The following is a 72,089-nucleotide window of genomic DNA, read 5'->3' as shown; positions in this document are numbered from 1 at the left end:
GATTTTGTTGAATATATTTTCTGTGCATTTGAGTTGGTATTCTTCTCCTTTTTCTATCCCTATTATTCTTAGGTTTGGCCTTTTCATGGTGTCCCAGATTTTGTGTTATGGCTTTTTTGGCTTTAGTGTTTTTCTTGACTGACAAATCTATTTCCTCTGTTGTATTCTCCATGCCAAAGATTCTCTCTTCCATCTCTTGTATTCTGTTGGATATGCTTGCATTTGTAGTTTCTGTTCATTTACTCATATTTTCTATTTCCTGTATTCCCTCAGTTTGTGTTTTCTTCATTACTTCTGTTTCAGTTTTCAAGTTTTGAACTGTTTCCTTCATCTGTTTAATTGTTTTTCTTGGCTTTCTTTAAGAGATTTATTGATTTCTTCCAATTTTTTGCTTGTCTTTTCCTCAATTTCTTTAAGGAAAATTTTCATTTCTCTTTAAAGGCCTCTATCATCTTTATAAAGTTATTTTTAAGGTAGGTTTCTTCTGCTTCTTCTATGTTGTGATGTTCAGGTCTTGCTGTTGTAGAACTGCTAGGTTCTGGTGGTGCCATATTGGTTTTTATGCTGTTGTATGTATTTTTTACACTGGCATCTACCCATCTCTTCCTCTAGTAGGTGCAAGAGGTGTCTGTGTCTGAGGGAGCTGCTCTTGGTCCAATCTGTGCTTACTGTGTTTGTGTGTCAGGGGGTCATTCTTGGTCCAATCAGAGCTCTTGGTCCAATCAGAGCTGATGGATTCTGTGTTTCAGGGAGCCAAGGAGGTCTCAGGGGGATGAGTAGGTTTGAGGGAGGGAGTGGGTCTTGTAGATTGCAGGGTCCTATTGGGAGGTGTTTGTGGGGAGGCCTGCCCACAGGAGTCTTCCCTGCTGGCCTGCAACTGAGGCAATGATGGGAGGGCACAGGGTGTGCCTCAGGGCCTAGGTCCTAGAGGCAGGACTCTCTGGGTGGGAGAAGAGTCACTCACCTCTTGGTCCATTTTTTATATTTTTAATATAAAAATGTTAATGCTGAGGTTTTTAAATTGAGGCTGTAATACATCTAAAATGATGTTTTTCAAGTATCTCAGTTAAATTTCCTTTGTATGGTAGGGATTACAGGAGATATGATACTGATAAAAATTTATGTAAGCTTCTTCTGTATATAATAGAGATGGCTGTGCTATTAAGTTAAGATAGTCACTAGTCTCTTACATTGCTAACACTGCCTTAGTTTGGGTTTCTATTGCTGTGCTCAAACACCATGATCAAAATCAACCTGGGAAGGAAAGCGTTTATTTCATTTTACAGCTATCATTGAGGGAAGTCAGGGCAGGAACTCCAGTCAGGAACCTGGAGGCAAAAGTTGATGCAGAGGTCATGGAGGAGTGCTAATTACTGGCTTGCTCTCCATGACTTGCTCAGCCTGCTTTATCACTCAAAACTACCACCGGCCCAAGAGGGGGCCATCCACAGTAAGATGGGCCCTCCCATATCAATCATCAGTCAAGAAAGTGGACCACAAGCTTGCCCCCAGGCCAATCTGGTGGGGACATTTTCTGAGTTGAGGTTCCCTCTTCTCAAATGACTCTAGCTTGTTTCAAACTGACATAAACTAGCAGCACAACCAGCATGGTGGTGCACATTTTTAATCCCAGCACTCGGGAGGCAGAGGCAGGTGGATTTCTGTGAGTTCGAGGCCAGCCTGGTCTACAGAGAGAGATCTAGGACAACCAGGGCTACACAGAGAAATGCTGCCTCTAAACCAAATAAAATAAAGCTAGCAGCACAGATGATTTAAATTTAGACATAACATTAAGTGATAAGAAACATTTCCTGTCTGCTTTAAGCTCCTTTAAAAAACAAGGTTTTCACCGGGCGGTGGTGGCGCACGCCTTTAATCCCAGCACTCGGGAGGCAGAGCCAGGCGGATCTCTGTGAGTTCGAGGCCAGCCTGGGCTACCAAGTGAGTTCCAGGAAAAGGCGCAAAGCTACACAGAGAAACCCTGTCTCGAAAAACCAAAAATAAATAAATAAATAAATAAATAAATAAATAAATAAATAAATAAAAATAAAAAAATAAAAAAAATAAAAAAAATAAAAAACAAGGTTTTCAAGGTTATTTTAATTTAAAGAAAAAAATTTATGTACATGACTATGTGTACACACATTATTTGCATATGCTTATATTTTATATTGTTTACATGATATCAAGTTAGCTTAAGTAAATTGTATAAACTGATGACATGACTGCTCCATGGTATGGTTAAGGGAAGGTTTTTATTGTAGATATGGGAGAGAGAACAGCCAGAGGCATCTGCAAGAGTCTGGAGCAGAGAGAGAAAGAAGTAGACAGAACGTGGCCAGGGCTGTCTCTAAGAGAGGGGAGAATAGTAGAGGATAGAGAATACAGAAAACAGTGAGGGAAGCAGGAGAGGAGTAGAGAGAGGGAGAGAGTGCAAAAACACGGAGAACAGCAGGGTTATAAGAAGAGTGAGTATCTAGGGGGAGGGAAGTCTGTGAGATAGAGTTTAGGGTGGAGAGCAGGTGAGAAGGGCAGGATGGTCATGGACTTTAATGTGTAACAGGTTCTTGTGATACTGAGGGGGCCTGGAGGCCAGCATGGGCTTGATGTCACAAGTAGCCATATGTCCCTTCGAACAGTTTTTTTTTTGGTAGATGGGAACCGGTTTCACAAGTTCCTGAGGAATGCTGGCTTTTATCTAACCACCAGAAACTCTCCTATAGTCCAGGTTGAGCTCATTTTTGGCTATTTGGACAGCCTTTTTGGGTTTGGGTAACTGGGGTTTCCTTTGTACCTGATATCAAGGATCATCTTAACTGAAAGTACAAAGTTAGTCCAAAGCCCTTTTAACTCACAGTGTAAGGAGAGTTTTGAAAAACATCAGGCAGCATCTTACCCAGATGCTCTTTAGTTAATCATTGTCTCAGCTCTGATTCCACAAGTAATCTAAAACTGTTCCCATTGCTTGGGAAAATAGACTGGTTTCCAGGACACAGTGGCTTCTGTTTCAGGTACAACTTCATCCTCAGAGACAATTGTCCTCGCTTCAGAGGTGAAATTACTTTATTTCAAAATAATTGTTTATAGTTTCTACAAGGTGTATGAGGTGTCTAATTAAAATTAAAAGATTCTTTGGGGTGGGGGCGGAGGGCGTGGGCCAAGACAGGGTTTCTCTGTGTAGCCCTGGCTGTCCTGAAACTCACTCTGTAGACTAAGCTGGCCTTGAACTCACAGAGATCTTCTTGCCTCTGCCTCCCGAGTGCTGGGATTAAAGGCGTGTGCCACCACTGCCCAGCAAATCAGTTAAATTTTAAAGCATGAATTGTTCTTCAAGACTGCTGTCAGTGGCCTTCCAGGTGTTCACTAACATACTTGGAGGACTAGATCACTGTGCTCAGAGGGCCTGCAATGGACACTAGTTTGACCCTTGCCCTCTGTGGAGGTTCAGAGGAGAAATGTCCCCAAGCTCATGTGTTGGAACAGCAATGAGGTATTTTTTGATTTTTTTTTTTTTTTTTTTTTGGTTTTTTGAGACAGGGTTTCTCTGTGTAGCTTTGTGCCTTTCCTGGGACTCACTTGGTAGCCCAGGCTGGCCTTGAACTCACAGAGATCCGCCTGGCTCTGCCTCCCGAGTGCTGGGATTAAAGGCGTGCGCCACCACCGCCCGGCGAATTTTTTTTTTTTAAATTTGTTTTTAATTGGAGTTACTAACAGGAGTCTGAGGGGTGAGGGGTTACTCACAAGGAGGAAGAATAACCCCGAAGAGCTGCCGCACCAGAAACTCCCCGCCCCAACATGGATGACTCTCCCAAACCTACTACCCCGGCACTCACTGTACAGCTTGCTGGGAGCTTGGTGGTCCAAACACCTCTTTCCTTTTCGGTTTGGTAGCACATGTTTACTGCTTTTTATAGTGCTGGATAGGGAATCTTGCAAGTTTTCCGTTCTTCTGACATGCAGCTCTCTGTGATCTTCTGTCTCCCCGCTGACTCTGTGATCCTTCCCTTCCTTCCATCCTGGAATTTCTTCCAGGAAATTTGGTTCAGTTTAGACGAAAAACCGACAGCAAATCCTTACTTCTGGGATCAGCACCACCCACTCAGGGGACTGTTCAAAGTCTGTTTTTAAATTATGTTTTTTAATTAGCTTATAAAGTAGTGGGTTTTCACGTAGGTTTTTCATATAGCTTTAATTTTGGTTAGCCCTATCCCCACAGCCCATATTCTTCCCCACAACACACCCATACCCATGCTTAAACCTTGTCATGCCTAGTACTCCCTCCATTTTTATACACGTGTGTTCTACCATCTAAATCCAACTTAGGGCCTCTGATCCCACCCACCCCCACCCCCAGGTTTTATGCGGTGCTTTTACCCTTTGAGGAAAAGTCACCAGGCACAATAAAACCCACTATGAGAGTTTTATTAGGAGGAGGGAGGGAGAGGACAGAGTGTGGTCAGGCCTGCTGTGCAGAGGGGGGAGGGTATGGGACCCACCTTTTATGGACTACCACCGTATATGTGCATATGGGCCCACGTGGCTAACGCATGCATATAGATTACGTGACCACGCAGTGCACGGATCATGTAGGACGTATGGCCCAGAAATGACTAGGGAGAAATGACTAAGTGTCTCTCACCAGGGCATGTGAGATCATGGGGGCGTGGCTAGAATTCCTATCAATGGCCCCTTTCTTGCTTCCAAGTCTCTATAGATATTTGAATCTAGAAATAAGCAGATGAACAAATCTCTAAAAATTCAGAGCTAGATCTGTGAGAGAGAACATACTGAGTTTGATGTTCTGGGCCCAGGTTACTTCTCTCAAAGACTTTCCCCCAGATCCATTCATTTTACTAAGTTTAATAATTTCATTTTTATTTATGGCTGAATAAAATTCTGTTGTATATATGTGTCACATTTTCGAAATCCATTTATCTGTTGATTCTATTTCCTGGCTATTGTGAATGGGGCAGCAATGAACATGGGTGTGTAAGTATCCCTGTAGTTACTACAGTGTAATAGGATGGAGAGTCCTTTGGGAATAAGCCCAGGAATGGTATGCCTGGCACATCTGTTAGATCTACTTCTAGTTTTTGTTTGTTTGGTTTTAGAGTCCTCTATATTGATTTCCAAAGTGACTATACCAATTTAAGTTCTCACTACCCGTGTAGAAGGATCCCCTTCCCCACATCTACACCAGCACTTAATGTCATTTGTATTCCTGATGATGGACCGGATGAAGTTGTTGAGGTGTTGAATCCACTGGGAAAGACTGAAGACTTAGACTCAATTCAAATTTAGATTAAATGAATTTATTCTTACTGCTAGCAGAAGGACGGTAGCCTTAGAGCCGAACAGCATGCTGTGCCGAAGGGTTTGCTAAAGGGAGGGTTTGTAAAGATGAATGTCAAAGGTGTATATTACAGTTATCTATGGAATCCGCAGCTGGGCAAGAAAATTGTTTCACTCCCCTCAGCTGTTTCTCTATTCCGTTGTATAGTAATAAAAAGACCACTTCATCCCAGTCCCACTGCTATATGGAAAGCTCACACAAGCAGAAACCAGCTGTTAAAACCTCACAGCAGGAGCACCATTATCCTGTTCTTATCTCACCTGCAGGCCACTAGGATCTCACAGGCATTCCTCAGCAAAGGTCAACAGCCCTTAAGGGATGCCTGGTGTTATTAAGTTCCTTTACGGCACAGGGGAATTATGTGTAAATTATTATGGGGTCTGAGCACTCTGGGGGAAGTGTCACTAACTGACTAGGATAGAGCAGGCAGTGACCCAGTGCCCTCAGGTTAGGGCTGGCTGTCACATCCCCAAGAGTAAGAATCTTAAAGGATTTTTATTCTGCATTTCCCTGATGGGTAAGGACGTTGAACACATTTTAAGTGTTTAATAACCATTTTCATTTCTTCTTTTTAAATTCTGTGGAGCCCCCTTTCCAGCCCCCTTCCTTATTTTAAGAACATGTAAGTTACGTTGTATTTGTTTTGTGTGTGTCTATAGGTCCATATGTTACAGCACTGTGTGAAGGTCGGAGGATAACTTGTGGCTTCTTCCCTTCCTGAAGCTTGAACTGGGTTATCAGGCTTGGTGACAAACACCCTTACCAGCTCTGCTGGGTAGTTGTTTGTCAATGTGACACAAACTAGAGTTACGTGAGAGGAGGGGAACTCATTTAGGAATGGCCACATGTCTGTGGAGGGGGCATTTTCTTGATTGCTAGTGGATATTGGAGGGCCCAGACCAATGTAAGTGACATCATGCCTAGGCAGGTGGGCCTGGGCTGTATTAAGCAAAAGTAGCCGGGCAAGCCAAAGAGGGAAAACTGGTAAGACACAGTCCTCTATGGATTGTGCTTCAGTTCCTGCCTCTCGGTTCCTGCTTGTATTCCTGCCTTGTTTCCCTGGGAGATGGACTGTAACCTATAAGCCATTTTGTTTCCTCCCCAAGTTGCTTTTGTTAATTTTTCTTTTCTTTTTTTTTTTTTTTTTTTTTTTTGTTTTTTGAGACAGGGTTTCTCTGTGAAGCTGTCCTGAATCTCGTTCTGTAGACCAGGCTGGCCTCTAACTCACAGAGATCCGCCTCCCTCTGCCTCCCAAGTGCTGGGACTAAAGGCGTGCGCCACCACCGCCCAGCTTGTTAGTGTTTTATCACTGCAACAGAAAAGCAAACACCAGCTGAGCACCTCTCTGGCCTCTAGCTCTCTTTTTGAGAACTCTCTATTCAGTTCTATGCTCATTTTTAATTGGTTAGTTTGGCTTCTTGATGTTTATTTCTTTAGTTCTTTGTTCATTTTAGAAACTGCTTCTCTGTCATTTATATAGCTGGCAAAGATTGTCTCCCATTTTGTGGGCTTCCTCTTCACTCAACTGACCGTTCCCTATGTTGTATAGTTGCTTCTGGTTTCCTGATATCCCATGTGTCAATTGCTGGCTTTTATTTCAGCATTTGTGAAGTCCTACTCAGAAAGTTCATACCTGTGCTTTGTGCCAAAGGATGCTCTTAAATTTTCCTCTAGCAAGGCTGGGCCATGGTGGCATACCCTTTAATCCCAGCACTCAGGAGGCAGAGGCTGGCGGATCTCTATGAGTTCGAGGCCAGCCTGGGCTACAGAGCGAGTTCCAGGCAAAGCTACACAGAGAAACTCTGTCTTGGAAAAAAAAATAAATTTTCTCTAGCAGTTTCAAAGTTTCAGGTTTTTAAAAATTTATTGTTATTATCATTTTGTTTGTGTGTTTCGTGTGTTGGGTGTTTTGCCTGCATGTGTGTCTGTGCACCACGTGGTGCCTGCGGCCTGTGGAACCTGGAAGACAGCATCAGGATCCCCAGAACTGGAGTTTACAGAAGGTTGTAGACTGCCATGTGGGTGCTGGGAACTGAACCTGCATTCTTTGTAAGAGCAACCAGTGGTTTTTCGGTTGTTTTTTTTTTTTTTTTTTTTTTTTTTGAGATAGGGTTTCTCTGTGTAGCTTTGCGCCTTTCCTGGAACTCGCTCTGTAGACCAGGCTGGCCTCGAACTCACAAAGATCCACCTGCCTCTGCCTCCCGAGTGCTGGGATTAAAGGCATGCGCCACCACTGGCCAGCCGCAACCAGTGGTCTTAACTGCTGAGCCATCTCTCTAGCCTTTATTATTATAATTTTCGTGTGTGTGTGTGTGTGTGTGTGTGTTGTGTGACTGTCATAGGTGTGTGGGTGCCACAGAGGCCAGAGAGGGCATCAGATTCCTTGGAGTAGTAATTACAGGCGGTTGTAAACTGCCTGACATGGGTGCTAAGATCCCTTTGGAACAGTCGTTCTCAACCTGTGGGTCTGGACCCCTTGGGGGTCGCATATCAGGTATCTTATGATACATAACAGCAAAATTACAGTTATGAAATAGCGACTAAGTAATTAATGGTTTGGGGTCACCACAACATGAGGAACTGAATTAAGGAGTCACAGCATTAGGAAGGTTGAGAACCTCTGTTCTGAATGAGCAGCAATTGCTCTAAACTGCTCATCTGTGTCTCCAGGCCCTTGAAGTACCAGATCTCATGAACACATCTTTTTTTTTTTTTATTTGTGTTTTTATTTTGCAATACAATTCAGTTCTACATATCAGCCACAGATTCCCTTGTTCTCCCCCCTATGGCCTCCCTCACCTTCCCCCCAGCCCACCCCCCATTCCCACTTCCTCCAGGGCAAAGCCTCCCCCGTGGACTGAGATCAACCTGGTAGACTCAGTCCAGGTAGGTCCAGTCCCCTCCTCCCAGGCGGAGCCAAGCGATCCTGCATAGGCCCCAGGTTCCAAACAGCCAACTCATGCAATGAGCCCAGCCCTCTGAGTTACTGACTTCACCTGTCCATGGCTGTCCACTAGCACCCCTTCCTGTTTTACTCTGAGATGAGTCCAGCATGGAACAGTCCTCCTTTGGCTGTGTCATGCCCGGGCCTAAAGCTTTTCAGGCTGTGTGCTCAGCCGGTTTTTTGGTGGCCCACTTTGACAGCCTCTGCTTTAACACTTTTAAAAAGGAGTGCCAGCAAGGCACTCTCCCCTGTGGAGACAAATCTGGTGTAAGGGAGGAGGAAATCTGGGGACAGCTAGTTCTTTGTTTTTAGTTGAGGCCTTATTCTCCCTCTCCCTCTCTCCCTCTCCCTCTCTCCCTCTCCCTCTCCCTCTCCCTCTCCCCCTCTCCCTCTCCCTCTCCCTCTCCCTCTCCCTCTCCCTCTCCCTCTCCTCCCTCTCCCTCTCCCTCTCTCCCCTCCCCCTCCCCCTCCCCCTCTCCCTCTCCCTCTTCTAGAAGTTGCTGTTTTCTCCTGACTGTAGGAGTGTGGAAAGCCAGGTAGATTTCTAGTGGTGCTTGACACCCTTCTTTATAACCTGTTCTCTGCTTCCTTCCTTTGCGGAGAGAACCACCATGGAATGTCCTTGCTTTTAATGACTTGACTGTGCAATGATCTGCTGCTTTTGATAATTCATGGAAGTCTGCCCATGTCTTTACTTTGTTAACATGCTCACACTAGTTTATAGGAGTGTTCACATTTGTTAGCATGCTCACACTAGTTTATAGGAGTGTTCACATTTGTTAGCATGCTCACACTAGTTTATAGGAGCGTTCACTATGCTTAGATCTCCTTGGTGCAGATGAGGATCTGAAACTCAGTTGGATTTGGGACTTCCTCGATTGGGGTGGCTTACTGTTCCAGGCTGGTACAGCATTGAAGCTCAGCTGTGGAAGACCCAGGTGTGCTGACCCAGATGGACAAGAACGGCACCATCCTCAGAATGTTTGCCGTTCCCATTGTCCTGTCATTTTATTTCAACCTGGATTAACACCATAAACTCCTGCTTCCCTCTCTCCCTCTCTCCCTCCCTCCCTCCCCCATCTGTCTGTCTGTCTGCCTGTCTTTCCTCCTCTGTTTGGACTTGCACACTTTTCTTTAGAACACCAGCTCTGTAAAAGAGCATTTGGAAACAAAATATCAGCAACACACTTTTAGGACAAATAAAACTAGTTTAATTGAGAGTGAACTCTAGAGGTGCTGCCCAGAGGCATCTAGTGTGCTGGATGGTAAATAGATTGCAAGTTGGAGTGAAGGATTACCCACAGACATCCTTTCACTTAAGGAGATTTTGTTTTTTACTTTATATCTTAATTGCAACTTTTGTTTTTACTAATACAAAGAAATAAAATTGTACATGCTAATGTAGTAACATGGTGTATCGACACGTTTACATTGTAGGATATTAAAATTAATAGCATTTGAGCCTCTGCTGTCATGTTTCTGTTTGGGTTGATCCTATATTTACCTTCAGAAAACAACTGTAAGGAATACAGCCACTGAATGTGAGACCAGACTAATTACTCTGTCCCCCACTGACGTGCTGCCATTTTAATCATCAGTTTACCTTCATGGTGACAGGGTTTCTTATGTGGTAGTAGTGGTGTCAACAGATACAAGCCATATCCATGCTGCTGACAGCACCACACGCTCCAAGCTGTGGCTGCTGACTGGCGCCTTTAATTGATGCGACATCGCTTCCCATGAGCTGCCCCGTTTCTTTCTTCTTCACCTTTAGTCTATATTTATTTTAGATCCTTTTGCTTTGGTCTCTGCTGTACTAGAAATCTCTAGTAACATAGGGTAGCTTATGTTGTTATTAAATGATTGCATAGAATGCTTTTTTTGAGAAACTCCAGGATTAATAATCTGTTGTTTTAACCACTTAAAATTGGAAGTTTCCTGAGCTAGTCAGGACTTGGGATGGTCAGATTTTTAACTAATTTTTCATTTTTGCTTGTTCGCCAGATGCAAAAGCAGCAATGAGCTGGACCTGGAGAAGTGAAGACACTTACAAGTGCCTTGAAACAGTATCTGAGGAGAGCTGCTGTCACAGACCGGGTATTCGCTCCGCAGAAATGGCAGTAGTTGTGTTGACACTCACTGACAAGGGGAAAGTCTGTGAGGTGCCGGATAATGTTGTGGAAATAAAGCCAGTCGTGATGAGCACTGTCTTAGTTCCTGTTCTGTTGCTGTGCAGTCACCATGGCCACTGAAAAGTCACACATCTCAGGGTTGGAAATTTGAATAAAATGGCTCAAAGTCCTTATGATTCTGTTCAAAAATCAGAATTATATGCTATTCTCAAGATATTATAAGATTTTTCAGAACCTCTTAATATAGTTACTGACTCTCCATATGCAGAAAGAGTTGTTTTACATATGGAAACTTCTGAATTTAGTCTAGATGATTTAACTTTGTTATTTATTCAGTTACAAGAAATAATCAGAAATCATCCTGTATATATAACACATATTAGATGCCATACAGATCTACCAGGCTCTCTAGCACAAGGCAATGATGACATTGACCAACTATAGGTAGGAAATGTGCTAGAAGCCTCAGAACTTCATAAAAAACCCCAAACACCATGTCAATAACAAGGATTTGAAAAAAAAGATTTTTCCATCACTTGGCAACAAGCCAAGGAAAGTATAAGAAAATCTCCTACTTGTTCCTTGTATAGTCAAACTCCACTACCTGCAGGAAGTAACACAAAGGGTACTCAGAGGAATGAAATTTGGCAAATGGACGTGTTTCATTTTCTGAGTTTGGAAAATTAAACTATTTACACCACACCATAGATACATATTCAGGACTTTAATGTGTAACTGTTTGAGTTCTGCTGATTCTGTAATCACACATTTGTTAGAAGTTATGGCCATCATGGGGATGCAATACAAATTGAGACTGACAATGCTCCATCATATGTCTCTAATAAAATGAAACAGTTTTTTTGCATATTACAACATAAAGCATATTACAGGTGTATTACACAATGCTACAAGGCAAGCAGTTATAGAAAGATCTAATTGAACTCCAAAAGATATACTTAATAGACAGAAATGGATAATAAAGAACCCAGAGATAAATTACATAATGCTTTATTAACTTTAAATTTTTAAATGCTAATGAACAAGGAATGACAGCTGTGGAGAGATATTGGATAATAGAAAAAAAAAAACAACTGAATTGAATCAGCCTGTATACTTCAAAGATGTGTTGACCTCAAAATGGAAACCAGGATATGTGTTATGTTGGGGGAAAGGTTTTGCTTTTATTTCCACAGTAGAAGAAAAGCTATGAATACCATCAAAATTGATAAAGATTTTATTTGAACAAGAGAGACTTCTTGATTAGGAGAGGTGATATTTCATCAAACAGTGTGACCATTCAATCTAAACTAACCTATAAAACTAACAAATGCTTTTCATTTGATCAGATACAATTTGCCAGAAAAGAAACTCCCAAAAGTTAGAGTTGGGGGAGGGTTTTGTTTTTGTTTTTCCAGAAGAATGAAGGCATCCAGCTAAGGAATCTGAAGATCACTGGAGAAATGAGACATCTGAAGAAAAAGGACAAGTCATCCAGAGAAAATGTCCCAAGAAAAAGAGTAAATTGACCTATTGGTATATCACATTTCCAACAGGATAAAATTTCATAAATCTTCCCAAATGTTTGTTTCTTCTGATTCTCTATAGACACATAATGCAAATGATCTTTTTGTAGTCCCAGTTCAATTAAAAATTAAAGCTGCCTTTGGAGTTGGAGCATGACCTTCTCCTTCTCTAAACCCAAGCATGCTTGTTAAAGGAAAATCTAAAATCTCTGTCTCATGAAAGAAGAGCCACCTAATATGGGACTAAAGAAAAACCAAAATTAAGGGCCTATTTTTATTTTATTGCCACTAATGTCATAATCCTTTGGTTTTATTTTGACTCTTTAAAACTATTCTTAAGATATATATATATATATTCTCAAAATTTATAAAATTAGTATATATATTAAATTTTTGTCATGATATTAATGGCAATATAGAGTACTAATTCTAGAAAAAGACTTCATCTAGCTTCCTGTACATGATTTTGGGGTTTGAGTCTCTATCAGGTATGTAGAAATTAAGACTGTACTCTGAATGTACATAACACATTATGGTCCTTTAACTTCTTTGAGATCTGCTGCATATGACATTCAAAATGTTTAAGTTTTCTGCAGTGAATCATGACCATGCCTAACAGTGACTTTTGAAGTCTCCAAAATGGGGATGGGGCCCCACAATGATGAGTCCACATGGATTATACTAACACATTAAGCTGACAAACACTACTTAAAGATTGGCTTTTTACTACAAACTTCTCAGGGCAATTTCAAGGTGGCTAGCTGAGATGCTCCAGCCTCACAGACTGCTCTAGCCAGGACTTGACATAAGCCCTGCACTTTTCCATTACAGACATTGGACAACAAGTTATACAGCTAGCTCTCCAAGGACTTGACAATTATCTCAATTTTTTTCAGGGTCCCCTAAAGATGATGTTGCCCCTGGCAGACAGCTGGAAGTAATTTTAACAACATGACACCTACATTCCCAAGTGATGGGGTGGGCAGGTTTTGGTCGTTTACTTGGTTGAGGATATTTGTCATCATTTGGGGGATTGGTTACAAGTTGTTATTGGTAATGGTCAGGAAAAAAGCTGAAAAAAAAGGAGATTAGAATCAGGGATCTTGCTCTGAAAAGAAAAAGGGAGGATACAGAAATGGTAGGACAAAAGAGTAGATTATTGAATCTACTTTTTAAACTAAAAAAGCAACTACTAGTCTTAAATAGTTTACATTGGCTGGGATTTTTGTATATTGATACAAATTTTAGGTTATTTTTGTTGTACTGTATATATGTTTCTACTCTTGTTCAATGTATTGATCCTATTCATCTCACTTAACAATGTAATGTAAATTTCTAGATCTTGAAAGTTATTATTACAAACTACTTAGGAAAATAAAGCAATGCAGGTCAGTAGTTAGTCACCTATTGCAATTAAACTTGTTGTCATGTTAGGTATGTTTTCAAAGTCAAACAGATATAGTTTAGGTAGACAGATGGTCTTCAAACACTTCAGAGACCTACAGAATAGGGCATTTAAGATGTTTTAATAGCATAAGGTTCTTTTTTTTTTTTTTTAACAACAAGGAGACATGTCTACTCCTGGCAGTTCCAGTTCCAAGGTACTTCAAAGAAGATGATGGCAAAAGTTAGCCACTGGGCAAGAAAGTGCCCTTGCCTTGACTGCTGACAGTATGCAGTCCAAATTGGACAAGCAGGACACAAAAGAAAGTGACGCCGAACCGTGCCAAGACAAGGTGGGACAGTCCTTCAAAAATCCTGCTTCACAGGTAAGTCTGTCAGATATTCTAGGCCTGTAGGCCAAGGATGGATGCCCCAACATTGCAGAGAAACCTTGGGTGACTGTCCAGGTAGCCAGCTGTTTCTGTCATTTCTTAATTTTGGAAGTTGTTTGCTCTTCACTTCCTGTTTACTCAGGAAATATTATATCCTTCTCAGGTCTCTGATGGAGGTGAAAACTAGATAGTTATAGTTATAGTTTTCCTTGTTAACAAATTCAGAAAAGAAACTCACAAAAGAGGTGTAAAGTGTATAAGGTTGAGAGACACAAAAAGATAGTTTTGGGTCAGCAATGAAAGGATAGAAAGTGAATTAGGTGCGAAACTTTGGATTCATCAAGATAAATACTGGGGTATTTTCTCTGTATTTGTCAAATGCTAGTGGACTAGACATTGTTGATGTAATTATTGCCTGCATATATTTGTATATGGTTACTGTACTTACTGTATATAGTTTTTTTATGTTAGTTAAAACCTATGCTTTTTGTTTAGAGAAAAGGGGAAAATGTTGTGTGATATCTTGTTTGTGTTCTGACAAATAAAGCTTGCTTGGAGTCAGAGATAAGAGCTAGCAACTAGTTAACCATAAAGGTTTGGAGGACTGTGGACAGATATGAGACAGGATGTGGTAAGGTGGGGCTGAGACAGGATCTCGGCTCTTTTGATCGGAGGAATGGAAGAGGTAGGAAGTCACTGGTAGCTGCTCCCCTGCTTCTCTGATCTTTCTGGTTTTTACTCTGATATCTGACTCCTGGTTTTTATTGATAAGATTAATTAGATTTATGCTTCATCTGATATATATCTAGGATCCATGTGATGTCATGGTCTGAGAACATTTTTTTTCTTCTTTTTCTGGTCCAACATTCAGTACCTAGTTAATGAACAAGAAAGGTAATCTTTGGAGGACTGGTTATAAAATATAAGTGTTTTAAAATTGCAGAGAACAATACATATGTGATTCGGAATTTTATTACTTTGGTTCCTGGTAACAGTGATAAAAAAGAAAACAGCTTGTGTCAAAGTGTAGTGCTCTAGACTGGTTTGTTGGTAATCCAGTAGTCTAGTACTAACATATAATTCCTATTATAGAGTTCTTCCCATTTACCTCTAATTTTATAAATGTCTGTCTAATATGCCCTTAACATTTCTTATATTAACAATGAGACTTGTAGTGAAAACCTTATTTTTTAAAAGATTATTTGTGTGTACATACGTGTATCTCTCTATATGTGTGTGCATGCACGTGTGTGTATACACAGGGGTAGAAAATGTGTGCCATGGCTTGTGTGTGTGCGTGTGTGTGTGTGTGTGTGTGTGTGTGTGTGTGTGTGTAGGTTAGAGAGTAACTTTTATGAATCAGTTCTTTCTTTCCACTGTGGGTTCCAGGGATTGAACTCAGGTTATTAGCCTTGCATGGCAAGTACTTTTGCCTGCTCTTACTGTAACAGAATTTGTAAATGGTCTTTTAATAAAAAATTCAACCCTTGATATTGGGGTATATGCTGAAAGATCAAAAAGACAAAGAAACAAGGCACAGCCATCACCTCTTACCTCACCGACTCCTCAGTCTGAAAATGCTTTCTAGCCGAAAGACTTCTAGCCGCAAAGGGTTCCTCAGCCAAAAAGCCTTTAGTTCCTGTCTCCTCAGCCTTATTCACCTTTCTCCTCCCAGGCATCACTTCCTGGGATTAAAGGCATATGTGCTTCCCAGTACTGGGGTTAAAGGTGTGTGCCACCACTGCCTGGCTGTTTTTCCTCCTAGACTGAGTCAATCTCATTTGTTCAGGGTGGCTTTGAACTCATGGAGATCCAGACTGATCTCTGTCTCCCAAGTGCTAGGATTAAAGGTGTGTGCTACCACTGCTTGGCCTCTATGTTTAATCTAGTGGCTTGTTATGTTCTCTGATCTTCATATAAATTTCATTAGGGTACACAATATATCACTACATCTTATCATCCTGGAAAGCTTTATATTTGATAATCCTACTTTATCATCTCTGCTCCTTCTATTAAACCAAGTTTTATAAGAGACAATCAAACAGAAGCAATATATTCCCTTTCCAAGTTTTATAAGAGACAATCAAACAGAAGCAATATATTCCCTTTTCAAACTAGCATCACTCTATGAAGCTGCCTATCTTTATTGTAAATTTAATCTATAATGCATGCCATTGCTCTTGTAGAACTCAAGGATTTTCTTTCAGCAGCTTCATGTAGATGAACTTTCAGAAGTAAAAAGCAAGAAGCTTAAGGATAATTCTTGTGTCCTACTGTGTAATCACACAATTTGACATTGATTTTCTTACTTTGCAGAATGCCAGAGAGAGTAAAGGAAGTCTACTGATGATAAATATGGTCATTTCTCAGTATTTCTAGGCCTAAATTTTTATATAATTACAGATTATTTTATAACCTCATGTATTCTTTATACATTTATAGTTATCTATTTTTTGGTCATTTCAATGCAATTGTTTCAAGACAGGGTTTCTCTGTGTAGCCCTGGCTGTCTTGGAACTCACTCTGTAAACCATGATGGCCTCAAACTCACAGACATCCCCCTGCGTCTGCCTCCAGAGTGCTAGGATTAAAGGCATGAGCCACCACTTCCTGGCTTCAATGCAATATTTTAAAAGTAGCCAAGCCAAGTGTACACGTTTGTAATCCTAGCACACAGGAGGCTGAGGCAAGATGATCAAGAATTCCAGGTCAGCTGAGGCTACATGGGAAGTTCCAGGCCAATGTGTACTATACAGTGGGATGGGAAAATGTCTTAAAAATAGCCCATTTTGCCATGAAAAGGTATGTGTAAGGGAAGTGATTAATGATAATGGCTTTTTATGAATGAATTTTCAATGTCCAGGGAACATGACTATATTATTCTTATGTTGTAATTTAAAAGCAAATTGTGTATGACAGATTCACAGCAGTTCATTTCCTCCCCTTCAGCAGTCTTTTCAAAGTGTTTGGACTTAGATAATGGATAGTTCTAAGCAAGTAAAACTCTGAAAGTTCTCATCAGGTATAAGTTATAACCAGCCCTCATTTACTTCAGAGATGGCTCATTCTATGCATAATATGAATAATTGCAAAGCTAATATTATTGTTTGTTTGAGATAAGGTCTCATTGTAGAGCTCTGGTTGGCCTGTAACTAAAAGGCCTTTTGCTATAAAGGACAAACTGGCTGGCCTGAAGCATGCATGCATTTATCACTGTTTCCTGCCTGTAGATGTGGTGTGATCTCCTGCTTCAGATTCCTGCTGCTTTGACTTCCCTGGAATGATGGACTGTAACCTTGAACTGTGAGCCAAAATAAGCTCTTTCTCCCTTCTATTGATTTTGTTAGAACATTTTATCACAGTAAGAGGAAAAAGAAACTAAGACATTTATAAGTAAACTGCAAAAACTCTGGGTTTGGTGTCCCAGGTTTTTAGCACCAAATGTTAGCAAACTTCAAAAACTCTGGGTTTGGTGTCCCGGGTTTTGGCACCAAATGTTAGCAAACTGCAAAAACTCTGGGTTTGGTGTCCCAGGTTTTGGCACCAAATGTTAATAAACTGCAAAAACTCTGGGTGTGGTGTCCCGGGTTTTGGCACCAAATGTAAGTAAATTGATGGCTGAAACTGCGAGGAGACAGTTCAGCCCTAGAGGACGAGGTATCCCGGACACCTCAGAGCTGCTTAGGACAAGAGCTCTGCCCTGAAGGTGTCCCGGACACCTGGAGCTGTTTATTTACCATAGCTCTGTTGGCTGAGACTGCAAAGAAACAGCTCAACCTTGGAAAGGAAGGTTTTCTGACTTCTCGGGAGAGTCAGGCCTGGAACTGCTTCAGCAAGGAAGGGTATCCTGGTATGATGGTATGATGGAGGATGCTTTCCCCACAGGACACAGCAATCCTGCTCCTTTCCATATATTTAGAATTATAATAACCTCTTTGGGGATTGTTCCTTAATGAGTGTGAAGTGACTGTCTTTATCTCCTCTGACTAGTTTTGGTTTGTTAGACTGTAGAATAGCTATCCCTGCTTCTTACTTTCTTTTACTCTGGAGTGCCATTTCCCACCCTTTTACCCTCAATGGTATTTATCTTTGATGGTGAGGTGAGGTGTGCTTTTTTTTTAAGCAGCAAGAAAGATGGGCCCAGTTTTCTAATCCTGTGTGCTAGTCTGCATCTGTTTCCTGGGAGGATTGAGGCCATCAGAATAAGAGTTACTATTGATAGAGGTGTGTTAATTCTTTGTCATTTTGTTGCTTTTGTGGTCTTCAGCCTCTGTATGTTGTGGGTTCCTGGGAACCCTACTCTTGGCCATGTTGGCCTATTCCCACCTCCACTATGTGTTGTGGTCCCTGCACACCTGGTTCCTTCCCTAGTCTGGGAGTGTACTATCTTGGACATATTTTGTGGGTTCCTATGTGCTTAGGTGGCCACTCTGGGTCAAGCGTGGCCCACTTCCCACTTGTGCTGTCCTCACTGCATTTTGTGAGTCCTTGTGTACCTGGGAGCCCTACTCTGGGTCAACAATCCTACTTCAAGGTTTACAACTGTCGCCCTGTTTTGTTAGTCCCTGTGTATCTGGGCACAGTACCCTGATCAGGTCCTACCCTTGTCTTTTGTGTTTTCAATGATCCTAATATTTTACTTCTTTTTTCCAAATTACATGCTTCAATGCCTCATTATTTCCTTTTCTTGTTTAATTGCTCTGACTAGAACTTATAATATTAAACTGGATATTATTGTTTTGTTCCTGAGCTTAAGGGGAAAGTTTTCAGTCCCATGCCATGGAATATGACATTATCTGTGATGGGTTTTTCATATACAATCTTTTTTTTTTTAAGATTTATTTATTTATTTATTATGTATACAGTGTTCTGTCTGCACATATCCCCACAGGCCAGAAGAGGGCACCAGATCTCATTACAGATGGTTGTGAGCCACCATGTGGTTGCTGGGAATTGAATTCAGGACCTTTGGAAGAGCAAGCAGTGCTCTTAACCTCTGAGCCATCTCTCCAGCCCTCATATACAGTCTTTATCACATTAAAGAAATGATGTTCTATTCCAGGTTTACTGGATTTTTTCTCCTTTTTTATCTTGTAAATTATGCAGAAAATAAAGATTCACATTTTAGCCATTTCATTTTAATCATATGGGTAGTCCTTTAATTACATTGTATTTTAGAATCCTTACTGCTATCCATCTTTATCATTGCATGCTGAAACTCCGTATCCATTAAAAAATGTCTCACCAGCTTCTCTTTCGCTAGGGCAGTGGTTTTCAGCCTGTGGTTCTCAACCTTTGGGTTACGACCTCTTTGGGGGTTGCATATCAGATATTTTGCATATCAGATGTTTAAATTGTGATTCATAACAGTAGCAAAATTACAGTTATGAAATAGCAATAAAAATAATTTTATGGTTGGAGGTCACCACAACAGATGAACTGTATTAAAGGGTTGCAGCATTAGGAAGGTTGAGAACTACTGCTCTAGGGTCTGGTAGCCATGCTTCTGCTTTCTGTTTCCTTTTTTTTTTTTTAATTCAGCCCAGGAGCTTGTTCATGCTAAGCAAGCAATATACTACCCAGATATGCTCCTGGATCCCATGAATTTGGCTACTTTAGGTACATCATATAAATGGCATCATTCACTTAGAAACATGTCTTTAAGATTCATACATATTGTATCCTATGTTGGAATTTCCTTCTTTTTATGACTCCACTTGCTTTTCCCTGTTATTATTTTTGCTCTTTTGGGGGGCCTACCACCTAGCTCCTAAATAAATCACACATGGAGGCTTATTCTTAATTATGAATGATTGGCCTTAGCTTGGCTTGTTTCTTGCCAGCTTTTCTTAACTTTAAATGATCTCATCTATCTTTTGCCTCTGGGCTTTTCCTTTTCTATTCTTGTATACCTTTCTTTGTTTCTTACTCCATAGTTTGCTGTGTAACTGGGTGGCTGGTCCCTGATGTCCTCTTCTTCCTCTGGCTACTTCTTTTCTTCTCCCAGATTTTTCTTTCTATATAGTCTCTCTGCCTGCCAGCCTTGCCTGTCCTTTCTCCTGCCTTGCTATTGGCCATTCAGCTTTTTATTAGACCATTAGGTGTTCTAGACAGGCACAGTAACACAGCTTCACAGAGTTAAACAAATACAACATAAACAAAAGTAATACAACTTAAAATACTATTCCCCAACATTTCCTTCTTTTTGTCTAACTAAAAAGAAAAGTTTTAGCTTTAACATAGTATAACTACATATAACAAAAATAGTTATCAAGTAAGAATTACATTTACAATATTCTGTCCATTTGTAGTTAGCATATTCAAAGAAAATAATGCATTATCTATCCTATCTTAGTGAGTCCAAAGTTTTACACCTAACTTACTTTCTATCATAACAAGGAAAAACTGCAACTTTAACTATTTAGTCTTTAACTCCATCAAAGACCCAGAAGGATATAATATTATTTAACAACAGAGATATTTGGCTACCTGAACAGTCACCCAGAGTTCCTCTGCAATGTTGGGGCATCCATCTTCAGCCTACAGGCCCAGAATACCTGGCAAACATTTTAGTGAAGCAGGAATTTTTTTTTTTTTGGTGCTTTTTTTTTTTTTTTTTTTTTTTTGGTTTTTCAAGACAGGGTTTCTCTGTGTCATTTTGGTGCCTGTCCTGGATCTCGCTCTGTAGACCAGCCTGGCCTTGAACTCATAGAGATCCACCTGGCTCTGCCTCCCAAGTACTGGGATTAAAGGTGTGCACCACTGCCGCCTGGCTTGAAGCAGGACATTTGAAGTCCTGCCTTGTTTTGGCAGAGTTCAACAGTCTTTTTCCTGTGTGTCCTGCATGTTCAGTCTGCACAGCAGTCAAGGCAAAAGCAGTTTCTTGTCCAAATGGCTAATCTTGCCACAATGAAAGCAAATTCCTATGGCGTTTCTTCAATGCTCATCATCTCTGAAGTAAATTGGTGCTGCCAGGAACAGATGTGTTTCATTGCTATGAAAAACTTTATGTTAACAAACTATTTTGAATGCCATATTCTGTAGGTCTTTGAAAGGTTTGAAGACCATCTATCTGTATGATCTGGAAAGCATACCTAACATATCTACAAATTTGATTGTTATAAATGACTGACCACTGACCTATGTTTCCTGATTATCCTATATAGTTTATAATAACAGCTTTTAAAAACTAGAATTTTATCTTACATTTTAAAATAAACTGCATAGGTACAATACTTTAAACAAGAATAGAAACATATATACAATATGTTGTAACAAAAGTAACCTTAAATTTGTATCAATATACAAAAATCCTTTAAACAACTAGAACATATATACAATGTAACAAAAATAACTTTAAATTTGTATCAATATACCATATTCCCCTAAATGATAACAAACATCCATAACCCACCAAATAACCAAAAGCCTCCCACACCCCTCTTGGTCATGTTCTCCAAACTGCTTTCTGGTGTCTGTAGACAAAGTATCTTTAGGGTCCCAGAGAGAGAATTTTAAAATAGTGACCAAGTTTTAGGAAGACCAGCAATAATCTTTGCTGATAGATATCACCTGTCAAGTTTCAGGAGGTTTCACCTGATCAAACTGGATCCATATTAACCCTGAAGGAAGCCACAGCCTCTTATTTCCTGTGGGAACAAAACTCCAAAGCATTTTTGATTTCCATTTGACAATTTTTTTTGACTTATTAAAAGTTAAGGCAGTCCTAAAGTATATAGGCTGATTATTTCAACAGTCCCTATTTCAATTCCAGGTCTCTTTGCAGCTATCATTTGCTTTTCAATAATCAAAAAATTCAAAATCAACACAATAACATCTAGGATCTAGACTCCCTGTATATTTCCTATCTTACATGACTTTTTTTCTTTTATATTACTTTTACTCTCTCTTTCAAGACTTTATTGTTATTTTTAAACTTTTTCTTTTCTTAAGCCTATGCACATTGTTAAATATACTGTAATCTGTTTAGAGTTTTTTTCATCTGGATCTCTTTTATTGTGTATCTTCAGCTGTTTTTTTTCACCAAGTGAGCAAACCTTTAAATTGCTAACCTATACCTGGATCCTCCACATGCAGCTCTCAGCTGGCTCTGCCTGCTTCTCAGGCCATGAAAGCCAAGTGTGAAACTTGCAGTAGGACAGATGTTTGTGCTGAGAACTGCATTCAACTTTCCTAGAGCTCTAGAATGCTGATGGCTTGCACTGTGGTAGGAATTTTTACTTAGTTTTTTGTTCCTACTTAAGATATTGGCTGCTCAAGGGCTTGTCAGCAGGCAAAAACTCTTAAAGGAGCCATATTTTTTTTAAAGCTTTTTCAGGCACTATAGAAATTTGAGCTCCACATTGGTACACCATAATGTTGTTGGTTGTTTTTTACTCTTTTAGGGGGCCCACCACCGAGCTCCCAAATAAATCACACATGGAGGCTTATTCTTAATTATAAATGCCTGGCCTTAGCTTGGCTTGTTTCTTGCCAGCTTTTCTTAACTTTATCTCGTTTATCTTTTGCCTCTAGGCTTTTTCCTTTTCTATTCCTGTATACTTTTGTTTCTTACTCTGTGGCTTGCTGTGTAGCTGGGTGGCTGGTCCCTGATATCCTTTTCTTCCTCCTCCTCTTCCTCCTTTGGCTACTTCTTTTCTCCTCCCAGATTTCTCCTTCTATATAATCTCTCTGCCTGTCAGCCCTGCCTATCCTTTCTCCTGACTTGCTATTAGCTGCTCAGCTCTTTATTAGACCATCAGGTGTTCTAGACAGACACAGTAACACAGCTTCACAGAGTTAAACAAATGTAACATATATAATAGTAACACAACTTAAAATAATATTCCCCAACATTTTCCCTTTTATTCCACCTGGGACCAGAGACCACATTCATTAACTCTCTCATGCTCATCTCATAATTCAAAGTTCATTTAATCTGTCTCTAAAAGTCATTGAAGTCTTGACAGTCCCAAAAGTGTTTAAAAGTCCAAAGTGGAAGCCAAGTGTGGCACATGACTGTAGTCCCAGGACTTTAGAGGTAGAGGCAGGAAGACCAGGCTCATACTTAGCTATACAGTGAGTTTGAGACCGGCCCAGCCTACTTAAGACCCTATGTCTAACTACAATCACATTCCCCAAGTCTAAATCTCTTCTGATATTCAAGACACACTCTGTTGCTGTTGTTTTTGTTTTTCAAGACAGGGTTTCTCTGTATAGTTCTGGCTGTCCTGGAACCCGATCTGTGGAGCAGGCTGGTCTTGAACTCAGAGATCTGCCTGCCTCTGTCTCCTAAGTGCTGGGATTAAAGTCGTGTGCCACCACTGTCTGGCCCAGGACACACTCTTAAATGTGAGCCTCTGTAAAATTAAAAAACAAAACAAAACAAAAGCCAACACCAGAACAAGCTACATACTTCTAATACACAATGGTACAGAGTAAATATTCTCCTTCCAAAAGGGAGAATGAACATAGCAAAGGAAGATCTAACCAAAGCAATGCTCAAACTTTCAGATCAAACACTAAACCCTGCAGCTCCTTGTGTGGCATCTGGGTTTTGTCATGGACTCATCTGAGACCCTTAAACAGGCCAGTCTTCCAGCTATCCTGCCTACATCCTGTGATGTCCCTTTTGGACCCATGCTGATAGCTTTTCTCCGTGGTTGTACCGTGCTTGTGATATCTCTAACATCTGGGGTCTCTGTTGAAACTTAGGTTTCACCTTCCTAGTTTCATAAAACTGTCTCTCAGTGCCTCCCTTCAGGAAATCTGATCCTGCCACACACTGCAGGGTCTCTGCAGCTCTAGCACAAGGCTCGATTGGCCCTATCACGCATATATCTCCCTTGCTTGCAAGACCACATGCTGTCAGCTCCAGATGTCATCTGGTCCTTTTGATCCAAAGTGGCAGTAGTTTTTGTGTTCCTTCAAGGTGATCCTGGAGACTTCCTTAGGGGGCCATTCTGGAGCAGCAAACCTTTGTGGCAGGATTCTATTCACACAAGCACTTCTTTTAAAAAGATTTGCGTTTTCACAAGTTTAGATTTTTTTTGACATATGGTGTCTTGCCTTTAGGATACCTTTCCTATGGTACAGAGTACGCGGATGCTTTGTGTCTTCCCTCTTCCTTTTCTGCAACTTTAAACCCAGCTCATGCTTCTTTCTTTAACAAACTGTACATTTTAAAAATATCCTATTCTCCCAATATAGATCTGAACAAGAGCAGTACAAGCTGGGATTACAGGAGTGCGTGGCATTTTGTTTCAGTTTTCAAATAATTTAATTTTAATTTTAATCTAGTAAGTATCAGTGATACACTGAATCAAAACAGGGCATCCTTTCCACGCCCAGCCCCTCACCTCCCCCAGCCAAAAACAAAGCACTGTAGACTGTTCTTGAAGGCAGATATTTCTTATTCAGTGTGCCTGATAGTGGATCGTAGGCAATTCTTTATTGAATAATGAACGTTGGATCCTTGACGCTGGGTACCTAGAGGTTTCATCGACTGTCTATTATAATTTCTCACGGATTAGCATTGCTGACATTTACAGAGGTATTCCTTGCCAGTATCCATTTTCGGTCTCGAGTTGGGGGGGGGGGCGGCAAAGGGGGCGTGCCCAGCACCACGGCCCGGCCCACCGGTGCGTTGGTTGGTGGAGTCTCGCCGAAGCCACGCCCCCGCGCGGTCAGTCGCCGTAGAGGGCGTGTCGATGGGAGTTCCCTGCAAGGGCTGCGGCGCCCCCGCCCCCCCGCCCCCCCCCCCGCACGCAGCCCCGCGCACGCGCACGCGCGCCTCCACGGCCGGGTCGCGGCTGGAGTGAGGAAGCGCTCTGTGGAGCAGCGGAGCTACGGCGCTGCTTCCACAGCTGCTGAGGAGGGGAGCATGTCTGCAACTCGAGCCAAGAAAGTGAAGATGGCCACCAAATCGTGCCCCGAGTGCGACCAACAGGTGGGCCGGGCCGGCGCGAGCGGCCGGGGCGGGCAGGGCGGGCGGCCGTTGCTCGGCGGCGGTTGGCGGTGCGCGGCGGCCCGCGGCCGGGCGGGGGCGGCGGGGGTCTGGAAGCCGGGACCCGGCGCTGCCCGTTCTGGTCCCCGGCCGGCCCGCGGCCCCCTGCTGCCCCGGGTGGCTTTGTTCGCCGTTGCGGGGAGTGCGGTGCGGCTCCTCAGCTGTCACCCCCGCCACCTGGGTGGCAGCATAAAGCAGACAAAAGGACAGTAATGGTGCTAACTTTTTGCAAATTTGTGGACTTCCGGAACACCGCAATAAAGCCAGTTTTGATGGGTGATTGCTAGTCCTTCCATTACGTTGTTAACGGAACACGATCGAATGAAGTCGGCGTGGAGGCTCTTCCTCTCTGCGTGCGCCCCATCCTACTCGTGCTATTTACTGTTGTAAATTTGGCATGTCTGCTTCCAGATTTTTAAAAAATATATTTATGCGGGTTCGTGAATTTGAAACGAATCGTCTGGATTGAATTCATGGAGTAATAGCTGTAATTTTTAAAAAATAATACATTTTTTCTTTCCTACATTTAAGCACGCCTTATTCTCATTACAGTGTAATGAATTAAAACTTTTAATTAAAACCATCCTTAAGGCCCTTCATACCAGCATACAGATCTGGGTATACTTATTTTTCCACTGAATGAGTCTTTCCAAAATGACTACCTCTCTCTCCTCCCCTCCCCCTTCCTTCTCTCATCCTCTGGAGTAATTTGAAATGGGCGGAGACTTAAGCTGATTTTAATATGTTATTTAGGGTGCGTTCTTGTAGGTTTATCAAATCTTTTAACAAAGTGTTACATGTTTTATTCAGTATGATTTATAGGCAGTGGTAAAAACACCGATCAGGGAAAGTTGTGCAAGTATAGAGTCGATAGAGCTCTGTCAGTATGCAATTTAAAAACAACCATGTGTTACGTTCATTCTTTCCACCAAACTAAATTTTAACAAACTTGGATTTTGTGGTCAGTCTGTTGGCACATTACTTCGATGCTTAAATAATTCCCAGTTAAGGCTTATATAATATGAATTATGCATTCAGTTTCTGTAGGGCACAGATCCCTGTAAATTCTTTTCTTGTTTTATTTGGCATAAAGTAATCTTTTGGGGGAAAATACCTGTTTTTTAATATCCTGGTTAGGGGCCAGTGAAAGTGCTGCTGCTCCCACCCAACCACCTGGGGTGGATCCCCAGAACACATGTCAAGGGAGAAGAAGAGAACTGGCTGAACAGAGTTGCCCTGTGACCTCCACATTCAGTGCTAAACAGATCAGAGATGGGTATGGGTACAGAAGAAAGCAGACACACCAGAAACCCTGGGTAAAGGAAGAGAGGAAGACAGTGTCGGTGTCCTTGAGACTGCTCAGCACATCAGGGTTTATTCGGAAAGATGTTTATCTTGGTATACAAATACACATGTATCTTTTTCCATTTTAATTTTATGTGTATGTGTGTTCCTCCGTGGGAGTCAGGACAGCCTGTGGCGGTCTGCGCTCTCTCTTGCTTTCTCTCTCTCTCTCTCTCTCTCTCTCTCTCTCTCTCTCTCTCTCTCTCTGTCTGTCTCCATCATGTGAGGTTTTCAGGGTTGGAATTCAAATTTGGCAGCAGGTGCCCTTACCCTCTGAGCCATTTCCAAGGCCTCACATGCATTCCTTCATACAAAATCAGCTTTATCTTGGTTTGTTTTGGCTGCAATAATAAAATACCATTAATGAAATACCAAAAATAATAACCAGCATTAATCGAAGTTCAAGGCCAGGGTGTGTTCTAGTGAGAGTTCTCTTGGCTTGTACATGCCAAGGTGTCTTGCCAGTGTCCTCATGTGGCAAAAAGTGCATGCTCTAGTCCCATTATGGTCACTGATCCCATTAGGAGCATCCCCCTTCACTTCAACTCAAGTGTCTTTTGAAAAGCCTTACTTGGAGATCCTGTCACAGTGGTGTTTATGGATTCAGTGGGTAAATTTTGGATAGTGGACACAATTTAGTCCTTTATAAACTAGTACATTGGTTTTGGTTTGTTTTGTCTTTTATTCTCAATACTGAAGAGAATACACATGATGACAAATGAATTTTTGGTATTTCCCAGTGGTAGGGTTGAATCCAGGGCCTTGAGCCCTTTGCTGATTTTTTTTTCCCCAAATAATAGTAATTGAGTTGAAGAAGGTAATAGTTTAATTTTAGTTTTCTAATTACTTAAAAAAGTAACTAGAAGCTTGCTGGGCTAATTACTTAAAAAAGTAACTAGAAGCTTGCTGGGCGGTGGTGGCGCATACCTTTAATCTCAGCACTTGGGAGGCAGAGGCAGACGGATCTCTGTGAGTTTGAGGCCAGCCTGTTTTACAGAGTGAGTTCCAGGACAGCCAGGGCTACATAGAGAAACCCTGTCTCAAAAAAAAAAAAAAAAAAAAAAAAAAAAAAAAAGTAGGCGCTTTTGGTTTTAAACTAGGAAGCAAATTATAATTGTAAGTAACTTTTTAAACACGACACTAGAATATTGCCAAGATTTGAAGTTACTGCATGAATATTGAATTAGATTTTTGTGTGTATTTATAAACATAAATGTCAAATCTTTGAAGTGAGATTTCTTAAGTTGACTTGATAGGACCACTTTAAAAAACTGGTACAAGGAAGCCAAAAGATAGATTTTTAGCACTTTTTTTTTTTCCTTTCGTTTTTTTGAGACAGGGTTTCTCTGTGTAGCTTTGCGCCTTTCCTGGCTCTCACTCTGTAGACTAGGCTGGCCTCGAGCTCACAGAGATCCGCCTGGCTCTGCCTCCCAGTGCTGGGATTAAAGGTGTGCACCACCACCACTGCCCGGTGATTTTTAGCAGCTCTTAAGTTAATCTCTTATGCAGGCCCTTAAAAAAAATACAGTTTTAAAAATTTTAAACTTTTGTATTCTATACTTTCATGGAGGTCTCATTCACTGACTGGAAAATTACTAAACTATTTTGAGTATATTACTATTCAAGATATTGAACAGTTTTCTCTTTTTTTAGTGTGTCTTTTGGGCTTTGCTTTCCTTTTAAACAATGCACTGTTTTTCCATATCTGTTTCATATCTAGCAAGTATGTATGTTGTACCCATACCCATCTCTGATCTGTTTAACACAGAAGAATCTCAATACTTTCCCTTATTTTGGGCAGATACATTAACATCCGTAGTATATGTCCGAAATCTAAGACAGTGCTAACCCTGTCTGTACTGTGTTTTTGCATATGTACATGCACCTATAATGAAATCTTTAAATTAGGCATAAGTAGTCAATAGCTAATACTTAAATAGAACGATTAGAACAATGTATTCTAATATAAGTTCTGTGATGTCTTGTTAACGAGAATTCCAGAAATGAAACTGTCTACAAAGGCTGATTGATTCAAACTTCAGTTATGTGGAGAGGGTGGAATGTTACAGGCCCAGTTGCAATGTGAGCTATCTTTAGCCTACAAAAAGCTGTTCTCTGCCTTGCTCAGTGTCAGACCTAAATCTGAAAAGATAAAAAGCTTTTGGGATGAATGAACTTAAAAACCTAATTTTCTACCAATCAAAGGGCTAAAAGTTTTTATCAGACAGCATCTGAGTCCTATAGTGAAGATTTTTCTGCTTTGCTGTGCCTTCCTACTTAATGTTTCCACTAGTGTGTTTGAGAATTGCTTTGATCTCTGACTCTGCTCTGTTACTGTGAAAACTTCATGGAACTGCTTTCATGTTGGAACATAGAATTTGGGGTAACCTACATCTGTTCCTAGGCCCTGGTTACTCACATTTAGCTCCAGCATAACTCTTTCTACTTTTGATGTAAGTGCTGTGTTTTTGCATCAACAACCTCAATCTCTTTCTAAATATCCTTTGCCATTTTTATCCTTCTTATTGACTTTAGGTAATTAAAACCTCAGAAAGGAAAAATAATGAGATTTCTATAAATGAGTTTTCTGTATTGGTTTTGGTTATTTTAGGGATTAAAAAAAATGAAATACTGTAGTGCCCAAATCTTTCATCTCTCTTTCTTCCTCTCTCTTTGTTTTTGGTCCTGGACAATGTCAAGTCCAAATTTTAGCAGTGCTGTCATTTTTATATCTGTAGGTTCCCCCACACACACCACAAATATTTGATGAATGTCTGTTTTGTGCTAGACATGAGTATAGATGTAATTGGAAGTTTTTCTATGTCCTGCCTGGTCCTGCAGCCACTCAGACCCAGATAAACATACATACAGACAGAGGCTTATATTATTTTCAAACTATGGCCATGGTGGGCTTCTTGCTAGCTAGCTCTTAATATTAAATTAACCCATTTCTATGAATCTATACCTTGCCACGTGGCTTGTGGCTTACCAGTACTTTACATCTTGCTTCTCCTGGCGGCGGCTGGCAGTGTCTGCTTCACTCTCCTTTCTCCTCCCCTATCTCTCTTGGATTTTCCTGTGTGGTTCCATCCTGCCCTGCCATAGGCCAGTACAATTTTATTTATCAACCAGTCAGAGCAACACATTTTCACAGCAAACAGAAAGACATCCCACAGCATATAGACCTCAGTAATGTGACATTGAACAAATGTGTAGCTGACCCCCTTTTTTCCCTTTCTCTTTAAAATAAACAACCTAAATAATACTTTCCAAAGAATGAATTGATAAATAATAAATCTTAGTAAACAATACTTTGGATTTTTTCCATTTAAAAAATTGGAAGTATAGCATTAGAACTTAAATTACTATCTTAAACTGAAATTTAAGGGGTGTTTAGGGCATTTGTATAAATAATTTAATGAGACTAACATTATTCAAGTTGTAAAACCTGTTTGAAGATTCTTTTTATAGGATCTGGCTGTGGTGGGTTTTTTTGGTTTTGTTACAGATTTTTTGGGCAGGAGTTGAGAGGGACATTCCACTTTTAAACAGGACTTTAGAATGCATTAACTCTGTTGTAGGAAAGTGTCTTGAGTTGAACTCATTAAAGAAAAATCATCTCATCAGTTGAATTAGTCAGTGGGCACCTGGGTCTCAAAGTCAATCTTCACCTGTTAATTGTGGAAACAGGTTTCTAATGATTTCGTTTTCTTCATATTTTTCTTTTGGTGGTATTCAGTGTTGAACCTGGGGTCTTGTACATGCTAGGCAAGTGCTCTGCCACTGAGCCATTACATTCCTAACTTTAATTTTTTGAGACAGTAGGCTGTCTAAACTAAATTTGAACTGATTGTATAGCCCAGACGGGCTTTGAACTTGGGGCTACCTGCCTTAGCCTCCTGTGCTAATAAGGTTATAAGCCCACATCACTGGATTCTACTGTTCTCTCCTTTTTAAATTAATTGGCTAATTATTTAGGTTAGTGTGTGTGTGTGTGTGTGTGTGTGTTGTGTGTGCAAGCATGTGTGCTTCCATATGTGTATGGAGAGTACAGCCCTTCAGGGTTGGTTCTCTTCTACCCCTTACCTGGTATTGAACTTAGGTCATCAGACTTGCAAGATCTTGTAGGCCCCATTTGTTGTCTGTTAAGTGTAAATTAAAGATCTTACATTGTGCGGGACGGTTATCCATGCTTGCAATCCCAGCACTTGGCAGAGAGAGGCAGGAGAATTAAGAATTCAAGGGTAGCTTTTGTTATACATAGCCCGGCCAGTCTAGACCACACGAGACCCTGTTTCCACGAGCAAAACCAGGGCAGCTGAGGTGCTTCAGTGGCTGAAGGTGTCTGCATGAATGCAAGCCTTATGCCTTGAATTTGAAGCCAAGTAAAAGTGGAAGGAGAGGATGGACTTTACAGTGTCCCCACCTCTCTCCTACACATATACACACTAGTAATAAAATAAGTTTTTAAAAATGAAAAAGAGCCAGTGTTCAGTACCTTTTTTTTTTTTTTTTGGATTTTCAAGACAAGGTTTCTCTGTACAGCCCTGGCTGTTCCGGAGTTCACTCTGTAGACCAGGCTGGCCTTGAACTCCCAGAGATCTGCCTGTCTCTGCTGATTAAAGACATGTGCCACCATGCCTGGCCCAGTGTTCAGTACTTTAATGCAAAAAAAAAAAAAAAAAAAAAAAAAAGAGCCTGTTTTCCTCCTGTGCTGTTAACAACCCTCAGTTTGTGTTCTGCTCACATGACCAGTAGTTAGTTTGGATCCATTGCTTGTTTTTTCTTTCTGTGAAATGTAGCTGATCTAATTTTTCAGTTTCCATTCTCATTATTACACACACTGACATTGCGTTAGTATTTATCACAGTGGTACCGTAAGGTATTTCAGTGTCATAAACACTAGGAAAATGTGAATGTTTATGAAATGATAACTATCTCAAAGTGGTTTTCATTTAATCTGTGGTTCTTCAAGCAGTTTATTACCAAGAGACTTCCTAAGTCCTGAGAAATCTAACAATGGGAGAAGAGTAATCCAAGTTTTCTTTTTTCCCTGCAGATTCCTGTTGCATGTAAATCATGTCCCTGTGGTTACATATTTATTAGCAGAAAACTACTGAATGCAAAACATTCAGAGAAATCACCATCTTCTACAGGTAATTGTGAAAATTAAACACAGCACCCTTGAAAACCAGCTTGTGACATGGGTTCATTTCACTTAAATGTGAACTCCCTTAGAATATTGATAGAGTTTGTGATACAGTTCTAATTTATTTGTATCTATTTAAATTTTTTATAAAAACATTAAAAATGGCTTACTAAGAGTGATAATTATGTAAAGTGAAGGACAGCTTATAGTCTACCATTTGATGGTTCTGATGTGTGGGGGCCCAGTCCCTCTCCACCATATATCCCTTGCTCTTCTTGTCTCCCACTGCCGCTCTTTGTGACTGTCCTGTCGATGGAGTCACAGTATGTGAGACTCTTTGTCTGGCCTCTGTCATTGAACAAAGTATTTAACATTTACTTTGTGTTTTTTGCTCAGTAGTGTTCTTTATATGGATATGCCTCCATTTATCACTTCACCTACTGGTGAACCATTGTCTTTATTTTTGTTCCCTTTCATAATGCTAGTAGAATTTGTAATAACTTTGAAGTTTTTTTTTTGTTTAATTATAATTTTTTTCACAATTATAATGACATCATTTCCCCTTCTCTTTCCTTCCTCCCTCCCCTCCCTGTACAACCCCTTGCTCTTTCTCAAATTCCTGACCTTTTTTCTTTAATTGTTGTTGAATGTATGTGTGTGTGTGAGAATGTATTCCTAAATATACAAATACAGTCTGCTTAGTCCATATAATATTAATTGTATGTGTGTGTTTTCAGGCCTGACCATATGATATTAGATAACCAATTGGCATGCCCCTCTTTGAGGAATACTGTTTCTCTCACTCTCAGTATTCCTTAGCTTTGTCTAGGGTTAAGGCCTCATGAACTTCCTTTTCCAATAGATATTGGTTTCACCCCTGTTCAGGTTTTGTGTAGGCAAGCCATGCTGGTGAGACTTCACGGGTGTAGTTTCTCTGACATTTCTTTTTTTTTTTTTTTTATTTTCGAGACAGGGTTTCTCTTGTAATTAAGTCTGGACCTGCAACCTTCCAACCTTTCCACAGCCAGGGAAGTTCTGTTCAGTTAATCTGCCTTGCACAATGCTCACTGGAAAGTGTGGATTTTTTTCAGAACCTTTTGTTCACAGTACTTACAGGATAGTACATAGTACGAGACAGAGCCTTTTGATCACACAATCTTCAAGCAGTTGTTAGAAGTTTTAAGGGTACCTAGCCTAATACCTGTAGTTCTTTTTGAATAGGCACTTAGAGTCCCAATTGCTTATAAGCACAAAGAATTATGTGAATTTTTAAGGCAACATATTGTAATAGCAAATGTTAACAACCATATGTCATGAGTAGGAGATTGGTTAAAATTCGGTAGATCTTTTAGAGAACACTATGTACTAGTTAGAATGATGATAATTTTTATGTACTGACCATGGAAAACTTTTCAAAGCACTGTTATATGGTGGCATATACCTTTAATCCTAGCCCTCAGCACTGGGGAGTGAAAATATATATAAATGACCTATTATATAAAGTGAGGAATTTTTAAATGTTTAAAATAAATTTTGGTGAAAGGAAGAAGAGGTAAGTGTTATACATAAAGGTGTATTAAGAAGTGATATATGTGGCTGGTTAGCTCAGTTGGTTAGGGCGTAGTGCTAAGAAGTGATGGGGCCAGTGAGATGGCTGCAGGTGTTAGGTAAAGGAATTTGTTGCCAGGCTTGCCAATCTGAATTTGATCCCCAGATCCAGATGGTGGAAGGAAAGAACCAGCTTTCTCAAGTTGTCCTCTGACCTGACCATGGAACATTTGTGCATATACATGCCCACAAAAACACACATACAATATATATATAATAATAAAAAATGTTTTGTGCAGGAACCTAGAACCTAAGGCAGTCATTCTTTGACATATTTCCAAATAAGGTATGTGTTGCAGTTTTGTTTTGTTTTGTATGAAATAGGTTAAGTTTTCTTTGTTTTGTTTTGTTTTGTCTTTTTGTTTTTAACATTAATTCAGGGGACTGGAGAGATGGGTCAGTAGTTAAGAACACTGGCTACTCTTCCAGAGGACCTGGGTTCAATTCCCAACATTCATATGAGGCTCACAACCATCTGTAACTTTGATTCCAAGTTTCTTCTGGCCTCTGGGGGCACTGTATGCATGTAGTACATAGAAATACATTCAGACAAAACACTTGTACTTATAAAGTAGTAATGTAAAAATTCTTACTAAGTCAGGATTTCATTTCTAAGTTGAATGGTTGACTGAGAGTTTAAAAAGTATCCTAGAAGGGGTAGAGATGTAGATTAGTGGGAGAAAACCTGCCTTGCATACACAAGGCCTTAGGCTTAATGCTTGTCATTGTTGTTTTTAGTACTATTTTGTATATATGTATGTGTGCTAACACCCATGCGCTATGTCGAGCATGGAAGTCAGATGGTAGCCTTTAGGAGTTGGTGCTTTCTTTCCACCATAGATGCAGGGATTAAACTCAGGTTGTCAGGCTTGTACATCAAGCATCTTTACCCACTGAGGCCCCTCTCCCCCACACACAAAGCTTTGCAATTAAATTTGAAATTGAGGCTATTGCTATATAGCCTCTGCTGGCCTAGAATGTGGTGTTAGCACAGGATGGTCTCAGTCTTCCAAGTGCTAGCATTTGTAGGCAGGCACCACCACATCCAGTGCTTAAGGGATTGATTGCTTTAAAAGAGGAATTAAAGGATACACTGTATTTCTTAAAACTGTGAATCTGTACCAAATCTACATTTATTTACTTGTGTGTGGGGGACACATGTCATGACATGCATGTTAGAGACAGGGTAAGAAGACAATATGCCAAAATTGGTCCTCTCCTTTCACCATGTGGGTTCCAGGGATCAAAACACTCCTCCCCACTGAGCCATCTCACTCTCCCTGGAGTAGTATCAACTATTTAGCCAACTGTTGTTACTAAGGGCAGTATTAATTAACTCAGTTTGTTCCATATCTTTAACTTTTATTTTCCAGATGTAGATTCTCATCAGAGGTGCCATTTTACAGTTGATTCCTGACTGTATCTGTTTTCCTTTCTAGAATTTTAATTATAAAACTTGTAGAAGAAAATGTAAATGAATTCTAAGTCAAATTTAGTTATAAGACTTCCTTTAAAGGTGAGAAAAATATTCAAGACAACTAAAACGGGAATTCACTAATATTTTACCTGTTCACTTCTCAGTGGGTAGATGTTTAGTCAAATTACCACCTTATTTTTTTATTGAGAGCAGGATAAATAGGACAATGATTACCCATAAACAGGCAAAGGCCAACAAGCAAACAAACAAATAAAAAAATCTTAAAATGATAAATTCACTTTAATTCAAGAGAGAGATACAGCACTCAGGAGGCCAAGGTGTGTAGTCGGACTTTTCTTTGGGCCACCAGTTCACAAATAATGACACAGAGACTTATTATTAATTCTGAAAGCCTGGCCTTTAGCTTAGGCTTGTTCCCAACTAGCTCTTATAACTTAAATTAACCTGTTTCTATTCATCTATGTTCTGTCACATGGCTTGGTTACCTCGCCTCTGTACTGTATGTCCGACTTCTTCATTGTCTTGTTGGCATCTCTCGAGCACCTAGATTCATCCCGAGTCCCTCTCTCTGCCCAGAATCCTGCCTATTCTCTCCTGCCTAGCTATTGGCCAGTCAGCTCTTTATTAAACCAGTTACAGTGACACATCTTCACACAGTGTAAACCACATATTCTGCAACAAAGGTGGGAAGATTGAGAGTTATAGGCCAACCACCCTTGATCTCTAAGAACAGTGTCAGGGGTTCCCTTTTTGTGGGTTCTTAGTCTTGTTAATAAAATAATTTAAAGCCAGGTGGTGGTGGTGTACACCTTTAATCCTAGCACTCAGGAGGCAGAGGCAGGCAGAAGTCCGTGAGTTCAATGCCAACCTGGTCTACAGAGTGAGTTCCAGGACAGCCAAGGCTGTTACACAGAGAAACCCTATCTTGGAAACAAAAAAAATTAAAAACAGAGTCAGAAGCAAGTTCAAGAACTATTTTTATTAGTTGAGAGGAAAAACACAGGGCAGGCAAGCTGTAAACCAAGCAGCTTGATTGTTTTAAGGTCTCCTGTGCAGTTTTGCATTGGAATTTCTTCCCGCCATACTCTCAAGATAATTGTATATTCATTCATTCATTCATTCATTCATTCATTCATTCATTCATTGTCTCCCCCACCCCACCCCGTGTGTGTGTGTGTGTGTGTGTGTGTGTGTGTGTGTGTGTGTGTGTGTTCGTGTTCCGAGACAGGGTTTCTCTGTGTAGCTTTGCGCCTTTCCTGGAACTTACTTGGTAGCCCAGGCTGGCCTTGAACTCACAGAAATCCGCCTGGCTCTGCCTCCTGAGTGTTGGGATTAAAGGCGGGCGCCACCACCGCCCAGCATGTGTGTGTGTTTTAATCACATGTGTTTCTATTTCTGGAACAAATTTATCAGAAGTTGTTTCATACCTAGAAAGTTCTAGAAAAAACCACCATGTGGCATTGTATTTCCTATCTTGTATTGTGACATTAACACTAATATTACTCTAATTTTTCCTTGGTTTGCAGTGTTTTCTTTTAGGGTTAGGGGTGTAACTCAAGGTAGAAAGTCCACCTAGCATGCATATATACATATATACAAGTCTACCACTTGAAGCTCAAGGCTTCTACTACTTGGGGCAGTTTTTACTTATCTTTTAAAAATTAACTATTTTTTGAAGACAGAGTTGAATATATCCTGAGTTCAACTCAAGATTACTTTGTAACCAAAGATGATCTCAAACTCCTCTACCTCTCAAGCATCTAGGATGACAAGTGGTGCTGGAGGTCACACCTAGGTCCTTGTGCATTCTAGGCAAACACTCTTATCAACTGAACTGCCCTCGGAGCAGTTTAAAATCATTGTTTCTTTTTTTCTTGTCCTCTTGGTTATTCTTGTGTATTTAGTGGGTGATATGTCAGTTTACAGACCACTCAGAGTTGGTAACTTAGTGGCTATAGTTATTTACTTAGTGAGGAAGGGTGAAGGATTGGGCTCCTTTCTCACAGGAAAGATAGGGCTGCCATACTTCTTATAAGGTAACTTTTGTATCTGTGTGTATCCCATAAACATTCCTACACAGGAAGAACATGGAAGGACAGAAAAATAAAGGGACATAATAGCCATGTTTAAAGAAAAACCTTTCTGGAAACCTTACTAGTTCCACTAAATGTGTTGGTCAGTGCTAGTTTTCTTGGCCACATTCCTTGCAAGAGAGTCTTGAGAGAGTGTAACAGTTTGTTAACAGCTGTCAGGCTGGGTATGGTGGTGCACATTTTTAATCCCAGCACTGGGGAGGCAGAGGCAGGTGGATCTCTCTGAGTTCCAGGAAGGCCACAGCTACATAATGACCCTTTCTTCAAACAAACAAAACCAAACCCAAACAACACCCCCCCAAACGAATAACAGTTTTGTCATAGGTATGTTACAGATTTATTGGGTGTTTTCTTCATTTTCTGTCACTGTATTAGTTACTTTTCTTGTTGCTGTAACAAAATATTTGATAGCATTAAGGGATGCAGGTTTATTTTGGCTGACAGTTGTAAGAGGCACAGTCCATGAGGACTGGGAAGGCATGGTAAATGGGAGTGTGAGGTCAGAAAAGAGAGAGTAGATAGGAAGTGGAACTGGGCTATACAACTTTAAAGCATGCTCACAGCAATCCACTTTTCCCAGCAAGGCTCCACCTCCTAAATATTCCACAACTTTCCAGAACAACAGTTAGGTGCCAAGTATTCAAACACATGAACTTATAGGAGACATTTCACATTCAAAATACAACCTTCTGCCCCGGCACCCATGTGCTCATGACCATGTCATTATGGAACATGTATCTATTCTAACTTCCTAAGTCTTCATAGTGTTGAACAATCCTAGCATTGTTCAAAAGCCAAATTATCTGCTAAGACTCAAGAGAGTCTATTAACTGAACCCCTGCAAAATTAAAAAAATGAAACAAAAACCAAACTGTTAGATACCTGTAGTATACATTCCAAAAAGAAGAAATGAGGGCGAAGCAGGGAAGGATCAGACCGAAGCAGGACGGAAACCCTCCAGGGAAAGCACCAAAACCGGAAGCTCCATGCCTGGCATCTGGTGCTTGTGAAGGAGTCAGCTGAGCTCCACAGGGATTGCATAACCTTGCCTGTCCTTCTGTCTCTGTCACTTGTAGCACATACAGCCTCTCACTTGGCCTTACTGTACTGCATGCCCGCAGCTTTCTTTCCAGGACTTCTCGTGTCCTGGGGTCTCTATTGGAGCTCAGGCTTTAATTTCCAAGGTTAATGTAATGGCTTCTTGGTGCCTCCTTGTCCATCCAACCCTGATACTCTCCCTGGCCTTAGTGGCTTTCTGGAACATTGCACAGGCCTTTATAAACACTCCCTTTTGCATTTTTCATTCCTACAAAACTAGTACCATGTAGACGATAATGCCAAGTCCTATTGCCAGTTTAGATGTAGCCTGATTCCCTTGGACTAGAGTTGGAACCACCTCTGTGCCTTTGCAATTGAATCTGAGAAAGCGTTGTGTTAGGTGGATCCCTTCAGCAGCGTTCCCAGGTCAGTCTTGACCCATTCAGGTGAATTTGGGTTTTTCACAAGATGGGATGGGCCCTCAGTGGGTGATGGCTTGCCCTCCAGCACCTTTCCTGACCCACTGCAGACTAGAGGTCTCTTTCTAGTGACACCAATCTCTAGCAAAGACGCTTTGTCTGCACCATCATTGTCTACAAATTTAAGCTTGCTTCCCTTTCCTCACAAAACTGCATACTTTGTCTTTCTGCTTCATGTGTTTTCTCCCTTTAGACCAGTGACTGTTCCATGGCCTGAATGTTACTCTGCTTGAAATTTCCTTGAGAAATAAATTAATTCATTAGTTTTTAATTCAGTCTTGCTCAGCATCTCAATATAGGTGCAGAATGTAGCCAGATTCTTTGCCACAGTTTAACAAACATGACCTTTAACTCAGTTCCCAGTAGAGTCCTTGCTCCCTTCTGAAAGCTTGTGGTCTTTTAAATTCTTAGCCTATTAGTGTGGTGGTATTGTGTTCCCCAAAATATTGTAATAAATTTATCAGAGACAGAACAGCCACTAGATACAAAGGCTAGAAAATGGTGGCACTCACACCTTTAATCCTAGCACTCCAGAAGTAGAAATCCCTCTGGATCTCTGTGAGTTCAAGGCCACATTGGAACCGGCCAGGCATGGTGACACACGCCTTTAATCCCAGAAATTGAGCCTTTAATCCCAGGGAGTGGTGGTAGAAAGCAGAAAGATATATAAGGCGTGAGGACCAGAAACTAGAAGCATTTGGCCTGGTTAAGCTTTCAGGCTTTTAGCAGCACAGTTCAGCTGAGAGCCATTTGGGTATGAGGACACAGAGGCTTCCAGTCTGAGGAAACAAGATCAGCTGAGAAGTTGGCCAGGTGAGGTTAGCTGTGGCTTGTTCTGTCTCTCTGATCTTCTAGTGTTCACCCCAATAACTGGCCTCAGGTTTGATTTTATTAATAAGAACTTTTAAGATTCATGCTGCATATTAGTCTCTCGGTTCTAATAGACCTCTCTAGTCTGTAGCTCCACACTCTTTTGTTTCTCCTGCAGAACAGTTCCAAATGCTTAAGAACCACATGGTTATATTATCCACAGTTTGTGTGTGTGTGTGTATGTGCGTGTGCATGCGTGCGTGTGTGCGTGAGCGCGTACTGAATCATTTGTTTAGTAGTTTTCTGTTTTTGTTTTATGTTAACATTCTAGTGATGGTGTCTTTGTATGGTTTTGATTGGGTTTTTCTGGGGTTTTTTTCCTCTTAAAAACAACTTAAAAATTAATGTGTTATGTATGTGTCTGTATGTGGGTATTTGCATGTGCACACAAATGCTCCCAGAGGCTGGAGGTCAACCTTAGGTATCATTTCTTATGGGCTATCCACTTGTTCTTTGAAACTGTATTAGTACAGGCGAGTTTGTAAAAAGGAGCTTATATGACTCATGCTTCCGAGAAGGTCGAGAAGGTCTAGTAGGCATTCAGGTCCAAAGAAGAGCTTCATGTTGAGATAGTCAGCATCAGGGGGTTGTAGAAAGTTCTGCATCACAGGACTGAGCCTGACCTGGTGTGGCCTATATGTCAAAGAACATGGAAGCAGGAAGCAGATAGGAACATAAACTAATACCCCTTCCCTATTCTGGTGCTCTGCCACAGCAGGTGCTTGTCAGTTCTTCGTCCTAAGAGACAGATTGGGATGTGTGTGACCCGATTGAGGCAGGGAGGGAGAGAAAGGGGGTAGGTAGCTATAGGGCCTGGGATCTAGGTAATAATTTTGTTTTATGAGACAAGATAATTTAATAGGACCTGTGGCTTTCTGATTACAGTAGAGTAGCTGGCTGGCAAGCCCCAAGGATCCACCTGTTGTCACTTCCAGTTTTGGGATTACAAGCAGATGTTACCGTGCCCATGTTTGTGTGTGGGTGCTGAGGGTCAAACTTGAGTCTTCATGCTGTGTGACAGGCACTTCGCTGACTAAGCTGCCTCGTCAATCCCTAAAACAAGACCTTGAAAACTGTAACACCATACTGTTACAAGACATTAACAATAATTGCTTAATAGTGACATCCAACTTTCTTAGTTAGAGTTTCTGTTGCTGTGAAGAAACACCATGATCACAGCAACTCTTAATAAGGGAAACATTTAATTGGGGCTGGCTTACAGTTTCAGAGGTTTAGTCCATTATCTCCATCAGACATGGTACTGGAAAAGGAGCCAAGAGTTCTACATCCAGATCAGCAGCCAGCAGGAAGAGAGAGAGAGACACTGGGCCTGGCTTCTGAAACTTCAAAGCTCACCCAGTGACACTCTTCCTCCAACAAGGCCACACCTCCAATAATGCCACTCCCTGAGTCAGTGGGGGCCATTTTCATTCAAACCACCACACCAACTTATGTTCATATTTCTGTTTTCCCACTGTCCTAGTTTTCTTTCTGTTACTTTGATAAAATATTGACCAAAAAAAAAAAACCAAAAAAACAAAACAAAACTTTGTTGTGCTTGTATCCCAGTGTTGCAGGCTGTCACATTCCTTGGGTGACCTGTTTTTTTTATAAGTTGAGAGTTGGATCTAAAATGATGAGGCTGGCTTTCAGTGTCGATACTCTTCGGCAAACATGTTGAACATTCTTTAGACTTTAGACTTTCTGCAAGAAGTATGACAAGCACCAGCCGCACAAAGTGACGAATTAGAGAAAGGCAGAAGACTCTTGGTATGCCTAGGGAAATTGGCATTGTGACAGGAAACAGTGTGACTGCAATGGGCGGACTAAGCCTGTTCTCAATAAAAAGGCTTAAGACTACAGAGAAGAGTGTGTCGAGCCTGACTGTAGATCTAAGGGAATACTGGCCATTAAGAGATGTGAGCATTTGAACTGGGAGGCTGTAACAGGAGAAAGGGCCAGTGGTCCAGTTCTAAGCTGATTTTGTTATAAAGACAATAAAATCACAAGCTTTTACTCAAAGCAAACAAAAACCCATGAGACCGGATTCTTTATTTTTATTTTTTCCTGACTGCAATAGGTACTTCAAGCCTGTCTGTCTTTTAGAGATGCTAATGTTTAATAATTCATTGTAAGTTAAAAAGTGGTGACACTTTGGTTCTAGCACTCATTTATTTAGTAGGTTTAATAACTTAAGAATGAAAAATTTCTCTTTGTCTGCTCTTTGTCTATCAAATGATGTGGTCTGAATAGAAAGATAGAAACAGGTTCTTTTAACTGGGCAGTTGTGGCACACACACCTTCAGTCCCAGCACTTGAGAGGCAGAGGCAGACAGAGCTCTGAGCTCTGAGCTCTGGCTGTCCTGAAACTATGAAGACCAGGCTGACCTCAAACTCACAGACATCCACCTACCTACCTCTGCCTCCTGAGGGCATGTACCACTATCTCCCCAACCCCAACACATTTTTTTTTTCAAGATAGTCTCGCTGTATAGCTCAGACTGGTCCTGAAGTTTCCACCTTTTCACCGTTTATCATTGTGATTTTAGGTATTTGGGGAGTTAACTTTCTGTCTTTTAAAGTTAGATGTATATTGAAGTAAAAAAATTTTAATCTAACATTTCGGTTTGGGGTAGGAGGAGTGGCTTCTTGCGTAATGAAATCACTCTATTAGTAAAATTCCTGGATTTCATTTCCTCTATGGAAGAAATTCTGTTTCGTCAATGATCACCTTCTTTGTGGTTTAAGTGAACATTCCTATTTTCTGTGCTTTAAAACCATGTTGTCTGGTTGCTCTGTGGTTGTTTTGTATTGTAACCTTTGCTATGCCTAAGGCTAGTTTTGTGGCTCATGTTTCACATCCGTAGTTCAATCTGTAATTTAGGGAGGGGTAGGAAGCAGTGGGTTTTCCCCTTTCCGTGTATTTCACTATGTTAAACTTGGAAATGTGATAAAAAAAAAAAAGTGGAAAGGTTGTTGTGGAGTTGTTTAGACTTAAGGGGATGAAATTAGTAAGTTACCAAATGAAGAAATTTATTTTCTCTTACAAGATTTTTTCTACCTACGTAGATCTGAATTCTGTTGTTTCTTTGTTCTGTGTGAGTATGGGGGGATACGGCTAGATTTTACAAAAGTACATGATATGCTGGGAAGTGTGTTTTTTAGAACGTAAAAGGGAGCTGATGAAAACTTGGGCAACAGTTGTTGTGGAGTCCTAAAATAAATCACTTTTATTCATCCATACAGAAAACAAGCATGAGGCCAAGAGGAGGCGAACAGAGAGAGTTAGGAGAGAGAAGATAAATTCTACAGTAAATAAGGATTTAGAAAACAGAAAGAGATCTCGAAGTAACAGCCATTCAGATCATATCAGACGAGGAAGAGGAAGACCTAAAAGTACATCTGCCAAAAAACATGAGGAAGAAAGAGGTATGGCTAAGTCCCGGCAGCCCTGTTCAAGTAGTAAATTGATAAGAGACGTAATTAGAACGTGGTGGAAGCTTTGAGCTCTTGGACTTAAAAAATACAACTCATAGTTTGTGAATTGTGAAAGAAAAAAAAGTTTTTTGTTTTTTTTTAAATTACAGTGCTGGGTTTTGAGTCCAGTACACTGGCCAGATAAACCTCTACTACTGAGCTACAATCTCAGCCCTTATATTCCTAGTTTTAAAATCAAAACAAAACAAAACAAAAAAACAAATTTTTACTAGAAACCTGAAGGCTTACATTAGGTAAAATCCAAATTGTTAACTGGTAGTAAAAAAGTTCAAAGATAATTGTATATATGTCTTTCAGATATCAATAAAAATGATTGTACCTTTTTTTTTTTTTTTTTTTTTTTTTTTTTTTTTTTTTTAAAGACCGGTCTAAGCAGTTATTTTAAACTGTTTTACTGTGGATTTAAAACATTTTTTTAAAGTGACATTTGGTATGCATTTTTTAATTGCTCTTTGGAAGGTTTGCATGCTTCCTATACAACTGGCATAGTATGTTCTTGATCCAAAGAGTGTTCTGTCTCCCCTTACAGGTCTTTTTCTTTTGATAAGTAGTGTTTCTACTCATAAGTTATTTCTAGACTTCTGCTAGAACTTCTGCTTCTCTTTTCCCCTTATTTGTACATCTTTTAGAAAGTTTTATCATGGAAAATTTCAACAAATAAAAGAGCAAGAAGTAGCCTGGGTTAGGGTGGTGCAGAGACATGTGGAATTCTGAGTTCCAGGCCAGCCTGGTCTACAGAGCTAGTTCTAGGACAGCCAGGGTTACACAGAGAAACCCTGTCTCAAAAAGACACGCCCCACTAAAGTGTAAGAAGAATGATATAATGAGCCCCTGTAATACCTGTATGAAAATTGAGACTTTGAAGCCAATAAGTAGTGGAGTTGAGTAGCTGCTCTTTGTATTTATTTAGAACCCTCAGCCAAAACGATTTCATCTTCAGTGAAAGAAATTTATAATTATTATTTGTTAGTTATGTTTTGCATATCTTTGGATATTTAATTTTAAATAGACAAATATTTTCTATATAAATACAAATGTTATTTAAGACACAGAATTATTCATGATTTTTCTGGTATATATAGCTGTCTCTAGCTTTTACCAAAATGAAAAGTATCTTGATACTATGCAATTAAAGAAAGAAAGTTCATAATGAATTATTGTATAAGGTTTTCCTTAGGTATGCCTCAATTGGTTGAGCATGCTCACTCTTTCCTTCTGCTATACTCTTCCAGGCACTTTGAGTTATTTAAACAGGTGTTTTTAGCAATGAGGTCATCAGAATATCTTATTTGAAAGACGATTTTGGAATAGAAACTGGACAAGAAAAGTCCACAGAGAAGAAAAAAAAAAAGCTCTACTTGGTCAGAAAACAGAACATTGTTTTCAACTGAAGTAAAGGGAATATAGCTGAAAAGAAACGGGGAAGGAATGCTTCTGGTTATGAGATTAAAGAAACGGCTGGTGACGGCTGGGGAAACTAAGGCTGTATTGTTGAGCATGTCTGTGTTCTATGGATGCAGTGTTGAAAATGTGTTTTATTATTACTTGAAAAAGGAAGCATTTCTTTGCCAGTGAATATTTTTTTCAGATATTTTCTGTTTAAGAATATTTTTGGCTGGGAGTAACGGTGCATGCCTTTGATCCCAGCATGTGGGAGACTCGAGACAGGTAGATCTCTGTTTTCCAAGAAGGCCTTGTTCCTCCTAACCCCCAGTTCCTGGAGCTTGAACCTGGGACCTTTACAGAACTACACCCCCACAAGCCAAATTATTTAAATTTTGTTTTGTTTTGTTTTTTTGCTTTTGATAAAAATTTCAGGAAATTTTAGGGTATAATCTGGGTTTTTCACCCCCTCTTTTAAAAAGATGGCATCTTGCTATTTAACCAAGGCTCTCTAACCAAGTTTTCTGACTCACGATCTTCCTGTATTACCCTGCCAAGAGCTAGGATTATAGGCATATCCCATCACATCAGGAATAAAGTGGAATCTTTTGTGTACATGGGACCTCAGTAAACTTTTCCTGTAAAGAGCTCAAACATAAATATGTTAGGTTTTGTGGGCCATGTAGTGTCTCTGTCTCAACTACTGAACTCACAGTGTATGAGTGAAGAAAGCTGTGTTTTAGTAAAACTTCATAAAAACAGGAAGATGATATAGTTCATTGGTCTCTAAATATAACACAACTGATGATGTCCATGCATTTTATAAAAGACCTCTTACTAATGCTTTGTAGGGCTAGGCAGCTGGTTAATTTAATTTTGTCTTTATTGGTCCCTTGCTGTTCAGGAACTTGAAAATTTTGAAGTAAGCATAATTTTTAAGTTAAAATTGAATCTTAACACAATGAATTAAGAAAAACTTGGGGCTGGAGAGATGGCTCAGGGGTTAAGAGCACTGACTGCTCTTCCAGAGGTCCTGAGTTCAGTTCCCAGCAACCACATGGTGGCTCACAACCATCTGTAATGAGATCTGGTGCCCTCTTCTGGCCTGCAGTCATACATGCTGTATTCATAATAAATAAATAAATCTTAAAAAAAAAAAAAAGAAAAGAAAAACTTGACACTGTATAAAAATATTTTAATTGACTTTATTGCTATTTTGGGGAAAGAAAGACTAGGAAGAGAAGAAAATGGAAAAGGAAAGTCCTTTCTTTACCCACTAGGTCAATGCTTTGAAAAGGAAATGAAAAAGCAGTCTTGGTCTAGGGAACCAGCAGTGATAAGGTGGGCAGAGGCAGTATAAAAAAAGCTCAGGGAGACTAAGGTTGAACATGGTGAATACTGAGTTCTCTGACCGGGCTTCTATCTTACAGGTAAGAGAGACCAGAAGCAGTCTTCCTAGGGAACTGGAAAAGCCCAGGAGAAAAGACCTACAATAAACACACTGTTACTTAGGAGTTCACAGAGATGTACCTAGTAGACCACAGCTATAGTCAGGTCTCCTATATTCACATGCTGCTTCTAATCGGCCTTTTTTGTACTTTTAAATATAAAATCACCAGAAATTACTGAGATATCTAGAAGAAAGCATCTAGTAGAAAAGATCAAGAATAAATAAAAAGGAGAAAAAGGTACTGGGGAGAGAAAAAGTGTTTTTCAGGGAAAGGAACCAGTGTTAACATCCTTAATAAGAAAGAGATACTGCCCTGGCGGGAGGAGCAACATGAGCCTTGAGAGGCAGCGTGGGGGAAGACAAAACATGCCTGGAAACAGCCTTCAGGGATTGCTTTAAAATACGAAAACCGCCAAAACGTGAGTCACAAAATGAAAAAGTTTAATAGGTTTAAAGATAAAATTGAAGAAAAACTCCAGGAAGTATAGAAATAGGAAGAGATGGAGAAAATAGAAGATATGAAACTTAAAGGACCAATGTGAAAATCTACTGACTACAAAGAGTTTCAGAAAATAGAATGTAGAAGATGGAAGACAAGGAAAATTTCCCAAACCTGAAAGACACTAACAGGGCCCCTGCAATTCCCAATCCAGTGGAAGGTCAAAAATTAGAACAAAACATATCACTGTTTGGTTAAAGGAAAATAAATGCTTAGGTTTTTTTTAGACAAAAAGAATAGTTAAAATATTTGAGTGAGTACAGTGGAATACTGACTAGCAAGAAACAGTACCTCTGTATGAACAGCACTAAGGAAGTCTTAAAACAAAAGAAAAGCTACATACAATATATGATTGTCATTAAAGTTCAAGAAAAACCTAAATCAGCCAGGCAGTGGTGGCGTAAGCCTTTAGTCCCAGCACTCGGGAGGCAGAGCCAGGTAGATCTCGTGAGTTCGAGGCCAGCCTGGGCTACCAAGTGAGATCCAGGACAGGCACCAAAACTATACAGAGAAACCCTGTCTTGAAAAACCAAAACAAACAAACAAAAAAACCCAAAATCGATTATGTTCCAAATAAGGGCAGTGTGAATAGTAAGGAGTGACTGGAAAAGAACGTGAGGAATGAACGGAGTGAAGGAAGGTCTCTGGAGTGCATTAGCTACTCTTCTGTTGCTGGGATAAATGCCATGACTAGAAGCACCATAGAGAAGAGTTTGTTTGGACTTACGCTTCCAGAATGCTAAGAGCATCGTGGTGGAGAAGTGTGGCAGGTGTAGGGGCAGGAGCAGGATGCAGAGTTCACGTCTTCACCTGTAAGCTCGAAGACCACCCCTCAATGTCATACTACCTCCCTTGAGACGACATCACCTAAACCTCAAACAAACTGAGAATGAAGAGTTCAAATGCCCAAGACTGGGAGGCATTTTTCAGTCAAAACAACATACATGTCTTGATTAATATTTGGGTTGCATGAGTATATGCATCTGTCAGAGCACATTTTGATTCTAAAGGATTTGTGCATTATTTCATGGCATGTAAATTTAGCAGTAATTAAAATAACTTTAAAAGGTTTGGATTTTCTCAACAGTGATACCAGTGGTCAGAAGACAATTCATTTCATTAATAATTCTAAAGGGAAATTACAATAATCTTTTCAACCAAACTACAGCTTACTGTGAAAATAGACTGATGACACTTTGTGATATTCAGGGTTTCAAAAGTATGCTACCCATACTCCTTTCCCAGGAAGCTGCTGAAAGTTGCATGCACCACAGAGAATAAGAGAGCCAAAGAGGAATACTGGGATCTAGAACAAAGAGCAGCCAACTCAAGAGAGATGGTAGATCTCCTTTTGAGGGAGGGCCACAGGATATAATTGCCCTGTGATCCTAGAGAGCAGCCATTTCAGATGAAGCAGGTGGGGAGACTTGCAGAGACCTTTCCATGACGATAAAATTATGTATGAACATCCTAAAGATTTGTACACCTGGATCAGTTTGAGTTGAGTTAGACATGCTAAGCAAACTGAGGAATCAGTCGAGGCTGTGAAATGCTCAGCAGGTAAAGGCCCTTGCTGCCAAGCCTGAACCACCTGAATTTGAGTTTTGAAAGCCACCTGGAAGGAGAGAACAGACTCTAGTCATCCTTTGTCTCCACCTGTGTACAGTATCACATGTGTGCACTCACATGCACACTCAGTTAAATACATAGGATTCTGCAGAGAAAACTAGTACTTCAAAGAAAGGAAAATCACTCACAAAATCATAATGTAGACGTTGAAAATTGATGGGCTGGAGAGATGGCTCAGTGGGTTAAGAGCACCGACTACTCTTCCAGAGGACCAGGGTTCAATTCCCAGCAACAATATGGCAGCTCACAACTGTCTATAATTCCAAGATCTGATACCCTAACACAGACATACATGCAGGCAAAATGCCAATGCACATAAAATAAAAATAAATTATTAAAAAAAAAGAAGATGAAGGGATGATATGCAGTGTTTGAGATGGCAATAAGACATGCAAAACAGTAAAATTCTAATTTTCCAAAGTAGAAAATGAATAATGCAGAAAACTTAAGAAGGAACATCGTGTAACTATTACTCAGATAAAGATTTGTTTTTATAAAAAGGAACAACTAAGGGGGAAGTAGTTGGAAATTAGGAAATGTGCATATAGGGATGCATTTTTTAAAAACAATTTTTTTGCCAAAATGAATTGGACAAATTATATGCATGCTTAACTTTGATTCAAATAGCAAAATACTAAAGCAAAAATATTATTGTAAAATATGAAAAAATAATTTGGAACATACACAAAGATGTTTTAGCTGATTTATGACTGTAGGAGATTTTTCTTTTGCTTAATTTTCAAATTTTCTACTTTGAATGTGGTTTGCATTTGTTGGGTGGAGAAAAATGGCACTTAAAAAGTTGGTTATCATTTCTGTAGTGAGGCTAAGGTTAATATATTCAGAAAGTTATCGATGATGTTCAGAAGGGGATATATTCTAGGTTGAAAGTTAATTTTGACAGAGACAGTTCATACTAGTGAAGGGAAAGAAAAATATGAGATTTTTTTTATAGAAATTATGTAATTAGTTCAATAGAATTATAGTATTACATATATTTGTCACTTAAATAAATATTGAAAGCCTCAAAAATGTTGTTAAATTACTGCATCTGCACCTTTGTATTAAGATTTCCCTTTTTCTTTTAACAGAAAAACAGGAAAAGGAAATTGACATCTATGCTAACCTCTCTGATGAAAAGGCTTTCGTGTTTTCAGTCGCCTTGGCAGAAATAAATAGAAAAATTATCAATCAAAGACTTATTCTCTGATATTTGTCTGCAAAGTCTGTTGACACTTTCTTCAGGATTACATCAGCAAAGTCTCAGACAGTTGTGGACTCCCAGGAGCACTCTGACTGTATGAATGAGGGCCATTGACTTTTTTCTCTGCTACATAGTCGGGTGCCACCCTTGGGGAGCAAAGCTGTGGGTTTAGACTTTGCTGGGATTTCCTTGTTTACCAAGGGTTATTATCAGTGTTTTGTGTTGGAATATAACTAAATGTATTTACAGAAAAAACTACCAAAAAATAAGCCCCCAAAACTGCATAGATAATTACAGACTAAAGGAACAGGAGTGGAGGTGGAAATATGAAAACTAGGGCAATTGAAATGCTTCAAAGTTTTCAAGTTTGCACCAGAGATGCAATATTTTAAGTATTGTCAAGAGAGTGACTTTTAAATATATATATTTCAGGCTTTCATCATTAACAGATTGCATATATACAGTCCATTGACTTTTAATAAATTGGTAATTGATATTTTATTGAATGGAGAATTACGAATATAGATTATTCTGTCTTCAATTGACTTTTCTTGGCCACTATTTTAATGATTTAAGGTAGGAGTTATATTTTCAGAAACTTTCTAGACAGTTTGGAAATTTGGGTGCTATATGAAGAAAAGCATTTAAGGCTGTATCACATTTCAGATATAAACATCTTGTTTTCTTGAATGTTTATTTATTGGTTTTTAAAAAAACTTTTCTGTTATCAAGATGGTGCCTGTTAACCTAAACACAAGATATATTTATTACATGCAAAGTATTTCTTAGCTACTTGTAAACAGTGATGTTTTGTCTGAATGAATGTTCATTTATACATAATTCTGGTAATTATTTAAACTGTTACTTCATCCTGGAAAAAAATAAACCTTAATATTGAAAGTGAGTAGATTAGTGTGGTATAGCTTTTTTTTCCTAGTGAAGTTTGTAAAATATTTCAGCCAGTTTTTCCAGTGTTAAGTCATTGTTCCTTCTGCCTCCTGCATGATGATACACCAGTGCACTGCATGTTGACACACCAATGCAGTGATTAATCTCTTCACACTTACAGCTTTGCTTCCTTTCATTCTTTTTTCCCCAGTCTGCTTGGAATTCCCATAGCTGCCTTGGGGACATGAGTCATTGCTTAGTGGACTTTTTTTTTTTTAAAAAGATTAACAATTTTATTATTTTGTATGTGTGTGATGTGCATTAAAATGCATACACACCCACCAACATACATACCAATGCCTGAAAAGGCCGTAAGAAGATGTTGGATCTCATGGAGCTAGTTACAGGTGACTAGTTACACTGACTGGGAACTAAATGTCCTCTGTAAGAGCAGCAAGTGCTCTTAACCACTGAGCCATCTTGTTAGCCCCTGCTTAGATAGACAGTTTTGCCCGTTTAAGATAACCCCTCCAGTATGTATATGTTTATTTTTGAGATGTATAATTATACATACTTATGGGTTACATGGTAGTTACTTTTCTATTGCTGTGGGAATATGCCATGAACCAAGGCAACTTACACAAGGAAGAACTTATTTTGGGCTTACGGTTCCAAAGGGTTGGAGTCCATGGTGGAGTGGAGATAATAGGCAGCAGCCTGCTGGGGCAGTAGCTAAGAGCTCACATCTCAAACCACAATCTAGAAGCAGAGTGAGCTAGGTCAAAATGGTCTTTTGTAACCTCCAAGCTTGCTCCTTGTAACATACTTCCTCCCGCAAGGCCACAGAGACCTGCAGAGGGGCATCTCATTCCAATGACTAGTTTCAGCTGTCATTTCCCAGAAGGTCTACATTTTTTGTCCCTTAAATTTGCATCCAGCAGAGGGAGCTTTAGAGACACTATAGACAGGGTGTAGGATTTTCTTGGGCATTCCCTCCACATCCTTGCTTCTCTCTCTCTTCCCCTTCTTTCCCTTGCTCCTCAGCCTGTCTTTGAGACAAGTCCTCAGTGTGTAGGATCTCCTGATGTGTATTTCAGGCTGGTCTGGAATTCATGATTCTTTTGTCTGCAACTGCAGATATTACTGTAGTTATGTGCATTTGTAACACCTAATAAAAGTTTTTTTTGTAATCTCTGAAACATAAAAACCTTCAGTTTTTTTACCAAAAATGTATAATAGTGATTGATATAAGAATCTCTGTGTCTGTGTGTTTCTCTGTGTAAGTTTGTGTAAGTAAAGTATAGCTTGTAGAGAAAGCATCTCTCTATAAAGAATTATAGATAACAGAATTTATTCAAAACTGAATTTTTTAAAGTTAAATTTTCATTGAATATGATAATGAGTAACTGCTGAGCTTGCCATGTAGAATTTATTTTACTTTAGATAATATTAAAATTATGAGGTTATTTCAACTTTTTTTGTCAGAGAAGCAAATTAAATTAGGTTTTTACTGTTTGCAGCATAACCCATTTAGGCAGTTTATCTAAACATTTTATTCTGTTTTTTTGTTGTTGTTTTTTGGTTTTTGTTTTTGGTTTTTCGAAGCAGGGTTTTTCTGTGTAGCTTCGCGCCTTTCCTGTAACTCGCTTTGTAGACCAGACTGGCCTCGAACTCACAGAGATCCGCCTGCCTCTGCCTCCTGAGTGCTGGGATTAAAGACGTGCGCCACCCCCGGCTATTCTCTGTTTTAATTGCAAGCTGTCATTAAAAAAATTAATGGATCTGTCTAGGTCTCTCATCTCAGAACATTACTTAGTCTCTGGCATTGAAGCTTCACTTGTTAGCAGATGTCCCTGGAACAGGTAGTTCTTTAATTACTTGATCCCAAACTTTATTCTGTGGTATTATCCATATATGATAATTCAAGATCTCTTAAAGATGATTAAAAGATTAGGTTAGGCTTGTTGAAAATATTTTCAAATGTGATCAAGATTAAAGTAATTTGGGAGGTAGGCTGAATCACAAATCTGGATGCTTGCCCTCTGTGCTGGCTGATTTTCGTTAGCCTGACACAATCCTAGATTTAGCTGGGAAGAGGGAATCTTAACTGAGAAAATGCCTCTGTAAGATTGGCCCATAGGAAAGTCTGCAGTCTTGATTAGTGACTGAGTGGGAGGAGCGAGCTCACTGCAGGCAGATGTGCCTGGGTGCATAGGAAAGCAGGCTGAGCAAGCTATGAGGAACAAAGCTGGAGAGCGGTGTTCCTCCACCATCTCTGCTTTAGTTCCCTTCAGGTTTCTGCCTGACCTTCCCCTAATGGACTGATTCTGGGACCTGTAAGCCAGATAAACCCTTTCTTCCTAAGTTGCCTTTGGTGATGATGTTTTATCACAGCAGTAGCAGTGTTAACTAAGACAAGTTCCTACTCAACTCAACTTCATGGTATTCTAAAATATTTTTGGGAGCAGTTTGAGGCTTGAGTTTGCTCTTTATTAGTTTTAAATATGAACCATTTTTCCCCCACTGTAAGGATGCCTTGAGCTATGTTGTATCACACCATTTCTAATTTTCCTCTTAGATTTTATTTTTATTTTGTACATGTAGGTATATAGATGTACATTAGTGAAGGTGCCTATAGAGGCCAGAAGAAGGCCTCAGGTCCCTGGAGCCAGAGTTACAGGTGACTGTGAGCTGCCCAGAATGGATGCTAGGAACCAAATTCTGGTGTTCTGCAAGAATAGCAAGTGTTCCTAACTGCTGAGTTGTCTCACCAGCCCGTTGAATAGAACACTTAAAATTTCTTTTCAGAAGAGAAGCCAACACAGCCCCACCCCTAAACCAAAAAGCTATTTGCATTTGATGCTTTCCGGGGGAAGGAAAATCAGGTTTCACCAATGGTGTATCACTATAGTATCAACCCCATTCTGTCTGGGGTGGGCCCCAGCTCAGGTATAGTTGGCCAACACAAAATGGACTTTTGAAGGCAGATTTTCTCTGTGTCCCATCAGTCTCTCCCAAATATAACCACACAGAGACTTAATGGTTATAAATGCTCAGCCAATAGCTTAGGCTTGTGTTTAGCTAGCTCTTAACACTTAAATTAACCCATTTCTATTAATGTATGTGCTGCACTGCAGCTCCTTTACTTCATCTGTGAACTTCCCATGTTGCTTCTTCCAAGTCTGGCTCTCGACTCCTCAGACTCTGCCCTTCTTCCCAGCATTCTTTCTGCCTAGCTATTGGCTGATCAGGTTTTTTTGTTTGTGTGTTTTTGTTTTTTTTTTTGTTAACAATGAGCAACACAGATTTATAGTGTACAAAGATTGTCCCACAGCAGACCCCATATTTTTTGTGTGCTTTTAGTTCCATTATTTTTTTCTTAGTGATTTGGTTTTAGTTTTAGTTTTGTTTTTCGAGACATGGTTTCTCTGTGTAGCCCTGATTGTCTTGGAACTTGCTTTTTAGACCAGGCTGATCTCAAACTTACAGAGATCCTCCTGCCTCTGCCTCCCAAGTGCTGGGATTAAAGGTATGCTACCACTGCTTGGCTTAGTTTGTCTGTTTTGATTTTCCTTTTGTTTTTTGTTGTTTTCCCTTTTTTGGTTTTGTTTTCCTTAGAGCAACACACACACATACACACACACACACACACACACACACACACACACACAGGCAGAGAGAGAAAGAGAGTGAACATGAAGTTGGGGAGATGGGGGAGGATCTGGAAGAAGTTGAGGAAAATAATATCAAAATATATTGTATGAAAAAAGACTTTAAAGAAAGGTAAGGGCTGGAGAGATGGCTCAGAGGTTGGAAGCACTGGCTGCTCTTCCAGAGGCTAAATTCAATTCCCAGCATCCACATGGTGGTTCACAACCATCTATGAGATCTGGTGCCCTCTTCTGGCCTGCAGGCATACATGCAGGCAGAACATTGCATACATTTAAAAAAAAAAAAAAGGTAAAAACTCAGCCATTTGTTAAGTAATTGACAGTAAAATGTTACTAGTCATCTAATATACAGGTCTTTTGAACTTCCTCCTGCATGACTGAAACTTTATGTCCTTTGAACATCTTCCACTTAACTCCGGTTTACTTAATCTCCATTTTATCTTTGTTGTCACAAGTAGAATCTTATTCTTTTAAATACTAGTTTTCGTGTGTGTAAGTTATGATTGTGTGTGTGTGTGTGTGTGTGTGTGTGTGTGTGTGTGTGTGTGTGTAATTGCTCACTTTCTTTACCTATTTACCAGACAGCTTGATTCATATCTTGGTTATTGTAGATACTGCTTCAGTGAATTTGAGAATGCAGATATCTTTTCATTTTATTACTCTTTTTCATTGGCTTAATACAAGAGGTGAGATTGCTAAATCATATAGTAATTCTATTATTAGTTTTTTGAGGAGCCTCTATGTTTTAAAAAAAATTATTTTAATTTAGCCTGGCTGTGGTGGCACACACCTTTAATCCCAGCACTTGGGAGGCAGAGGCAGGTGAATCTCTGAGTTCAAGGCCAGCCTGGTCTACAGAGTGAGTTCTAGGACAACCGGGGCTACACAGAGAAACCCTGTCTGGAAAAAACAACAAAGTTATGATTGTGTGTGTGTGTGGGGGGGGTAAGAGAGAGAGAGAGAGAGAGAGAGAGAGAGAGAGAGAGAGAGAGAGAGAGAGAGAGCCTTGTAGGAGTTGGTTTTCTATTGTATGGGTCCCAAGTATCAACTCAAGTCATCAGGCTTGGCAGCAAATGCATTTACTGTTATGGGAATTCTGTCACTGGTCCCATAGCCAATTGAGAGGAGTGGTTTGGTACAAGAGGTGGGGTTTTCCTTGGGGATGCACATGACTGAAAGAAAAGGCGAGGTGGAGAAGTGCTCGGCTTTTCGGGTGAGGAATGAGCTGTGGCAGAGTTCAACAGGTGATCGATTTAGATTCCCCATTTGTCTTGAGATATTTGTGCATGGATTGTAATTATAATAAACAGTTAAATAATCTTTTGACATCCTTTATCAATGACCTACTGAGTCATCTCATCCTAGGAGCCTCCATATTGTTTTCCAAAATCGGTATTCTGGTTTACATTCTCACTCCGGTGTACAAGGATTCCCATTTCTCCACATCATGCCTGCACTTAATGCTGTCTGTTTAACAGCTACAATAACAGGTGCAAGATAACACCTCACCCTGGGTTTGATCTGCATGGCCTAATGATTGATATTGAGCACCTTTTCAAGTACCTGTTGGGCATTTGTGTGTCTTGAGAACTGTTTTGGTCCTTTTCCTACTTTTTAACCAGGTTCTTTGTTTTCTGACTACTGAGTTGTTTGAGTCCTTTACATGTGTGTCTTGCAGATCTTTTTCTCATTCTGTGTGTTGCCTTTCATTTTATTTTCTCCTTTGCAGTGCAGAAGACTTTTAGTTTGGCATACAGCCTCTATTTCTGCTTTTGTTGTGTTGCCAAATCCACTGTTGAAGTCCTACACTGAAGCTTGTCCTCAGCTGTTTTCTAGTTTGGGGTCTTATGTTTCAGGTCTTAACTAGTCCATTTTAAGTTGATTCTTTTGTGTGGTGTAGCTTCAATTTAATTCTTTGGATGTGGCTATCCAGTTTTCCCTGCTTCATGTACTGAAGGATCTGTCTTTTTCCATTGTAATTTTTTTTTTTTTTGGTGGCTTGTTGGAAATCATAATATGCCTTAGAGGTGTAGTTCCAGACTATAGCAGCAAAGTGAATATTGAAATAAAGCAAATCACATCTTTGTTTCCCAGTCTATATAAAAATAGTTTTCATGTTATTGTAGTCTAAATGTACCAATAGCATTATGTCAAAAATATGTGCCATATGTGGTGGAGCACACTTTTAATCCCTTTCACTCCAGAGGCAGAAGCAGGTGGATCTCTGTGAGTGGAGGCTAGCCTGGTCTATATAGTGAGTTCCACATTAGCCAGAGCTACATAGTGAGGCCCGGTCTCAAGCACACACACACACACACACACACACACACACACACACACACACACACAAAAACCCAAAACAACAACAACAAAAAACCCAAGAAAAAGTTCCTTAATCTACAAATGCTTTATTGCTAGAAAGTGCTAACGATCATTTGAGACTTCAGCAAGTCATCTTCATTGGTAGAGGACCTTGCCATGATGTTGGTGGCTGCTGACTGGTCATAATTGTGTTTACTCAAGTTGGGGCAGCATGGATTTTTACTTCAGCATTTTACTCACAATAGACTTTCTTTAAAAATTGGAATTAGTGCTCTCAGATGCTGCTACTATATCAACCGACACATATTTGAATTAAAAAATATTTTTAATTATGTGTATTTGTGTATGGGTATGTGTACATGGGTGTAGGTGCCAAGGAGGCTAGGACACAGGATCCTCTGCAAGCTCATTAGGTGTTCTTAAACACTCTGAACCATCTCTCCAGTTCCCCAACTACTCTTAAAGATTTTATTTTCATTTTATGTGTATGAATATTTTATCTGCATGTATGTATGTGCACACTGTGAATGTTTGGTACCCCCAGAGGCCAGAAGAGGGCATTAGGATCCCCTAGAACTGGAGTTGCAGATGGTTGTGAGCCACCATGTGGGTGCTGGGAATGAAACTGAAGTCCTCCACATATGTAACAAGTGCTCTTAACTATCAGGCTCTCTTTAGCCCCCATGGAATTCTGTTTTAACTCTGTTGAGAGCATCTTCACCTGTGGTAGATTCCATTTCAGGAAACCACTTGCTTATTTTTAAGAAACAACTATCACATTTTTTTAAAAGACTTATTTATGTGCATGTCTGTGTGAGTTAATACCACATGTGTTCAGATGTCCATAGAGACTAGAGGTTAGATCCCCTGGAGCTGGGGTTACAAGTGGTGATGAGCCACCAGATGTGGGTGCTGGGAACTGCTCTTGTCCTCTGGAAGAGGAGCCAGTACTCTTAACTGCTGAGATGTCTCTCCAGCCCCTACCAGAATCTTACCTTGTTGTTGTAGTAATTCACTCACATCTTAAGTTCTGCTTCAAGTCAACTATGAAAGTTGGAATCAGCTTCTCCCAAATTCTGCCTGATACTTTAACTACCTCCCATGGATCTTAATGGCATCTGAATCGAATCCAGTGGAATCCGCAACTCTAGCACCTTGCAAAACTTCCTGTGACTTGAAAGTCACACTTGCTCCTAATCTCTGTTCTGTAAAGTGGATGTGAGAACAGTCAAGTAAACAGTCATCTTGCACGTTTTTATTGTCACCCTTATGCATTGTCAGATGAGCAGTGATACTGAACATTAGATCTCAACAGTGAGCTCAAAAGATTCAGAATATCATGCTGTAAACAATGCCATCTAGGCCTTGTTTCATTTCCATAGTACACGGTAGATCCATTATGTATTGCTGTGGAATAATCCTCTTGTACACTGTAAAGATTTGTCACTTGAATTGGCTTAATAAAATGCTGTTTGGCTAGTAGCTGGGCTGGAAGTTAGGCGAGAAAGCCAAACTGAGAATGCTGGGAAGGAGAAGGGCAGAGTCAGGAATCACCAGCCTGATGCAGAGGAAGCAAGATGAGAATGTTTTACTGAGTAAAGGTGACCAAGCCATGTGGCTAAACATAGATAAGAATTATGGGTTAATTTAAGTTTAAGAACTAGTTAGTAATAAGCCTGAGCTACTGGCCAAGCATTTATAATTAATATTAAGCCTCTGGGTGGTTATTCAGGAATTGGCAGTCAGGAGAGAACTGTCTGCCTATAATGTATGTCATACAGAATTTTTTCAGAATGATAATGAGCATTGCCTTAAATGTAGTTCCCAGTTGTATTGCCCCCCAGTGTCAGCTAGCAGATCTTTTGGAACTTTGAAGCCAAGCATTGGTGTCTGTAGAGATATGAAAGTCCTAGACAGCATTTTGCAATATAAGGCTGTTGATTACTACATGGAAAAATCAGTGTATTGTAGCTACCTTCATCTGTGATTTTAGCTAGCTCTTCTCCCTAGCTTGCTGCACTCACTTTGTGCCTTTGTTTCTGTTTTTGCTTTTTGAGAAAAGGTTTCTCTGTGTAGCCCTGGCTGTCCTGGTACTCAGTCTGTAGCCTAGGCTGCCCTCAAACTCAGAGATCCACATGCCTCTGCCTCAGGACTGCTGGGATTCTTTAGCGTGCCGCCACTGCCCGGTGTGCCTTTGTTTTGGACTTGGATTTTAAACCTCCTGATCCCACCTCTGCTGGCTTTAGCCTTCTCTTAAGCAGCTTTCCTACCTTTTACTAGAGGAGCGTTTCCTCATACTGTACGGTCTGGTTAGCCACTGGCGTTCTAACTTTTAGTCTGTGTGGCTGTTTTCATCTGAACTTCAATCAATTCTAGTTTTTTATTTAATTAGAGAAATGCATTAAATTCCTTTCACTTGACCACCCAAAGGCCATTGTGAGCTGCTAATTGATCTTATTATAATGTTGTCTCAGAATAGGATGAAGAAGACAGAAAAGAATGGCCAGGTAATGGAGCGGTTAGAGCACATGCATGTTCCTGCCGTCTTGTGTGGGTATGGCTTGTGGAGATCACAGATCACCCTAACACATAGTTATATTGAAAGTTTGAAATATTGCAAGAACTACCAACATTTGACAAAAGATGTGCACATTCATCACATGGTTGCAACGAATCTTCAGTGTGTGTGTGTGTGTGTGTGTGTGTATGTGTGTTGTATATATGTGCATACACATGAACGTGTATATATGTGTTCACTTGCCTGTGTGTTGTTTATATGTTAATACATGTGTGTATGTGAGGGTGTCAGTACACTTGCCCATGCATGTGCATCTGTGGAAGCCACAGGTAGGCATTGAGTGTCTTCTTACTGACCATCCTTATTTTTTTAGACAGTCTCTCACTGCATCCAGAAGTCACCCTTTCTGGAGCTGACTGGTCAGTGAGTGCCCAGGGTGTACTTGTCTTTGTGGCCCAAGTGCTAGGGTTACAGATGTGAGCCACCACACCTGGCTTTCGTGTGGGTGCTGGGGTTACAGATGTGAGCCACCACACCTGGCTGTCGTGTGGGTGCTGGGATCCAAATGCAGTTCCTCATGCTTGTGCAGCAGATACTTCACTGACCCAGTCATCATCTCAGCCTCCAATTTTCCATTTCTAAAGAAAATATCGGGGGTGGGGCACAGGGAGATGACTGGGGAAGAGTGCTTGCTGTACGAGCATCCTGTGAACGCAGGGCGTGGCTGCAAGTGCCTGTAACAGCAGCACTGTGGAGGGGAAGAGAGAGTTACTCGGGCACACTGGCTGCTCAACTAGCTCCACTTTTTGTGGGAGACCCTGTCTCAAGTATAAGGTGGAGAGTGATGGAGCAGGACTCCTCCCTTTCATGTTCTCTGGGCTCTGTACCCGCACACAGGTGCATACACTTGCACATGTGTGCACACATTACACATACAGATAATAAACATTAAAGCATAGAGACTCACACATGTAATCCTAGCACTCAGGAGTCTGAGACAGAAAGATTGCTGTGAACTCTAATGCAAGGGTACATAGTGAATTCCAAGCCAACCTGCAGTGGGCTGTGTTAGACCCTGTCTAAAAAATAAAGATCTGTAAAGTGCAGTAAGCAAACAGTATGGTAGCATTTGCTTGCAGCCTTTGGCTTGTCTTGGGGCTCTGTGTTCTGTCCACTGACTGGTGTTTTGTCCTAGCAGTGCAAAGGTTACAGTAGCTTTGTAATGTCATTTGAAATCAAGAAACAGGAAATCTTGGGGTTGGAATGATGGCCCAGTGACCATGAGTACCTGCTGATCTTCCAGATCACCCAAGTTCAGTTCCCAGCACCCACACAGCAGCTCACAACCATCTGTAACTCCAGTTACAGGGAATCTGATGCCCTCTTCTAGCCTTGGGGGTACCGGGCACACAAGTGGTGCACAGACATCCATACACATGAAATAAAAATAAGAGAAATGTGATATCTCTTATTTGTTTTGTTTTATTTTGTTTTGTTTTCTGTTTGAAAATTGTTTTGGCTTTTGGAGGAGTCTTCCCTGCTTCCATTATTAAAATTGCTTTCAGTTTCTGTGCAAAAATGTCATTGGAATTTTGATAGGAACTGTGTTTATCTACTTATGTTTGAATAGTGTGCTTTAAGTCCATTATATCTAAGTCCATAAGCATGAAATATTTATTTGTGACTTTTTCAATTTTATCAGTGTTTTCTAGTTTCCAGGATACAGATCTTTAATTCCTTAACTAAATTTATCCCTACCTATTTCATTATTTTTATACTATTTCAGTGTTTTGTTTTTCTTCTCGTTCATATAGATTGTTCCTGGTACAAAGAAAAGCAACTGATCCAGGAGTGGTGGCCCACATCTGGAATTCCAACACTTTGGAGGTAGTGGCAGAAGGACCAGGACTTTGAAGCCAGACTGTGTCAAAACTTTGACCCCGATGCTGGAGAGATGGCTTAGTGGTTAAGAGCACTGGCTGCTCTCCCGAGGATCTGGGTTTGATTCCTAGCACTAATACAGTGACTCACAACTGTCTGTAACCCCAGTTTTAGGGGATCTGACTCCTTGCCTCCACAGTCACCAGGCACACATAATATACAGACATACATGCAAAAAAACACTCAAACACATTAAATAAAAACAAAGAACTTTGACCCTGTGTTTAAAACAACAACAACAACAAAAAACCCACCACCACCACAAAACCCCAACTGATTCTGTATGTTTCAATTTTACTGAAAACGTTTGTTGATTCTAGTTTTCAATCATGCTATCTGCAAATGGTTAATAGTTATATTCTGATTTTAATGCCTTTTTCGCATCTGATTGCTCTTGGTGCAACTTCTAGTTTTGTGTCGTGCAGAAGTGGTTGGGGTGGTCATCTTTCTCTTGTGAAGATTTTAGAATGGGACCTGGAGAGAGGTAGTAAAAAGTAGGTAAAAGCATATACTGCTCCTGCAGAGGACCTGAGTTTGATTCCCAGCACCCGAATCAGGTAGCTCACAACTGGCCTCCATGGGCATTTGCACATGTGTGCTACACATAAACTCACAGGGCACACATACATACACATAAATACAAGGAAAATGATAATAATTAGAAAAAGAAAAAAAAACTGCTTAAAGTAAAAGCAGTGACTTCCTTAGACAGATGATGGGGAAGGAGCCACAAAAGAGAGCCTGCCAAGAAGTCCTCGGAACGGCTAAAAATATTTGACTTTATCCTTTTAGGGGGTGGCAGGAAGTTCCACACAGTGTGATTTAGTCTGGGATAGTCTACATGACAAGATGGAAGAGTCAGATGCTGGGTAAGATCCAAAGCACAGATGGGTCCTTGACTCCCTGTCCCAGAAAGAGAGCGGGACAGAGAGTGCTAGAGAGGGGCATGGCTGATTTTCTCAGGCTGTGGGATCTGACCACTTATAGTGTGGTTCTCAACCTGTGGGTCACAACCCCTTTGGAGGTCGAATGACTATTACAGGGTCATCTAAGACCATTGGAAAACACAGATATTTACATTATGATCCATAGCAGTAGCATAATTCCAGTTATAGAGCAGCAACAAAATAATTTTATGGTTGGGGGGGTAACATCGTGAACTGTATTAAAGGGTCGCAGCATTAGGAAGGCTGAGAACCACTGATTTAGAGTGACTGGAATCTTAAAGGATAGGCCCACGATCTAACAGTGTGACACAAAGTGTGCCATCCCCTTTGTTCTCAGGATTTAGAAGCCTCTCTCCCTTCAAGGCCCCACCCTGCTGCTTATGTAAGATGCGCTCTCTCTTCTAATGCTCGCCCACTTTAAACCTGACCACCCACCCCACCCACAGTGGTTATGAGGCTCTCTACCCTAACAGTTCCTTCTCAGGGTAAATTTGTGTCAGCTCCTTTTCACAAACCTGTCGTTTCTCCTTATTTTAGGCTATAACATATGCCCCCAGCTGGAGCATCTGCTGGCTCCTCTTAACTCTGGGTGATAGAAACAATAAGTGTCTTTTGTCCTGGACACAGGGGCTTGCTCTTCTCTGCTAACTGAATGGCAGGGAGATACATTCCCTTCCCCTTTTACAATTACCAGAGTATCTGGGGCCCCCATATGACACAGAAGCACCCTTCTACTCCCCTGTTAATTTGGGTGCTTATCTCTAACACATATATTCATAATTATGGCAAATTGCGCCCCTGCTCTTCCTATGATGAGATCTGCTCACCAAATTTAAAGCCTCTATTCACATTACCCCACTTGGAAATGACCTCCATCTTTCTCTTAACCATGGAACCAGACTCAGGCAGCTGGCCATTGTCTGCTACAACCCCCTCTTATCTGTGCTACCCTCTGGTACCCTAGGGTATGGGACACTGCTAGTCCTCCCGTAGCCCGTCATCACTCTCTTGTCCTTGTCTCTCTGAAAGACCCTTTCTCCTACACAACAATACTACCAACCCCAAATACATAGAGGCCTAAAACCCCCTCATTCATTGCCTCCCACAGGCAGGACCCCTAGTTCCCACACACTCCTCACACAACACTCTTATCTTGGGAGTTAAAAAACCTAATGGGTCCTTCTGCCTGGTCCAAAAACCTCAGAAAATTAATGAGGCCACAGTCCCCAACCCTTGTGCTCTCCTTTTGTCTGTCCCCACCAGCACCGCCTATTTTTCCGTTTTCAACGTAAAAGACCTTCTGCTACTCCTCTCCCGCTCTGTCTCCCTTCCCCTGGGACTCACTTGTATAGTCTTACACGGCTTCCAAAACAGCCACCACTTCTTCGGTCAAGCCCTGAAGAAGGATCTGTCTTCCCTAGACTTCCCTCCTTTCTTTCTCTACTATGTGAATGATCTTCTCTTCTGCAGTCCAACCCACCAGGAAGATCCCTGCCAATCCACAGCGCTCCTTGTGCTCTGGCTTCCTGGGGCTATTGGGTGTCTAGAGAGAAGGCACAGGTGGGCACCTCCCACTGTCCCCTCAGAGCCTCTCCATGCCCCCTTTGGTTCAGCAGCTCTCACATACCCTTTACCCAAGGCACAGGGAGGCTTCATAGCCTTCCCGGGCCTCTTTAACTTTCCCTATATCTGGATCCCCAACTTCTCATGCATAGAACAGCCCCTCTGTGAGGCCACCAAGGGGCTCATAGAGGAACCTCTCCTCTCTGCAGTCCCACCAGAGCTCCACAGATCAGCTGAAACGTGTCCTGTCCTGGGCCTCTACCCTGTAGCTTCCAGACCCCTCACATTCTTTCTCTTTCTTTCTTTCACTCCACTCAGGGCAAGCTCTAGTAGCCCTTTGTGAAGCAGCAGGAGATACCTATTCCCCCATAGCTTATTTGTCGAAACACTGGCCCTGTACTTACAAACCTTGGCTTTGTTCCACATTCTGGAAGTTAACACAATTTCACTACACAACCTGCTTCATGTACTTACACACTTTATAGTTACATAGGGATCTCTAAGTCATCAAGCCTTCCTCTCCTTACCTGCATCTGGGGTGCAGATCCTCCATGCCTTTCTTCTGAACCCCAGCCTCACCTTTGAACCTCCCCTACACTTAACCCTTTACCCATCACCTCTTTAGCCACTGACTCATACCACCCCCGCTCTGAGATCCTGGGTCTCACCATGAATCCCTTCTCACACATCCTTGAATACCTTGATTATCCCACATACCATGAACTGGTTCATATGGCAGTTCCAACAATGCCCCCCCCACATGCTGCTGGATATGCCATTATCTAAGGACACCCCCACTCCCCCAACCCCACACTCTCATTGAGGCCAAGTTTCTTCCCCCGCTGCCACACCTTCTCTCCACAGGCAGTGTGAAAGTCAAAGTTATGTTTTAAATTTTAATTACTGTGTCTAAGAGATCCATGAAACAAAAATGTCTCTAACATTTAAGCCCCTTGCCCAAAGACAGATACTTCCTGAAATGCTAGAAAGTATTGTTTATGGAAGATAATAAGCCACATGTTTTCACTGTTCCCCTAAACAAGTTTGACCCAACTGCACCAGATGTGCTTAATCACATGTAGATGGGAGGTTTATGGGTAGGAAATAGGTCAAGTGTCAAGATGTATGCTTGCCTGATTGGATGCAGGGAGAGATATGCAGGCATGAAGTACATCAGGGTATATGGTTGCCCCTGATTGGACCCGTTGGGAAATATGGTAGCCTATGGGTTTGTCTTTTTAAGCTTCTGCAAAATGTGACTCATGGCCATTTTCTGGGAACCCCGGAATGGTTCTGGCTGGAATCCATCATCCTGGCCAGTATTTAATTAATGCTTGCTTAAAATTTGGCTCAAAAATTGTGGAACTGGTCTTTTTCTCGTGTTCTCAGGTCTGACAGCTCTCATCAGGGCCTTCGCCCTGGCCAGAGACAAACAGATTAACATCTATGCTGACTCCAAGCATGCCTACAGCAGCATCCACTCCAACACACTGGTCTGGAGACCTGGGATTCTTAACCCAGTGCCAATGCCACTCGTACAGAAACTCCCAGAAGCAGTATTGCTGCCCACCATCCCAGTCGCAATGGTACTCTGCAGGGGATATCAAAAGTAGACACTGTATCTCCCTGGCTGATAAACGGTCGCTAACCTGGCCAGGGAAGCTGCACTCATCCACCAGGACCTGGAGAGACAGAAAGCTAATCCCCACACCCTATAATGGTAATACATACATTAAACCTCAAGCTCCCTGTCCCCAACACACCTGAGGTTCTTACCTACACACTCCCTATTCTACCCGCTAATCAGACTCTCACATTCCTCAAACAATACCCAGTCTGGCCCAGGCAGGAAGAGAAGGTTTTCCTTCTATAGCTCTCCCAGACCTGAGACTTCTGTTTGTGAACTAACCTTAGGCCATCACCTTCCCCACTCACCAGATGAGAGGGCTTCTGACAGCTGCAGGTTGGCTTGACACATATGTCTCTGGAAAAGGGACACAAATATCTCTTGGTTCTAATCGATACTTTCTCAGGGTGGGTAGAGGTTTTTCCTATTGCCAACAAAAGAGCCCCCACCATTACCCAGCTCTCTCTCTCTCTCTCTGCAATTATTCTCCTTTTTGGCAGGGGAATTCCCCTTTTGGCTTCTCAACCTCTATTCAGTCCAGCGAGTTCTCTTCAGTTATCTCCAACACCTCATTTCTTTTCTTAACATACACTGGAAGTTCCAGGTCCCTTATTGTCCACAGTCCTCTGGAAAAGTGAGAAGAACTAATTGACCTCTTAAGAATACTGACCAGACTCTCCCTAGAACTGAAATAAGACTGGATAAAGCTTCTTCTAGTCCTTTTGAGAATCCGCTCCCTCCCCCCAAATCCACACACCTCAGGCCTTTTGAGGTCATGTGCTCTCTCTTGGGGCCCTTTACCTCCTCCTCCTCCCTCCCCCGCAGATACCATCTCAACTCCTATCATTTCTCAGGCAGCCACTATGGAAAAAGAACATACTTCCTTTTCCTGGCCTCTTTCCCCACTGAGGAGGGAGACTCAGCCCTCCGGATAGGAGACCTGATTTACCTGGTAGAGGCCTATCGCCCCACCCTGGGCCCCAAATGGGCAGGACCCTACAAAATTATTTTTCTGAACCCCACAAATGCTAAACTAGAAAACCATTTATCCTGGATATACCTGTCCCATCTTAAAAGACCTGTCTTCTCATACAGAGCAGTCCCAACTGTACCTATAACACTAAAATGAGGTCCCTTCTGTCCCAGAACAGAACTGGGCCTACTACACTAAAACTCAGCTCTGCTCTTGTCCCAGAGCAGCCTGAGGGAACTGACCCCAATGCTTATTCTGTCCCATCCTTCCCAAAGGACTTCCAGAATGACCTTAATTGGAAGCCACAATCTGTCACCATCTGGGACTACCCTCAGATGTCCTTGAGGACTTGTGTCCAGGGAACTTTTATCCAACACTCCAGACCAAATCCAGTTTTTCTCCATCTGCCTATATTTCCTTCTCTAAGCCCCATTCTGTGACATTCTGAAACCCCTGGACCTTATCATTTAGCTACATTATGGCTTTTCTTGGTGGTCCTGTTGTCTGTGATGATCCCCATCCATGCCTGGGGTTGTGGGGAGAAGCTCCTGGTAATCTTTTACCTGATTATTGTTTCATTGGGTGCTACCTGGTGCTGTCCCTTCGTCAGAACCCCATTTTAATTTTAAAATCTGTCTTCTCTTACTCTCAATCCTACCTCTGACCTACCCCTACAAAACATGTCTGAAATCTTAAAAGAGAGGTCACCCTGTTCCAGAATCCTGGGTAACAACACTGGGACCAGGGAGGAAACTACAGCTTTTCTGTGGCTCTCAATAAGACAGCCTGCATGCAGGAAGCCCATTTAGTGTCTTTTCAGATGGTGCACGACTTCTTGGCAACGACAACCTAATTGTACCAGTCTTGTCATGACCCTCATTGATGGGAAAAAGCCACATTGTAGCTGTGTGCCCTAGGGCCACAGTCCTGCTGTTGGTGACTGTAGGCACACCTGCTAGTCCTTTCTGCAGGACTGACCTTGTTCCAATATGTCTCCCCGAGTACCTGGCAGGGTCCTACCCCCAATGATTACATCGCATCAGTAGCTAGAACACCCTGGACATCTAGCTGGACACAGACTAGAAAAAAAAATCAAGAAATAATATAATCAAGTTTTAAAAAAAAACCTTACAAACTGGACAAAGTGGGATTTTGGCCTCAGTTGGGTAGCTAACGGCTGGAGGTGAGAGATGTCAGCCTTCCTGTTCCCACCCATTCCTTGGATACATGTGGAGTCCCAGCTCCTCCCTCCAGTGCCAGCAGATTTCACTCCTTTGATCCCAAGTCTTCCCTCCTTAAAATGCTTGCCTCAAAAACAGCAGCCATGAAATGCTCTCTAAAATTCAACCTGACCTAGGAAAAGACTGTTGGATTTGTCCAAGAACAAGTTACACAGGCTTAGCTCAAATCCCTTTAGCTACCAACTCCACATCCATGACCTGCCTCTGTGCCCTGCCTGTACAAAGTGTGGGCACAGCTGTCTGTGGGGCCCCCTCCCAACTGCACCAGGTTAATTTCCAACTCAAAAGCCCCCAATGGCACCTGTTTCACTTGCCCCAATGTCTTCTTCTCATGTTCCTCTGTCAGTTCCTGCCTGGTTGTATGCTGAGTTCAATCTTACAATCATTCATAAAATAAATGACCACTCCACCCCTGTCTGGACCAAAAGGAACAGTGTATTACTTCCACTCTTATGAGGAGTCATCACAGCAGCGGCTGTGGGCCTGAGGAGACCACACACTGGACTCTAACGCGTACAAGATCGCCAACTCACCCAACAAGGAGATCTGACACTGGTACAGGGCAGCTCTGAAAAACTCCTGACTCAGTGGGACTCCCTGGCAGCAATGGCATTACAGAATGGATGGGGATTAGATCTTGTTCGGCAGAGAAGGGAGGAAACTGTGCTATGTTAGGGGAGGAATGTTGCTTCTACCTGAACTTACCAGGTATCTAAGGGAGAATGCCAGACAGCTAGAAGAATAGACTCATGGGCCACATACACCCCCATCAGGCTTGAGAAGTTTCTGGGGGCACTTGGGGAACATGGATTGTAAGGGCTAAAGCTATATTTTAAGTTTAAATTATTGTGATTAAGAGATCTATAAAACAAAAATGCCTCCAACCTATAAGCCCTACTTGCCCAAGGACAGATGACTTCTTGGAATGTGGGGAGCTGTTGTTCATGTAAACAAGCCACGTGTTTTCATTTCTGTAAACAAGCTTGGTTGCCCCAATTGCACAAGATGTGCTTGGTCACACATTGGTGGGAGGTATGTAGGCATGAAGTTAAGTCAGGATGTATGTTTGCCCCTGACTGGATGAAGGCAAGAAGTATGTAGTCTTATAGGCTTTGCCTTTATAAGCACCTAAGATAATTTGTGGCCATTCTCTGGAAATCCTGGGTATGGACCTGGCCAGTGTCCATCATCCTGGCCATTTAATAAAGCTTGCTTTGAATTTGGCTCAAAAACTGTGGTAGTTGTCTTATTCTCACCTGGTGGGATTAACAGATACCCACCCACCCCCCCCACACACATATGATAGTTCTGACTCTAATCTTAGGTCCTTGTGTATCAAATTTCCTCTCTTATCTGTTTCAGCAAAGAGTACAAGTCCTTACCTCCTCAACTGTCACCCAACTCCTCCTGAGAACTCCCAACCCCTCAGAGTCCTGGAACCATATGATCCTGAAGAGACAATATATGGGCTCGAGGAATCAAGATATGCACACACACACCCCACCACCACCACCACCACCACATATAACCCTTCTGAGCTGTGAGCAGTTAAGGTAGAGATGATGTCCCCAACCCCACTTCTTTTATACCTCAAGGGTCAGAATAAGCCAACTGGATTCCTCCAAGGTTAGATGACCTCTGTCATCCCTGCAAGGAATACTTTGCTTGCAGAGATAATATCTCCCAAAACGACTTGTCTTTCTTGGCAGAAGACAGTTTTAGGAAAGGGAGACTACAGAACTGCACCCAGCCCCCAAGGCTGCAACGATTTCCCATTCTCAAGCCCCTCACTCCACCCTGTGAAGGGTCTCCATCCTTTTTCCCCTTGGAGGCACCCCTTTCTCATGAGCAAGTGTCTGTCCTTCACTGTCTGAAATAATCAGTTCAGTCTGTTGAGGTCAGATCCCTGTCTTTTTCTGCCTTCCATCCTTTATGCTGCCTCTTCTGAGGCAGATTGACTGGAGAGAAACAGAAATCCAAAAAAACCTGGTGCTGTCTGAAGTGGGAAGACAGAAAAACATCCGTAGAATAAAATGGCTTCATGAGCTGCTGGGACCTTCCAGGCTCACCTCATTCTGAGGTGAACCTGCTACAGATGGTGGGTACCCCAAGATGCACCTTTTGCCCCATCTAGGTTGCCATGATTGTTGCAGGACTGAGGTTTACAGCTGTGCCCTAAGAAGCCAGGTTTAGTCAATGCTCTCTGATAAACCAATTACAGGAGAAACTAATAGTGAAAATTTTTTCAATATGGCTGCTTTGGGAAGAGGAAAAAGAAATCCAAAGGATACTACCCTACTCACCTCCCACACCCGAGTCCATCTTCAGGGTCCTAACATGAGGACAAGGTTTAAAGAGAAGACAAAAGACACAGCTAAAGCAGTCTGGCCCCGGTGGGGTTCCCATCCCATTATCTCAGTTCTAGTCCCTCTTGCAAAATCCTCTGACGAATGGTAATCTTTCTGCCGGAAAATCCCTCCTCTGATTGCCCCCAGGGCTTCAGGCTTTCATCTCCCAACTTAAGATTCCTGGGAGGAATGCCCATCCCTGGGGAGCCTTGTTTTAAGAGTCCAGACAGCCAGAGAGAAGGACAGTGAGTTTCTTCAATACCCTCATTCCCTTCCTTGCATGCCAATCAGTGACAACAGGTGAATCTCTTGAATTGGAAGCCAAATATACCTTGGTGCTAGCGGTACAGATCAATGTATGAATCCTAATTGGTCTTAGTAATAAAAACCTGGAGTCAGATATTGGGGTAAAAGCTGATAGATCAGAGAAGCAAGCAGCCAGCCACTAGCTCTTTTTTGTTTTGTTTTGTTTTTTTTCTTTTTTGGAGACAGGGTTTCTCTGTGTAGCTTTATGCCTTTCCTGGATCTCGCTCTATAGACCAGGCTGGCCTCGAACTCACAAAGACATGCCCGCCTCTGCCTCCCGAGTGCTGGGATTAAAGGCGTGCACCACCACCACCCGGCCAGCCATGAGGTCTTACCTCTACAAAATCTTCAGCCTGAAAGGGCCCTGAGCTCCTTTCTCCTCCCGTTTTATATTCCTCTCTCTGCCCAGCCATATCACTTCCTGTCTCCACCTCCCTAGTGCTGGGATTAAAGGCATGAGATCCCAAATGCTGGGATTAAAGGCATGAGATCCCAAGTGCTGCAATTAAAGGCATGTGCCACCACTGCCTGGCCTCTGTGGCTAACTAGTGGCTTAGCTCTGCACTCTGGTCTTCAGTCAAGCTTTATTTGTTAGAGCATACACAAAATATCACCACATATATGACTTCCGCCCCTGGTTAGAGATCTTAGCTAAAAGTTTTAAATATAATTTCTGGGGCTGTAGTAATATAAGACAATGAAGTAAAATCTTTATGTTATGGTTTAGATGTAAAATGTCTACCCATAGGCTCATATGTTTGAACATTTGCTCCTCAGCCAGTAATGCTGTTTTGGGAGGTGGTAACAATGTATTAGAGGTCAGACCTGGCTGAGGAAGTGGGCTACTGGGAGGTGGGCTACTGGGAGGTGGGCTTTGAGACCTATGACTCGGCTCCACTTTCTGCCCCTGTTTCTGTTTATGCTTTGATGTGAGCACACTGATGTGAGCACACCAATGATGTGAGCACACCGATGTGAGCACACTGATGTGAGCACACTGATGTGAGCACACTGATGTGAGCACACCAATGATGTGAGCACACCGATGTGAGCACACCGACGATGATGTGAGCACACCAAGGATGTGAGCACACCAACGATGTGAGCACACCGATGTGAGCAAGCAGCTACCACACTCTTAGGCCACCATGCCTTCTAGCTCGTCTTCCCTGCTATTGATGGATTATATATCCCCAAACTGTAAGCCAAATTAACCCTCCCAGAAGTTGCCTCTTGTCAGGAATTTGGTCACAGCAATGAGAAAAGTACAAATGAAGAAAATTGGCACCAAGAAGAGGGGTGTTTCTGTGATAAACCTGAGCACATGGTTGTTCACTGCTCTAGAGGTGGTGGGACCTGGGAGAGCCGGCCGTGAAAATGAGGCAGACTAAAGTCTCATGCAGTAGTCAGCTTTATACAGTGGACCAATTTATAATGAGAGTCAAGAAAAAAAATCACACAAGTAAAGCATACAATCACAAGGACAAGCCACACATGGCAAAAACATGTTTTCCCGTAGAAGCATATAAACAAATAATAGCCAGCTGTAACGAATAATCTGAAGTAAACTCTCCTATCCACCACACCTCGGAGGGGCATGGAAGCACAATCCAAGAACAAGTCCATGTGTTTTAAGAAACTGAGGTCACAAGACTCTTGGTATCTTGGAGTTTTCTCACAAGCACTCAGAAATCTCCTCATATGACTCCATTCTTGGACCATGTTTTGACACTTGGTTCTTGGGCCTTTAGAATGGATTTCTAGAAGAAACGTTGAAGATTTGGACCTGTAGATAGAGAAGCAGGGAAATGGTTCGTTCTAGTGGGCGTTTAGAAGACCAGAATGCGCATAGAAAAGTGGACAGTAAACATGGGTACACGAGGTTTTAGAGGACTCTGCTGTTCGTGGGAACCAGTGTTTGGCCTGTGTCCTGAAAGCTTGAGTCAGGCTGAACTGAAAAGCAATGAACAAACCAACGTAGTGGCGCATGCCTTTAATCTCAGCACTCAGGAGGCAGCCAGATCTCAGAGTTTGAGGCTAGCCTGGCCTATAGAGTGAGTTCTAGGACAACCAGAGCTACATAGAGAGACACTGTCTCAACATCCAAAAAACAAACAATGACAACAAAAAAAGCAATGGACAAAGTTGTCTGGCAGAGGAAATTTGAAGACAGAGCAACATCTAGGCCGAGGCACGGCTGTGGTGTGGTTTTTGCTTATTGTGTTTTACCAATTTTGACAGTGAGAGAAGAGAAAGTGGAGCAGAAAGATGGGAGAAGTGTGCATTTGGATGAGAACATGGACCCAGCTCCACTGGGGATGGAGAAGTGTGCATTTGGAGGAGAACATGGACCCAGCTCCACTGGGGATGGAGAAGTGTGCATTTGGAGGAGAACATGGACCCAGCTCCACTGGGGATGGAGCTGTTTGCCAGTCACTGTTCTGTTGCTGTGATAAAACATCACTAAGGAAAGCAGCCAACAGAGAGTTTATCCCAGTTCACGGTTTCAGAGGGGTCTCGCTCTATGCTGGTGGAGCAGAGGGAGGGCAACAAACAGCTGGTGTAGCGACAGAAGAGAAGCTGAGGGTTCATCTCTTGAACCACAGGCACAAAGCTGAGAGAACAAACTAGAAATGGCACAAGTCCTTTAACTCTCAGAGCCCACCTCCAGGGATGGACTTCCACCAACAAGGCCACATCTCCCTAGCCTCCCCAAACAGTGCCCCAACTGGGGACCAGCATTCAAGTACATGAGGCTGTGGGAGAGCATCTCATTCAAACTTCCACACAGACTAGTGCCGTTAAGGAGAGACCTCAGACCTTGCCCTGGGACAAGAGGAAAGGTGCCTGGAGGGTAAGATCCTATACCTCCAGAGCCCTGGTGTGTTACAGTATGAACACACTTGAAAAGAGACTGCCAGAAAGTATGAGCCTTGTGGTACCCTCTTGGAAAATGGCTGCCAGGGAAGTGTTTTCCCAGATACAGTCGTGAAGGCACACAGAAGTTGCTGCAGCTGTGGCCCCAAAGGGCCACGCTACTGCTTGAGCTGGCAGCTGAACTGGACCTTGTCCACATGGTGCTGGGTTTGCCTATCTAAGATCCAAGAGTAATGGGGTCATGGAGACTTGCATCAAGATTCCTAAAAGCCAAATTCCCATGGAGCTCCCATGTGGATTGTGTGTGGAATTGTAAAGGTGTAGTGGAGTCCCCAGGATGTTGGAGGAGCCAGAAACACGGGACATCTGCTAAAGAAAACTGCAGGCATTCAGTAGAGAGGTTGTACACGCTGTAGGCCACCGGGTTGGAGGGGTGTGGTGATGTCATTCGTC

General features: G+C 41.3%; 1 protein-coding gene across 2 annotated transcripts; it reads left to right on the top strand.

The window, feature by feature from the left end:
- Positions 1-24,498: 24,498 nt before the first annotated feature.
- On the top strand, positions 24,499-60,124 carry C5H16orf87 (chromosome 5 C16orf87 homolog). Of its 2 annotated transcripts, none has more exons than XM_059264491.1 (4): positions 24,499-24,675; positions 31,136-31,232; positions 41,998-42,180; positions 59,628-60,124. In XM_059264491.1, exons 1-4 carry the CDS (start codon positions 24,610-24,612, stop codon positions 59,702-59,704), a joined length of 423 nt encoding a protein of 140 aa, XP_059120474.1. In that variant the 5' UTR covers positions 24,499-24,609; the 3' UTR covers positions 59,705-60,124. The 2 variants fall into 2 exon arrangements, with proteins under 2 accessions (XP_059120474.1, XP_059120473.1); XM_059264490.1 differs by lacking the exon at positions 59,628-60,124 and adding an exon at positions 48,302-49,318.
- Positions 60,125-72,089: the final 11,965 nt, after the last annotated feature.

This window comes from Peromyscus eremicus, chromosome 5 (assembly GCF_949786415.1).
Source record: "Peromyscus eremicus chromosome 5, PerEre_H2_v1, whole genome shotgun sequence".
Classification (NCBI taxonomy): domain Eukaryota; kingdom Metazoa; phylum Chordata; class Mammalia; order Rodentia; family Cricetidae; genus Peromyscus; species Peromyscus eremicus.
The sequence above is the reverse complement of the archived record's forward strand: the minus strand, read 5'-3'. Positions and strand labels throughout refer to the sequence as shown.

Bases quoted from the DNA above. Each gene is read 5' to 3' on its own strand.
- C5H16orf87 (XM_059264490.1), top strand. From the start codon at position 24,610: ATGTCTGCAACTCGAGCCAAGAAAGTGAAGATGGCCACCAAATCGTGC. The intron at 31,233-41,997 runs GTAATTGTGAAA...TCATCCATACAG, and splicing joins GAAATCACCATCTTCTACAG to AAAACAAGCATGAGGCCAAG. The intron at 42,181-48,301 runs GTATGGCTAAGT...TTCTTTTAACAG, and splicing joins AAAACATGAGGAAGAAAGAG to AAAAACAGGAAAAGGAAATT.